The sequence below is a fragment of the Rhododendron vialii genome, chromosome 5a (genome assembly GCF_030253575.1).
Source record: "Rhododendron vialii isolate Sample 1 chromosome 5a, ASM3025357v1".
NCBI lineage: Eukaryota > Viridiplantae > Streptophyta > Magnoliopsida > Ericales > Ericaceae > Rhododendron > Rhododendron vialii.
Window position 1 is genome coordinate 26,865,748 of NC_080561.1, and position 64,963 is coordinate 26,930,710.

Here is a 64,963-nt window from a genome sequence, read left to right on the forward strand (position 1 = left end):
GTGCGAATTTTGGATGAAAGAAGTCAAATTCCTAGGACACATGGTGTCAGAGAAAGGAATTTCAGTCGACAACAACAAGATAGAAGCGGTCATAGATTGGAAAAGACCTTCTACAGTGTTCAAGATTAGAAGTTTCTTAGGATTAACTGGTTATTACAGAAGATTCATTCAAGATTTCTCCATCTTGGGAAAACTATTGACATGACTAACCCAAAAAGGGGTTAAGTTTGAATGGAATGAAGCATGTGAGAAGTCGTTCCAATAACTTAAGAAGAGGTTGACTAGCGCTCCTATATTGATCATCCCCGAACGAGACATAGGGTATACAGTATACTGTGATGCATCTAAAGATGGATTGGGAGCTGTACTCATGCAAAATGGAAAGGTTGTTGCTTACGGATCTCGACAATTGAGGCCACATGAAAGGAACTATCCGACTCACGATTTGGAGCTGGCAACAGTAGTGTTAGCCCTAAAGTCTTGGCGACACTATCTATACGGAGAGTAGTTCGAGGTATTCATGGACCGCAAGAGTTTGAAATATTTGTTTACTTAAAAGGAGCTAAACATGAGGCAAAGGAGATGGATGGAAGACCTTAACAGATTCAAGTTGCAGCCAACCGCAAAAGGCGCCGACGCTTGTCTTTTCGCCATGGTCGCAACCACGGCCTTACACTGAGAAATTCTTTTAGCCCAAACCTTTGAACAAGAATGTGACTTCATCAGATACCAACTCTCAATTGGAAAAGCAGCAACCGGATGGGAAATCCACGCTGACAAGAGCCTCCACTTCCAAGGAAGAATTTTTGTACCAGACATTAGCACCCTTCGGAAAGCAGTACTTAAAGAATTCCACCATTCCAATTTCGCCGTCCACCCAGGGAGCACCAAGATGTACCAAGACCTCCACCGACAATATTGGTGGGCTGGAATCAAGAAGGACGTGGCCAAATACGTTTCCACATGTCTCCCCTGTCAACAAATAAAAGCGGAACATTAGAAGCCCGGTGGGACCCTGCAACCCTTGCCTATACCCGGATGGAAGTGGGAACATATTGCCATGGATTTTGTGACAGGACTACCTAGGTCTCCGTAATTAAACACCGCCATTTGGGTGATAGTCGATCGTTTAACCAAATCCGCCCACTTTTTACCCATGAAGATGACGGATTCAATGAACTCTCTCAGCAGACTCTACATCCGAGAAATCGCGCGATTACACGGTGTACCCGTATCCATTGCGTGTGATCGAGATTTGCGATTCAAGTCGACCTTTTGGGATAGCCTACAGAAGGCATTGGGAACTGACCTTCGTCTCAGCACCGCATTTCACCCACAGACGGACGGATAATCCGAAAGAACGATCCAAATCTTAGAAGACATGCTCCGTGCCTGCATTCTAGACTTTAAGGGAAGTTGGAAACGACAACCCCTAGTCGAGTTCGCCTATAACAACAACTATCAATCCAACATAGAAATGGCACCATACGAAGCTTTGTATGGACGACCCTATCGATCGCCAGTTTGTTGGGCTGAGTTGGGAGAAGCAAGCTTACTAGGACCAGAGTTAGTCTGAGAGACAACCGAAAAGATCAAAACGATTCGCCAACGGCTCCTGGCCGTGCAGAGTCGACAAAAGAGCTACGCCGACAAAAAGACCAGACCGTTGACCTTTTAGGTTGGAGAACATGTGTTTCTAAAGATTAGACCGCGAAAAGGAACTATTAGATTTGGAAAGAAAGGGAAACTGTCACCATGCTACATTGGACCTTTCGAAATCCTTCAGAAAATAGGAGAAGTGGCATACCATCTGGCACTACCACCACAATTGGATTGAGTTCATAACGTATTCCACGTGTCTATGCTCCGAAAGTACATATCACATCCTTCCCACATCATCAATTGGGAAAATGTCGAACTTAACGAGGACGTCACTCTTGAGGAACAACTTGTAGAGATCCAAGACGATAGTGAGAAGTGCATTCGAGGCAAGACCATTCAACTTGTTCGAGTCCTTTGGCGACATCGAGGAATCGAGGAATCAACTTGGGAACAAGTAGATGCTATGCGCGCCAACTATCCGAATTTGTTTCCACCTGAAGGTACACCCTAATTTCGAGGACAAAATTTTGTTAAGGGTGATAGGTTGTAACAACCCGTATTTTTTTATATATTATTAATAAGCATTATTAGTAATAACAAAATTCTTTTCCTTAATATATATATATATATATATATATATATACACACACACACACACAAATATATTTATTTATTCATTTCTTTTTATTTTGCATGCAATATATACATGCATGCATTTTTTTTTCCTACACACTTGTATGCATGCATGCACCCTCTCCAACTCCCTCATCTCACTCTCCTGCAGTCTCCCTCCCTCCCTCCCACATCTCACTCTCTCTTTAGCCATTACTCCCTCCATTCCTTCTCTTCCAAGAAAATCAAGTTCATCCCCCATTGCCCAAAACAAAAAAAAATTCTTTCACCACCAAGCCAAACCGAATTCAATCTGTTCGTATCCATTCTCTGCCTCTTCTCTAATCTCAAATTCGGCCCCAATTCATCCATCCAAATCCCATGAACCCAAATTTCATTAAATTTGATCTTATCCTCCTCAACCAAAATTCACCTATAAATACCCCACAACTTAGGCCACGAACTCACCCCTACACCCTTCACACTCCACTGCGCAGTATTGAGAGAAAAACCGCAGCCAAATTGACGCTCTAAACTATGGAGTTTTAGAGAGAGAGAAAAAGAGAGAAAAGTGGGTTTATGTCCAAAAACCAACCGAAACCCAAACCGACAATTCCAATCTCTTCCTACAACTCCTAGCATCACCAAACGTCGTCCAATTTGGTCCCAAAGTTTCCCGGTCATCAAACCCGAAGTTGTCTTCTCCAAAATTCCAAGTTTCTATTTGAACCAATTCGATCCGATTCAAGGTATTATAATCCATTTCAACCTCCTCTCTATGTATATTAAGTGTTTTTAGGCCTAGAACATAGTCTCACAGGGTCTCATGCATCAAACCATGAAGAAAAATGAAAAAAATAAAAACTGGACGTGACCTTGCAGGCGCAACCTTCGGGCCGCAAGAACCAGAGCCGAGTTAGCGGCTAACTACTTCACCGCAAGGTTGACCAACTCAAACCTTGCAGCCAAACCTCCCACTGCAAACTCAACTCGGTTTTCAATAAAATTGGTTTGAAACCATTTTGCGACCTTCCAAGCCTCATTTTTGACACCCAAACTATTTTTCCTAGACTTCTTGCACCTCAAAGATCATACCTTGTTAATATCATTTTTTTATTTTATTATCTATTTATTAATTAATTACTTGTTTTCATTCAAAAGTTTACATACGAAATTCTTTACAACCTTATAAATCATGATATTGATGCCCAAGTAATTTTTTTTAGACTCTTTACATTCCGAAGATAAAACATTGTTAACCTCAACGTATTTTATTTATTAAATAATTTATTATCCATTTATTCTACTTTCGACAACTTCTGTTAATATCATTATTTAAAATAATCCCGCGATCCTCCGAACCCAATTTTTGACACTCGAACATATTATATAGGACCGTTAGGACTCTTATTACAGTCATGATAGTTATTCTAATATTTTTACCTAATTAATGTATTTAATGAGTTTTTAATCAATCTAATTTCTTAGAAATAATTAATGAGAGCCTAGAAAAAAAATTTTAATTTTATTTATTTATAAAAGTTCGTACTTTATTATTGACATCGTGGCCCATACAAGACTAAGGGCAATGACTCATTCATAAAAGGTTGCGTGACTGCATTGCTTATTAATTGTTTTAATTATTATTGATTAATTGTATATTGCACCGATACTTGATTTGAATGCTAGATTGGACCCTAGAGACATGGGGTGATATGCGAATAGAATTCACCTAGACGATGCTAGGTAATGGATGAATTGGAAAGTTTTATTTTTAGATTGCCTGCAGGCGGGATTTTGAGATGTGATGAGTTGGATATGATGATTTGGAACTGGCAAAGTGATAGGCGCGTAAATGTTCACATTAGCGCCTCCTAATTTATCTTTGTTACGTCTCATTTATGTTATTAATTAGAGTTTAATGCTTAATTTGTGTATTTTCAGTATTTGGAGGATTTAGTGCAAGAAGTGCGAAATTAAAATATTATATGGTGATTGAAGGTGGTCCGTTTGAAGGTCAATACAGAGTCAAGAATTTTGCTATGAACTTAAGTAGTCCATGGGCATGACTACATAGGATAATAATGGCTTTTGGATCAATTGGGAATTAGGTCGGTCAGTGAAGTGTGGCCCCGACTTGGAATTAGAATTAAAAAAGGAGAGAAGGGTTGTTGGCTTAATATATATATATATATATATATATATATATATATATATACACATGCCCACATATGAAAGGAGAAGATTTGGGGGCTGCCGAAATCAAAGAACAAGGCGGCGGAAAAGAATGAAGAAAGGGACTGCCGAGTGCCATTTTCTTTGGTTAGGATTTTATTTCGGCAGCAGCTTTAGATTTTGGAAAAAATCGGCAGCAGCAGCTTTTGAAAAAAAAGGGCGGCTGTCAGAGGAAAAAAATATAAAAGGGAGGACAGAGAGCTGCGAGAAAAAAAGGAACGGAGGGTTGTCAGAGAAAAACACAAGCAGCGATCGAGGGTTAAAGAAAGAACAGGGCTGCAATTTCTCCCACTGTATTTTCAGTACACACTCCGACCTTTATTTTACAGTATTGATTTCTTCGAAGCTTTGTTTTTCTCTTTTAAGTTTTGTTCAGATCTCCGCACACCGGTAACTCGTATTGATTTCTGTTCTTTATTAAAGTTATTCATTGGTATTTAATTAGTTGTTATTTTTTTGTTTATTTTTCATCTTGCGTAATAGAATCATGTTTCAATTTAGGGTTTCTTTTGTTTATCACATAATGATTAGTGAGTAGTGATATAGGTAGGGTCGCGGGGTGATTAGCACGCCGTGATCAGTTCGGGTACTGCTCTTTTTATCAAACAATGTAAAAATGATTTAAGATTGGAAAAATACTTCCCGCGGACGAATCTGGGCATTGTCGGAGCCCTTGTGAACGGGGGAATGGGGGTCCAAAACCCATTCTCCGCTGCGCATGGGTATACGGCGACCCTAAGGTTTCGCATCTTGCGGGGTATCTTTTCAATCCAAAATTGAACATTTTTAAGAATACCAAATTGAGCAGGTTGATCTGGACTGGTTACGAGTGCTATGAACCCTACGACTATACCTCTTTTTAATTATTTGAAAAGAAAAGTTATTTTTCTTAAGTTTTAGTTAATCTCAAACAAAACAACAAGGGGTAGCTACCTAAGAGCTAATTTTAATTCTACAACTCGAATTTTTAGTCAGCACACATCACCGTCTCTGTGGATTCGACTCCGGACTTACCGGATATTATGCTGCGTCGATCTCCGCCCTACGCTTGGGGCAACCCATTAATTTAGGACTAGGAAATCGATCAAGCACAAAGTAAGCCCAGTGATGATTTGAAGTTGGCAAAGTAAACCCAGCGGTGATTTGAAACTGGTAAAGTAAGCCCAGCGATGATTGTGAAGTGGTGCATAAGATAAGCGAACCCTAGTTATGATTCGGGCATGATAAGCTTTCCTTTTGTTGTAATGAGAGGGATACACACTAGGTACATAACTTAGGTGCAATCTGCGACAGCAGAGGAAAGCGATCTCATGGGATAGGGCATAGCTAGCGGTTGGGGAGGAAAGATCTCACGGTTGAGATCTTAGATCACACATTAGGCTAATGGATAGTATTAAATCGGCTATGTGTGGAATTTCTGTTCAATTCCTCTGCATCAATATTATTTTGTTTGCTTGCTAGCTGTAAAGAAAGAGGGGTGGTTGGGTAGGATTATATTACGGGGTGAACTTTATCACTCAGGTACGGATTGCCTGGCATCCGTGCTAGATTTTGCAGAAAATCAAGAAGAGACACAAAACCCTGAAGGCAAAACCCTGAAGGCAAGCAGTATTATGTAGAGGGGAATCCAGAGGTGGGAGTAGAGCCAGAGTACGCTTGGGATCCGTATCAAGCCTAGAAGTCGGCTCTGTAATCTTGTCTATTTTATTACCACAAGGACTATTTTTAGTATTTCCACATTGGTTTGTAATAAATGAATTCATATGTTGAATTATCTACTTAGAGATTTGAATTTTTAATAAAAAAAAGTTTTTCGAAATTTATAATTAATGCCTCCGATTTTATTTCCAAAAATCGGGACGTTACATAAATGGAAACTATTTTTTCGTATTTATGGCTAATTTCCCCTTCTTTTAAACTCAAACAAATCCTATTATCCACCCATTAGGCATATAAGGTGTATAAGAAAGTCATCCATTTTGAACAACCACAAAGCTATCTTCGGTGGGTTATTTAGGAATCGATCCGAAGAATAAGTGCTATGCAACTAATGGGAGACGCACAAGCATATCTGGTTTTGAAAACTAAACTATGGGGCATTTACAAAAGGATTGGGGGATGCTATAGTGCAACAATGCAATACAGTCTTATAGGGCTACACCCTCATATTTGAAAAAGGCATGATGAATGTTATAATTGAAGTTGATTTGAGGGATGGATGAACCTAATCAAGTAGGGTTCAAATGCAACAAAACGTCTCCAACTCTAATTGACGATTCAATATTCTCTGGCTCAACCAAACGGGCTCTACGATTTGGCACATTTATTGGCAAGCAAACAAAAGTACGGATCATTTGGCAAGGATGGGAGCAAAACAATTGGAAGAATTTGTGAAGCGCGAGGAGCCACCTTCTTCTGTTAGACATTTTGTGCTTGAGGACGCACTAGGACTAGATCATTTGAGAGATGACTCTTGATGATTATATTTGATTCTGGTTGAACTTGTTTTACTTTCCAAAGTATTCGATTCTCTATAATGTAATAACTTTTCGTTGTTGGTTGCAATCTTCACTATTCCCTCTCGCTATCAGCTATCTCATTTAAAAATTTCATACGTTTGAAAGACGTTTATTTGTTTTGGTTCATGCTTGTGTAAGTTGAGACTTAGGGGATTAATTCCTCTCTATACTCCATCTCTCCATACTCTCCTTATGGCACCTCGTACTCTTGAGTTGACACCAAGAATTGAAACTAATCATCTCATAGTGATGAGTCATTTTTCGTTGTGCTCGACCAACGACTTGCAAAACAGATTGTGTAAAGACCCAAATTCATAAAATTTATTTAAATATTTTATAAGAGATGGAAGGAGGAAATTGATTCAAAATATCTAGAATTGGGGCTAATGTGATAAAGTGTTGCATTGGAGGGGTGAATGTGTGATATGTGTATATATGTGTGTGAGGCGAGAGGCAGGGAATTTTATTTCCCATTCTCTCCATCTCTCGGCTCTCTCTCCCTTCTCTCGGTCTCTCTCTCTCACTCTCACTCTCACTCTCACCCAAATTACATTCGAAACCCACACAAAAACAACCTTCAATCCTTCATTCCTTCACTTAGTGGGGCTTGGTTCTCATTGGTTTGAGCTCGGTGGAGGCGAATTCCATTCGATTCCAAGATTTGGGGCTAGGGCTTGGAAAATCTTTGAGTTTGTTCTTCAATCTTTGAGGTAGGGAGTTTTAACTTTCAATATATGTTTATGACTTGTTTCTTGTAGCTTGATTGGTGTCTTTGATCGTTGTTGTTGTTGTTGTTGAGAAATCCATGAAAATCTGTAGAAATTCTGCTCGAACAGCCTTTGTTATCAATACCTTAGACTTGGTTATCGATACCTATGTGTTCCAAAATCCAGAAAATCACTTGTTATCGATACCATTTGCCATTGTTATCGATACCCTTGCGTGTGGAACCATTTTTGACCAAATGGTATCGATACCTTTATGTTAGGTATCGATACCTGTTGCTTATCTCCAGCTTTCACTGTTTTGCTTCATTTTTTACCGTTTTGATTTCTAGTCACTTCCAACCTACCCGAACGCTTCCCGAATGATCTCTTAACTTGATTACTCGTACCTAATGACTTCGTTGAATGTATCCATGACCTTAATGCTCATTTGAACTGGATTTTACGAAAATCGTTTTATAAATCAAAGTTGGATTTGAATGGTACGAACTGGTTGGAAAAAGGATTTCGAAACTTTATAGACATGACGAAAACATATCAGGACATCCCAAATGGGTAAAGTGCCTAGCAGAGGACATTAGGGTCCTTTAATTGGCCCGACATGAGCTATATGCTCGTATTTGATACTTCAGGACATCCCGAATGGGTAAAGTGTCTGGCAGAGGACATTGGGGTCCTTTAATTGGCCCAGTTGGAGCTTTGGCTCATGACACATGTACGAGACACGTCTTGATATTATGGTGTTTTCAAAGTTAGTTCTGTGAGATACATGACTGGTTTTGAACAAAAGGTTGGGATTGGATTGCTATTGTTGCCCATTCTTATTGATTTGATTGCCATTGTTCATCTTGTGACCGTTCCTACATTTCATATGCATATATTGTTAGATTAGAGCTTTCTACTGGGCTAGTGTAGCTCAGATCTTACATTATATTTCAGGTACTAACCTTGGGCAGTAGTTGCATGCTTGGAATTCTTGGGCATGGACATGGTTTTGAAAGCTAACCTGAAGAAGTTATATATTCATCTTTGTAAATCACTTTTTGGAAGATGTATTTCTAACTCCATTTGATACTTTCGTTGATTTTGGGACCGTGGAGACGATGATGTATTTTTTGTAAACATTTGGACGTTGAAGTGTAATTTATGGAAATGGGGATGTTAAATCCTTTTGGGTTGGGGTACAGATAATTGTGAAGTTTTATTTATGAAAATCTCTTATATTTATGTTGAAAATCGAGGGCGTGACAGATTGCTTGACAGATGTTGACCAAAACAATTCCGATGCCTAAGTCAGTATTTTGTTGGATAAAAGGAGAAAGTAAATCAGAAGTGGAAGTGTTTGGAGCATTTTGGAATGTGTACCCGTCTGTCTCCTTCTCTTGGATGAGGAGACTTGTTTATAGGCGTGTGATTTGAAAAGCCGATTAGGCTTTGTCGAGAAAGGCGGGGTTAGATATCTCAGAGGAGTCTCGTAACCACTTGGAGCTGTTTAACATTTGAATATAAATTCCCCGGAGGGAGTGGAAAGCGTTCATCTCTTAACCGTTTGAAGATGGTATCAAGTAGTTAAATTTATAACTCCCGAGAGGTAAAACCGTTTGTACCATATTATATGTGAATTCGTTCTTATCATATATCTAACTTAGGTGGGACGAGACCCATGTCCATCCGCTTGGGGAGCACGAGCTGCCCAACAGAGCAGGATGGAATTGGTATTTTGCGGAGCGCGGAGCCGCCGAGCAGATCAGGGGTTTTCTCGAGCAGGGAAGGTCAGTTCAGTCAATTCCTATTGAGGAGCCAATTCAGACCTATCATGTAGAACTCGCAGTTAGCTGTACTCATAAAAAAATCCGATAACTCACCGAACATTTATAATCATGGAAACAAATAACATTTTGTTTTAAACATTGAACAATTTAAGTTTATTGTCACATATCTTTTTCGTTTTGTGAAACCAAATACGATTTGTTTACATTTACACATTGATAAATGTCTGATGAATCTAATTTTTTTACATGGACATAGATAATTATAAATTCTACGAGATGAACAGTTCTGATCTTTGACATTGGCTTGGGGGTGGAAGCCACTAAAGGCGTATGAAGAAAGTATAGAGAGACGGAGTATGGAGAAGAATTGATCCCCATGCATTTAGAATTCGACTCGTTACATCATCTCCATTTTGGCTGAAGCAGAGCTTCTCAAAACGGGAGTTTATAAATGCAACTGCGAATTTACTGCACGTAGCCTTTTACTAACTAAAACCACAAATCTTATTAGAATTTATTACACACAACCACAAATACCCATGATCTTCCAAAATTACCCTTTTCTACTCCTACCACAACCCACCCTCCCTCCATTCCCCTTCTCTCTTTTCCCGTTCTTTACTCAGACCTCCCTAATTTTGAAACTCAAAACCCCACCACCATTCCCCTTCTCCCCATTATCCTCCTTCCCTACCCATTGTTTGAACACCCCCTCCCCAACCAAATCGCCACCACCACACCACAGCACCGCCGCTCTGCAGACCACCACCTCTATTGCTAGAGAAGAAGTATTTTGACCCAACAAATGAAAGCAATATGCATTTTGAACTTGGTCTTTGGGATTAGATTCATTTGCAACCAACATGGTGTTTGACAAGGAAAAGGTAGCCACGGATGTTGTAGCTTTGGAGCCAAAACCGCAGCAAGAGAAAAACTCTTCCAATTTCTATTTCTCTGTCCCGACATTATCAGATTCTAGAGCTTGATTATATTCAAAAATTTCAAACTCTAGAATCCAAATTTTTTAGAAAATATCATATTCTAGAATCCGAAATTTATAGTGAATATCAAATTGTAGAATATGAAAAATATATCATATGTCGTAAATAAAAATACGAACTAATATACATCCCAAAGGTTTTAAATGGTTTAAACAGTTTCAGATTCTTGTAATTGAATGTTGGTCAATGTAGTGTTTGATTTTTTATGGATATAATACATGGCGAAAATTCATATTGTAATACCTGAAATTTATGTAATGTTTCGACTTCTATAATCCGAACAACACCAGGTGGAAGGAACCGGGAATAACAGCACCATGGTAGACCCACCATCAATTCTAGAATCTGAAATTTCATAAATGTTTGAACACAAGAACTCAAAATAATACAAAATTTTTGAATTCCAAAACTCGAAATGTTACAAAAATTTCGGATTATAGAAGTCGAAACATTACATAAGTTTCAGGTATTACAATATGAATTTTCTCTATGTATTATATCCACAAAAAATCAAACACTACACTGACCAACATTCGATTACTAGAATTTGAAACTGTTTACTAGTTTCATACTTATATATCTGAACCATTTAAAACCTCTGGGACGTATATTAGTTCTGATTTTTATGTACGATATATGATATATTTTTCGGATTCTACAATTTTATATTCACTATAAATTTCGGATTCTAGAATATGATATTTTCTAAAAATTTTGGATTCTAGAGTTTGAAATTTTTGAATATAATCAAGCTCTAGAATCTGATAATGTCGGGACAGAGAAACAAAAATTGGAAGAGTTTTTCTCTTGCTGCGGTTTTGGCTCTAAAGCTACAACATTCGTGGCTACCTTTTCCTTGTCAACCATCTTGTTGGTTGCAAATGAATCTAATCCCAAAGACCAAGTTCGAAATGCATATTGCTTTCATTTGTTGGGTCAAAATACTTCTTCTCTAGCAATGGAGGGAGAGGAAGAAATTGAGATTTTCATTGAGAGTTGGGAGGTGAGATTTAGAAGGTGGATTGGGTCAATGGTGGGAGGTCGAAGTGGGAGCTCCTGATTTTTTGAAGTTTCAGCTATGGTGGGAGGGAGGAAGGGAGAAAGATCGGATGGAATTGGAGAGTTGTGTTGTAATGGTGTGATTGTATGGTTGTGGTTATATTTAGTAGATTTAAGGGCATTTTTGTCAATTCTATTGAGAGCATTTTTGTCCAAATATTTATTACTTAAAAACGGATCGTGCATGGTAAATCCGCAATTGAATTTATAAACTCCCTCTCAAAACATTTGACTAGTCGAACTCCACCTCAAGTTCGTCCCAATTCCAGAACGACCCCGAACGCTCGAATAAAAATCCGGCTTTCGCCACCGCCTTAAAATCCCTACCTAGGACATAACCGTAAATTCACCAAAAACAAAGGTACAACGTGGGGAACACACCATGGCATCGACATCCCACCCCCCAAACACAAGGGTTTATGGAGGGCTTTGCTTTGTCAAAAATTTCATTTCTCCCTCTCCAACTTCTTCATCAATGGCTCCCTCACTCTCCTCTTAACTACCCAAAAACCCTAACCCCAAACCCCACCCATCCAAAAAACCCCAACTTTTGCAGATTCAATCCGCAGCTCCCCATGTTGAAGGCCTTATCGTCCTCATGCCTACGGGGTCGGTTTCAGTCCGCGCCTTCCGCTCTGCCATCCCATCTCCGCCGCCACGGGACTCCGTCGAGAGCGCCGTTCGGCGGAGTCTCGGGGTCGCTCAGGGGAAGGAAAAGCCCTAGCTTGTGCCAGAGGTTGTTTTTCTGTTCGGACTCGACGGATGGGTCGGACCCGGCTGGGACCGGGGCCGAGTTGAAGAGGGTGGAAGTCGAGGGGGAGGAGGCGGCGGATTCGAAGCCGTCTTCCGCCATCGTTCCGACAGTGTTCAGGCCCGAGGATTGTCTCACGGTTAGATTTGTGCATTTTGAGTTTACTGTACTCCCTGAGGTTGTGGAGAACCGTGAGAAAGGGGGAAAGAACATCTTAGTGTTAAGCACTACCTCTGTTCCCAAAAGATAGTCCAGTCTGCAAAACAAAGTCCAGTCTGCAAAACAAGAACTTAAAAATAATGCATTTTTGTTAAGTAAAATGTAATTTTTTTGCTGGTAATTACTAGATATCAATGAGTTATTTAAATTTATCAATAAAAGATTAAATTTTTCTTCACTTAAGTGCAATCTTTTTGGAAGGGAGGGGGTATTTATTTGGTCTTGATAACCACCAACCACTAGGCTGTAGATATTAAATAAGTTCGAATTTCAATACACACATCACAAATATCAATACGCCTTCACGGGTATCAATGCACTTTCTTTGAATATCAAAACACGTTATACATATTATCCACCGCTCTGATGGCTGTGCTTGGCATTTTCCTCTTATTTGTATGGCGGTTTTACTCAAAGTTGTTTGAAATCAGTAGAATTAGAGGTAGTGTGAGATTCATAGTTAGATCATCTCCATCTCTTTACCCATTTTTTTTGCTCGATATGAAAGTTGTAAACTTGGGTGAGAATTTGAGTAAAAAAAAATTCACCTGATGAAGTGCTCTGATGGGCAACGTGTGATTCAAGCATAATACAGGAGTGAAAGCTTTGTTAGTGGTAAAATTTGAAAGCCGTAAAGTAGACTCCTTTGCTTGATTACCACGATACGCAATCATGTTCAACAGACTTTCCCCACCTTAGTAATCTCTCTCTAGTTTCCAATTTCCTCAAATGACAAAGCCAAGGAATAAACATTACCTTTTACCAAACAATAGGATGCCACTGAATTTTCTCCACAGTAGGTCTAATAACAGTTCAAGCAGGTCTAACGGAATATATCCTATTCAATAGCCATACCAGGAAGTATTCAAACTTTACACAATGTAGAAGAGATGCAGAGGTGTGCTCTATCGTCTTCCGCAGAAGCTAGTTGTTTTTTTAAAACCATATTTAAGGTCCTATCTTAGAGTGGTGAGTGCTGGCTTTTAAGAAGATAAGTTTGTGACTTTGATGGGGATATATCAGTCTATGGGTGCGTTGCACTGTTTTGGAGGATGTATGCTACCGGTACCATAGACAAAAAATGTGCAGAGTACAGCAATCTGATATATTTTAATACGATGTAGCCTCAAAGGGATTCCTGTTCAACCCGTTTAAACGAACTTGAATTGTGGTCTGTGCGCACCTATTGCCCTCTTGGAAGTTGATTTCTCCTTTTGCCCACCTATCTTTTCGTCCTATATATCATTCTTAGTTGTTTACTTGTTTACAATTCCTTATTGCATATTGGTTTGTGCAATTTCGAGCCTATTTAGGGATAGTACAATAGCAATAAAAACAATTGTGATACATGGACCATATTTTTTTCATTCATTTGAGTGGTGGGGAATGTGGGGTAACGGTCGCTCTATTACAGCATTGTTTGATTGTCCGTCTTTGACAATACTTGTCCTTGATTGTTTTTTGTGCAACATGCTTTTCTTGTTCCCCACTGCAGGTTTTGGCGTTGCCTTTGGCTCACAGACCGCTATTTCCTGGATTCTACATGCCAATGTATGTGAAGGTTGGCTGCTTGTCTCTAGTTTATGAGTGTGGATTTTTTTTTTTTGGGAGTACATTTGATTTAAATGTTACCTGAACGGCCCAGACTGGTTGTAGAAAGGGGAAGTCCAATGATCTTCATGGAATTGTAAGTGTGAAAATTGACACCCGGGCCTGAGTCTGGGGATAGGTCAAAACAAGTACATGCTCCGATACACGGGTCCAGGCTAATTTGATTGGGTCACAAAACTAAAAGTTTCCATGGTGTGTTGTCATACATTGCATCATGTGTTTTGTCTCTACCAAAGAAGCAATGGTACATAAAAGGGACACAGATTGCCCGTTCTATGGACATGTCCCGAACATTTACAAAAAAACTTGGGACACATCAGAGGAACAGGAAATACTGATACTCTAATTGTAACATATATCACACCACGTCACAACATGGACAAGGTAACCAATGGGGAATAAAATCTATCCATTTAAGGTCAAGTACATTTTTTGTGATTAGTGTAGCCACATTCAAAATACTCTTTTTTGTTTGTCCGAAAACGCAAATAATAAGAACTTAATTTTTTGCATTACAATTACCTACATATTTCATCTACTGAGAGGAGTAGGAAACTAGGAATCATTTGCCCCAATCAGTTTCACCTTCTAGAAAAGAAGGTGAACTGTGAACAACAAGACCTGCTATCTATTCCTGAGATATCTAGTATAGAAATTGGATGTTGAACTCTAGAATCTCAACATTAAAAATTCGAAAGAGAGGGAATCAATAGGTATAAAAGTACATTGTTTTCATTTTAAAAGTTCTAAAGAGAAGGAATCATTTGCACGCAACATTGTTTTCAATAGTTAAATAGGAAACTTTTTCTCCTTTTAGGAAATATTTTCAAGTGTGCGACGCGTGTCTGGGAACTTTTTCGCCTTTTAGGAAACATTTTCTCCTTTTAAGGTTTCGTGTTGTCTCTTACAGATCGAAGTTCTAAGGTGGGATCAAGGATAAATCTATATGATCCTAGATTGTTTATTGTTCATGAATATTGATTTTAAGTTATTTTTCTTCAATTTGCAATATATTTTACAAAGTTCCTGAAGTGAGGGGGCGTGTCTGGCTTAAAAAATCATAGGACATGCCGGTGCGACACATGTTGGGGTATGTACAACTACCTATCGTCTCTGACACACACGGTGTCTTCTTAGAATAGTTTGCGCCTTTTAGACATTTGTTTTCTGAAAGTGATCAATGCAGTTAGACTACTTGAAATTCCTAATAACTACATTCTAATGGATGTCAATTGGTTAATCTGAGTAGTGCATTTAGCCCAATATTTTAGAAGGCCTTTGTCTAGGGTTCTACCCTTGGGGACCCCTTCCCTCGCTAACCTATTGCCAAAAGAAAGCTTAACTGATGAAGGCTTTTCTTAGTTATTGCGCTGGTGATTGCTGCAACTAATTTAGGTTAGCCTCACATACTATTAGACTATTAGTTGTTCCATTGAAATGAGTAATTAAAAGGAAAGCGGTGCTAGCAGCCCCTTTTTCTATTACTCATTTTATTTGAGGTTTGTATTGAAATAACTTGGGTCTTATGGATTCTTTTTGCCCGTGTAATTATTCTCTTGCAGGATCCTAAATTACTAGCAGCTTTACAGGAAAGTCGAAAACGGCAAGCCCCATATGCTGGAGCTTTCCTTCTTAAGGATGAGCCGGGGACTGATCCTAGTGTGACCACAGGTTCAGATACAGAAAAAAACATAAATGAGCTCAAAGGAACAGAGTTGTTTAACCGCCTTAACAAAGTTGGTACACTGGCCCAGGTAACTTGTTTAGGTTTTAGCAGTAGTTACACTTTCCAGTGTACTATTTCTCTTTAAAATTCGTTATTGAAGCGATTTCTGATCCTTGATTAATGTTGTTTTATGCTAATAATATGTGATGCCAGATAACAAGTATCCAAGGAGACCAGGTAGTCCTTGTTGGTCATAGAAGACTGCGAATAACGGAGTTGGTGAGTTCTGCTTGATGCCCTGCGTATTCATATTATCCATCGCACTCCTTGTGTCTCTGGCTATGCATCTTATGCATCCAACGGTCCAAGTATCCAGTTTGTAGTTATGTAAATTTGCTAGATGCACATAAACCTTGAGGCCAAGTTCCCTAAATTCAGTATCCACAAGAAAATAAGTTTTAGACTGAATTAATTGTCCTCTGTGCAGGTCAGTGAGGATCCGCTTACAGTCAGAGTTGATCATCTCAAGGCATGGCCTGTTTTTCAGATTTTCCCTGCTTTCGGATTATTGGCTGTAATCTAGAATTAAAGGTACCTTGAAATTCTGGATTCTTCCGCTATACCTTTTTCTTATTAGGTTGTTCTCTATTTTGTAGGATAAACCATATGATAAGGATGATGATGTTGTAAAGGCCACATCGTTTGAGGTTATATCAACCCTCAGGGATGTTTTGAAGACGAGTTCCCTCTGGAGAGATCATGTTCAAACTTACACTCAGGTTTGGCCCTTCCTCCGCAATTTTGGGTGCTGCTTCATGCTGCTTAGCTTTTCTCGCTCTCCCCTTCCCGCACCCCAAAGCAATGGAATGAACAGAACAGAAAAGAAAACTGCAAAAGTGAAGCTGTCCCATTCACAAATCTTGAAAGAGTTCCAACTTACTTATGGAAGACCCTTGAACCAAATAGTTAGGGGCTTACGGGCTACGGCAAGTCAAGGAACAATTCCCACGACAACAAAACTTAAAACCCACCTTTTGTTTATTCCCGATATTCTGTCATCTCTGCATAGTTTTCCTTTCTCTCTTACCCCATTTCTCTTTTCCACTGGAGTTCTGCCGCTGCTACCACAGTACCACACTGGTTTTACTGGCAATACACCGATCACTGGTGCCACCGTCATGGAAGTGAGAGGGAGGTGGTGGTAGTCTTGGGGGTCTGGGGGAGGGATGTGGTTGTGTTCAAAGGTGCCTGTGGTCTTAGGGGTATGAGGGAGGAGGGAAGGGGGGAGGGATGTGGTTGTGGTCTTGGGTGGCCAAGGAGAGGGTAAAGTGGGGAGTTGGTGCTTTTCACTGGTGGGGCAGATAGGAAGGGGCACTCAAAAATAGGCCATAGAGAGGGATATGGCTGTAGGTGTGAGGTAGGTTATTAGGGCATTGACTGGCTGTCTGTTAACTCGTTCTCCCTCTGTTCCAAATTGCTCATCTCTTATACTATTTTGGGATGTTCCTAATTGTTGGTTCTCTTTGATAAGTCAAAACAAAATGTATTCAATCTTCCAAAATTGACCCTTTGCCAATAACAATGATTTCATTCAAAAGTTGAAATATAAGGGCATTGTTGGAAATCAATGTACATTTTTAACTTTTTAAGTGTGAATGCATTTATTGCATGTCTCCTTAAAAGGTTGGAATTCCCATAAAGGACCAGCAATTTTGAACAGAGGGAGTATGTGATAGCTTTGAATAAGTTTCTCTCTTCTTGAAAAGTTTGCTTTCTTGGAACTTCTTTTGTGTATGGAGCTTTTTATTCCATAATCTGAATCACCAATTTTTAAAGTTGTTTTTCTGTATTTTTTCAATAGTTTATTATCAAATTTCTCTACTCAGTTCATTGTGCTCAACATGTCTTGTGCTTGTATATTTTTTGATTCTGAATTGCTTCAAGTTGAACATTAAATAAAGCTAAAAGTAAGAGGAAAAAAATGGTGCAGAATTAAGAAGGGGCTATTGTACTTTTGAGCAAGGTGTTGTTTCGAAGGAAAAAGGTTTTTCAATAAACCTCGACAAGGGTAGAAGTGTAATTTCATACATAAATTGTGAGGGTTGAAATGGGTCTGATTGCAAAGATTTAATTGTTTTTGTTTTAACTAGGTTTTAACTAGTAAATTTTATTGGTCAAAGAGCCAATAATATGGGTAACATATGTGATTGTTACCCTTTGAGCTGAACTCTCTAATTCTATGAACTAACTGTTGGGCATTGTTTCATATGTGATTGTTTTGTGTTCTACAAAATTAACTGGATAAGTTTGAGACTGGAGGGATTTGTAGTTTGAGACTGGAGAGTTTTGCAGTATGCTAAATTTTGCTTGTGTTATATCCTTATGCTTTCATGTGTGCTAAAATTGAATTAGTTCTATTTGTCAATCCTCCTGAGTGATACTTCTTTTCGCTTATGTTGGTTCGACGTCCAACCTCAGTGCAATTATACACGTATTTAATTTGAGATTGTTCCGAGTTTCAGGCCTTGAGTTGCTTGGCATGCTTCAGGCGTTTGTCATAGCTTTTAAAATGATCAACTGTTTTCCTAAGAGTCTTTGTAGAATAGATTTGTTTTGATCATCAACGACTATGATTGATTTGATTAATTGTTTTTACTGACAAAGTAAGGAATTAAATTTGGCCTTTTCCTCTACCCAATATTTGCAGCATATGGGTGATTTCAATTATTCAAAGTTAGCTGATTTTGGAGCAGCAATATCTGGTGCAAACAAATTCCAATGCCAGCAAGTGCTTGAAGAGCTAGATGTAAGCATCATCTGTTACTTTAATTTCTTTCAATGAACTACAATTTCACTTGGATGATAAAGTATTCTGTGAGTTTGGTTTGGGGGAAGGAGTTATGGACTGTTGGGTTGTGTTTGTGATGGAGGAACAAGGAGAACTTGGTGGTTAAGAGGAGCTGGGGGTTCAATTACTTATGTCAGTTGAGGTGACAGGGTCTTTATTTGGAGAACAATCTGTTTTCTCTCCGGAAAGTGGTTACAGAATTAACTGTAGGGCCTCGGCTTTGGATTTGATGCTTAGGTAGAAGATAACAGAGGCCCAGGAGTTAATCTAAATAACAGAGCTAATCTTAGGAAGCATGGATACTAGACATCGATTTTCAATAAGACAAGACAGGAGTACACTACATGGATGGAAAACCATTACCAAAACCGAAGTGTATCAGGTTGGTTTGGACTTGAAGCCCTAACATGCAATTTAGAAACAACGATTGGATGTAATTTAAATTACTCCATAGGAGCCTAAAGAGATGGAAGATGTATTTCGAAGGCAATCTTGACATGTTGTATAAAAAATGGTTACCCTTCATGTGAAAATATTCTGTTGCATCTGTTGATATATTGTCTCTAGTTCTGAAATATTTGCCATATCAGGTCTATAAGCGGTTAAAACTTACTCTGGAACTAGTGAAGAAAGAAATGGAGATTAGTAAGATTCAGGTATGCCCTGCTAGTATTTTAACGTCAAAGACGTTCATGGTAGTTGAATGCGGTTTGTTTCATATATTTTTTGGCAATTATTAGGAATCAATTGCAAAAGCAATTGAAGAAAAAATAAGCGGGGAGCAGCGGCGATACTTGTTGAACGAGCAGCTTAAGGCCATAAAGAAGGTGTGTGAACCTTTTTCTTCCTATGTTATAAGTATTTATGCATCATGCTTAGTTCAGGTTTATTTTTTCTGTTGTGTCTCCATAGGGGTTTCCGTATTTATGCTTATTGAAATGTTCACATGGTGTTTTTGAGTCGCTAAGCTGGATATTTTTAGTATTTTGATATTTTTGTGGACTTAATTTAATCAAAATTATTACTTTTTGCCTTGATGCAGGAACTGGGGTTGGAGGCTGATGACAAAACAGCACTTTCTGGTTAGTTCTTATCTTACTCCACAACATAACTAGATGATCATTGGAAATTTTCTCCTCTCTTGGTAGAGTTGGAAATTTGCGCTTGTGGAAATAGGAGGTCATGCGGCTAATAAAGTTTGATAGTGTTGTTTTTTCGAATCCATAGTCCTTCGCCTTCGATATATTTTTGTAATATAAAACAATTAGTAGATCACATGGCTGGATTTTCCCTCATATATTATGTTCTCGCGAGTTTTTTGTAAGTTGGACTCTTGCACTCTAAAGTCTAAAGTTGGCCATTCTACATGATGACGTGTTTTAGATTGTTAACCACCAACTCATCTAGATCTAGTCATCTAGAAGCTTAAGCTGTTAGAGGAAGGGAGATAACGTTACTAGTTATATCTGCAACAAGCCCTCTCACGTCCCTGGCTCTCCTCCATAAATGGGCTAAACACATGTAAACATTTTAGTCATTAGGCAGGCTGTGAGGTTTGAACACAAGATTTATTACCTGCTCTAATACGATATTAGATTGTTAACCACCACCTCACAACAAGCTTAAGTTGTTAGAGAGAGATAACTCTACCGTTTATATATTCAACAATGTGCATGGCAAAAGAAGAGTGCCGGATCGTGACTTTCACACAACACATGCTTTGGGTGGTTGATGAACTTTATGGTAAACTTGGTCCTCATTTCATGTATTCCTCGAGTTATAATGTTGGCAAACTTATTTGTGTATGTTCTATTAGATTAAAAGACTCAAGGATAGTTTGGTATTTTTAGTTTGGCTGGACAAAAGTTGTAGGGTCCTAAATACATCCCCGGTTTTACTCTTTACACCTACTAAAGATCGGCACACCTCCCACAATTCCCTAGGCTTACGTCATTCTCAATTCACACCTATATTTTCTTCAGTGTTCTAAAACTTGGAAATACTCGGCGAGTACTCGGTACTCGGTGCCTAGCCGAGTAGAGTTAGGGCTACTCGGTGGAATTACTCGGCCAGCCGATTACTTGGCATTACTCGGCGAGTACCCGGCGAGTACCGATTACTCGGTAAAACAAGATTACTCGGAAGTGGGGAGAAAATTGAAAAAAAACTGAAAAATTGGGTAAAATACATAATATGTTAAATTTGAAGGGTCGTTAGTGTAATTTCAGTATAGTTTTATACTTACCCTAATCGAGTGAACACACCAATCAAGCTACTGCTGCCGTTCCTCTTCTTCTTCGAGGAATAATTGACTACTAATTTCGTACTTCGTTTTATTTGGTTTGAACGTTGAACTTTGTAATTGATTATTAATTTCGTATTTGGTTTCATTTGGTTTGAACGTTAAGCTTTGCAATGGACTAGTAAAACTTTGCAATGGACTAGTAATTTTGTACTTAGTTTCATTTGGTTTGAACTATGAACATTGAACTTCTCATTATGCATTATGAATATCATTTGGGGAACATATAAAAAAAAAATTCCAAGTAATTTCTACTCGCCGAGTAATCACCGAGTAATTGCCGAGTACTCGGCTTACAAGGTACAAGTTGGCCGGCCGAGCGAGTACCGAGTACCGAGTTTTAGAACATTGATTTTCTTTATATGCACCCAGTGTCCCATCGCCAGTTAGACCATTGCCGAAGGCCTGCGAGCTTGTTACTGACAGCTTTGTATCCCTTTTACCCACCACTATAAGCCTGTATCTTCATCACCAGCCATTTCAGTTTGAAATTTGTTTTGAGATCTTTATGATTTGCTGTTACCAGTTCGTTGTAGCATAGTTGTTTAATGTTTGTGCTTCAAATAATTTAGCAATATTTGGGTTTGGTATGTTCTGCCAAGTAATTTGAGAGTGGTTTGATGTAAAGGTTGGCGAACTCCATTATGTTACAGCATCTTCTTTTCCACCTTTTCCGTGATGTCATTATTTCACATACTATTTACAGCCCCAAGATAGCATTATTTTCATTCCCCAAACCTGAAGCTATCAATCGATCTTAACTCCTTGCCCGTTGAATTTATACCTAAAAACTCCAAGTGGGTGTCCATAGAATTTCTGCAACTAATTCCAGAAATCGTGCCATTCTGCCTTTTAGAAATCGATCCTAATCCCATTCCTCTCCTACCCTGGAGTCTTTCTTCTCCGTTTTGGTATGCTTGCAGCAACTTTCCATTTCCAAAACCCACTAAAAATCCAATCGCAGTCACTCTCGGACCATGTTTCCTCAGTTCTCCTACATCAAGCTTGCAATCTTTGATGAGATTACTGAACGATGACTTTGAGCATCTAGCCAGATTTCAATATCAAGGAAAAGTGAAACTGCTCATGCTTCTGTTGTTGAAAATTTTTAGGCTTCGGTCCCCAAGTTGAAAACATATTCATTTCTGAACATTTAGGCCACGTCAATCCACCTTTAACTTCCCTGAGTCAGCAGTGCTATTGGCGAAATTGAATAAATTCTTTGATTTGGTGTCAAATTAAATAAGAGGGTGGAGATTACTTGGATACAAACCTCTAAAGAGGAATAATAGAGTTGTCTCTCTCTGAGAGCCAAATTCATTTATCATGCAGTGGCCAGTGGGTACGCCCTTTTATACTTTTATCATTTAATAACGTTATGATTTACCTTCATGCAAAAGTCAAAACACAGATGCATGCATGGTGGACTCTATTTTCCACATTATTTGTCTATTATTGGTTTTGTGTCTCTGCTGCAGGAAAGTTTAGGGAAAGAATTGAGCCAAATAAGGATAAATGCCCCCCTCATGTATTGCAAGTTATAGAAGAAGAACTGACAAAACTTCAGCTGTTGGAGGCCAGTTCAAGTGAATTCAATGTGACACGTAATTATCTTGATTGGTTGACTGCATTGCCTTGGGGAAATTACAGGTTTGTACTTCAATTTCTTTCCAATCGCTTTCTAATTTTCTGTGGGGACCTTACCTATTTGGCTAAAGTGTGCTGTGCTTTAATTGACAAGTTTGGGGTGGTTGTTCGTATTTCTTGTTGCATTTGAATTTACCTACTTATGTTCGTTAGAAGTTAGAACATTTTTTTTTATCTCTGTTCTAAATGGCGGCCGCCCAGGCCGCCTAGGCGCTTGGAGGTACCCTGCCGCCACGCCAATAGCCCTTGGCGTTTGATTTGGCGCCTCGGGAGGTTTGGCGGTGCTTGGCGGTCTTGGAGCTTGGCAGTCTTGGCGGCCTTGGCGGCGGCGTCGGCGTCTTTGGAGGCCTTTGGCGGCCTAAAAAATATATATATAAAAGTAATACAAGGGATGTGAGCGAAGCCCTACTACTTATTGTCTTATTCAACTTATTTGCTAGTTGCTACTACTTAATTTCATTTGGGTTTGTACTTTGAAGTTTGAACTTGCATTATGGACACATGGAATATAGTTTGATTGGATAATGGTTTGTTAAAAAAAAAAAATCCGCCGAATTGCTTGGTGCCGCCTAGGCGGCTTGGCGCTTGGAGGTGGGTCTCCGCCCTACTAGCGCCAAGCGCCATTTAGAACATTGTTTTTGATGCACTTAGCATAAAGGCTTCAGGATTTTAATTTGTTTATTATCTGTTTTTGGGTTCCAATGTAATCCTTGTGATGTTTTGGGTGCAAATGCCCTCACAATTCCCTTACTGCCTCCAACCCTGTTTGGTAGGTGATAGTTAGACGCAAAATAACTGCAACACTGGAGAGACCCTTCTTTTTTGTTTGAAATATATTTCTGTATTGGGAAGATGAACATGTTACAACTCTTGATTGATTTTTGTCTTCTAAGTTCCATATTTTTATGTTACCAAATTACCGATGTTCGTTCTGTTGTAGATTTAATAATTTCCATGTGAAGTTGTCTACACAGTAAATAATTCTGTTCTCATATATTTAGGTTTAGTAGTAGTTTAGGGATGTTGTAAGTCCATGCTAAGTCTAACTCTCTAGTTGGCCTTGCTTGCCAAATTCCATTTACATTCCTTTGATTTCACCAGTATGGAATATTAGGTGGTGTTTCCACTAAACTAAAAGGAGTAGACAAGTTGTTTCCACGAAACTATACTAACAAGTTTAGTTGAAACAAGTTGGCTGAAGGCATAAACTTGTAGACAGATAATACAAGGGAAACACAATGGCGTTTCCACAAAACTAAAAGTAGACAAGTTGCACTAAACAAAATGGACAAGTTTAGTGGAAACAAGTTGGCTAAGGGCAATACGTTGTAGACAAAATATATAGTGGAAACTTAGTGTATTTGCAGTCCAGCTTTGATAATAGATCACATGTTTTGAACAGTGGGTATCTTTATCCTTCTTCCAACTCTACCACTTCCATTCCAATGCTACGAGTAGCAGTACTAGTTGATATGGTTTTTAATTAAAAGTTTGTTGCATTGTAAGTCTATGTTTAACCTTGCTCTGGTGACCTGTCCATTGATTTCTCTCTTTAAAGTTTTTTTTTTTGTAACATATCTTTCTTTGGGCTTATGGGAATAAATGCTTTAGGATATTTTATTTTGAAACTTATAAACTGAACTCAAATATGACCTTTTGGGCTTCTGATTTAAATGCAGCGATGAGAACTTTGATGTTCTCCAAGCGCAAAAAATTCTCGATGAAGACCATTATGGGTTGACTGATGTCAAAGAAAGGATATTGGAATTTATAGCAGTCGGAAAGCTCCGAGGGACCTCACAAGGTTGGTTATATGCATGTCCTAATTGAATGGTTTTTGAGGGTTTGACCGTCATGGTTTGTATGATGGTCTATTTTGCTCGCCAAATCTAAAAACAAAAAGGAAAAAAAGGATAAACTGAATAAATTAATGTTCTGTACTAGGATAGTTTAACTACGCTGTTGGGATTCCTGCTATCTGGTATCAGCATTATGCTCTGCCTTCCCCGTTTCCACGAGTTGAGTTTTGTTCACCCTCCACACTTTTTGGTAAGCATGACATCACTTTGTGGTGGGATCCACACCATTTCAACCAATAAGATGGAGGGTAATGTTCACCCTTTTAAGGATGGTGAACAAAATTGCATTCCCTTCCCACTCATGATCCATTTGATGGTGTCATCCAGAGGTTGTAATTGCTTGGTTTGCCTTCCTGTGGTTTGGAAAATTGGGGATGGTACTGGTGATAGTTTCCCCCAATCTTTTTTGGACATGTGAAAATATATTTCCCCCCAATACATCACAGGGAAAATTATCTGTCTCTCTGGCCCACCTGGAGTTGGAAAAACTAGCATTGGTCGTTCAATTGCTCGGGCTTTGAACCGTAAGTTCTACCGATTTTCAGTTGGAGGATTGTCCGATGTTGCTGAAATCAAGGTAGATCATATCCCAAATTGTGATTACCAGTAACACACGATTACACTTTCTCATTTAGCCGACAGCATGTTGTATTACTAACTTATGAAACTACATGTAGGGGCATCGTCGAACATATATTGGTGCAATGCCAGGAAAGATGGTGCAATGCCTGAAAAACGTGGGAACAGCTAACCCTCTTGTCCTGATTGATGAGATTGACAAGGTATATTGTATCACTGATACCTCAATAATTAAATGCCTCAATTGTTCTAGTACTGCTTTATTCTTCAGGATGGATTGGCTTTGGGTGTAGAGCAAAACAGAACCTCTGCTGGGGACAATATTTGTTCCCAACCATTTATGGAGCTGTAATTATTAGTTGGGGTAGATCTTAAAAATGACTTATTATCTGTTCTACTTTGCAATGGCAGTTGGGAAGAGGACATGCAGGTGATCCGGCAAGTGCTATGTTGGAACTCCTTGATCCGGAGCAAAATGCAAACTTTCTAGACCACTATCTTGATGTTCCTATAGACTTATCGAAGGTTAGTCATTGGAGTAGGGGTTATCAAAGGTTTCCATTCCTGAAATTTGTCTTCCAAGTTACAGGTGAAAGTTTTTGGTTTTTCAAGTGGTCTCAGATACTATCACTTCAAAGTTTGTGTGGGATGCTTAGTTTATATATCATTAAATAATCCTGACCCAGATGTATGGCTAACAACCTTCTTCGAATTGCATTTTTTATTCGAAGAAAGAAAAGTAAAGAACAGAAACAAACGTAGACACATAGCCGTGCGGGCTCCCACCCGCTTATATCTCAACTGAGCCTGAACCCTGTACTTTTTTGGGATGACAGATAAACCACTCAAGCTATTGGCAAATGGTTCTAGAAGTTGACTTCAAGTATATTGGACCCATTTTGATTTTATCAACTACAATTTATTGGAATATCATTTAATACCTTGTCAAAAAGACGAGGCTTGGTTTCCTATCTATTACATGAACTCTTAACATGCTCATAATAAGAACTAGCTATTTCAAGTTCAAAGAAGGAGGTGTCCCTCTTTCATTGTCTGAAGTAAGGATCTTGAATTGCAACTAGTGATGGAGCATTCATTTCTATTTTGCTGATTCATCATGGGCTAGTTTTAGAGGCATTATAAGAGGGTGATTTTTGACAGTTATGGCTTATGATTAAATTTTCCATTGCAGGTTTTGTTTGTTTGTACAGCGAATGTTGTGGAAATGATACCCAACCCTCTGTTGGATAGAATGGAGGTTGTGGCCATTGCTGGGTACATCACTGATGAGAAAATGCACATTGCAAGAGATTATTTGGAGAAAACTACTCGTGAAGCTTGTGGAATTAAGCCTGAACAGGTATTCTGCATGTGTGCGTGCGTGCATGCAAAATTTGCTACTTGTTAGTTTGCACTTAATTGCATGAAATTATGTTTCACTTTCACCTTCACCAAATGCTTTTTCGATTGGATGACTGAGTATGCAGTACCTAGAACCTCTAAGCGTATTTCTGTATTATTCATTTCTAATCTGGTTATTCATACCAACAATGAAGCATGTGTATCCCGTAATGATCTTGAAAGGGATATCGGGAGTAGCATTTTTTATTTTTTTTTACGTTTAATAAGAGGGATAATTGACATTCGAAAATGAATGTGTTCCAGGTTGAAGTGACTGATGCTGCTCTCCTTGCTTTGATAGAAAGTTACTGCCGTGAAGCAGGTGTTCGAAATCTTCAGAAGCAAATAGAGAAGATTTACCGCAAGGTGAGTTAGACTGTCCAATCCTATTGCGATTATCGAATTCAAACCGCTTTGGTGATTGAAGGCAGCTTTCGTTGATAGTTGTATGTGTTTGTGTTTTGTGACAAGTTGACATGCACATGAATCTTGTATCTGTAGTCTAGTCTGTGATTTTTGTTCTTGATCAACATAAAAAAGCTATAATTGTTGTTGTCATTGTTCTTCATTAATTTGAGCTCACATGAAAACTGAGCTCTGTTGGCATTTTCCTTAGAACCAGCACGTCCTGTGATTTCTTGGCAGATTGCTCTGCAACTTGTGCGAAAGGGAGCATATACTGAACCTCCAGCTGCCGGAGACCAGGTTGTGGAAGTTGACGAGGCAAAAACAGAATCTGTCAGTGACTTGGGTGAGACAGTGGTTGGAGGAGAGACGCAGTTTGTGGCTGATCCAGTGGACTGTAGCAGTAATGAAATGGCTTCTGACACTACAGTTGAAATAGACCCAATGGAGAAGGATCTCACAGTTGACCAAAGTCAACCTGTCACTGACCAGCATACGGATTCGCAGGTACCAGGGATCAATCATATTTCTAATACATGAAGTACCATGGTTTCTATTTCTATTTCTATTTCTTTTTCCTAATTGGTTGAAGAAGTTTGATTTTATTTGTTTCTCTTTAAGAAACGAAGGAGTAAGTCATGTACGTGTTCATCTGAGTTGATGCATGTTATTTGAACTTTGTTGGAAGAACTACCCACCTGTTCCAGTGTTTGAGAGGTTATTTCATATATGGTGCGGTGATTTGCGGTGAAATTAGCAATAAATAATAATTAAAGAAAGGTTGTTTGCACTTGGAGCATTGTGCTTGGGCTTTATAATTGCTCCGAAACATATCTGTGACTTGGGGAGAAATCTATAGGGCCACGTTTGGTTCACATGCTTATTTGGTTGTTTTCTCATTTCTTATAATATGCAATAAGCAACACCATGAATAAGGAAAGAAGTTTGGCTGCATAATTGCTTATTTTCTTCTTTGGAAGAGAGTTGGGCATTCTTTTAATAAGCAATTAAGCTATTCAGACCCCACCAAACAAGCATATTCACTAAGCATAGCAAATGAACAAGTAAACCAAACAGTCCCAAGTGTAATGTCCGGTTAGTTTTAATAAGCAATTAAGCTATTCAGAACCCACCAAAGAAGCATATTCACTAAGCATAGGCAAATGAACAAGTAAACCAAACAGTCCCAAGTGTAATGTCCAGTTAGTTTTACTCACTGAAACACTGCACATTGATGAAGAAAGGTACAAAGATAAAATTTGAGCTTGTTTAATCTTAGTTCTTATGTAGCATAACCCGGCTTTTGGCATGTTGAAATGTTGATGTTGCTCACAGTTTGTCATGTTGACAGGTCAATATAGAAACTCATGAAAAAAGGGAAAATGAGGCTGCTAATGTGGTCGAGAAAGTGTTGGTTGACACATCAAACCTGTCTGATTTTGTTGGCAAACCTGTTTTCCATGCGGAACGCATATACGACCAGACACCGGCTGGAGTTGTGATGGGTCTTGCTTGGACTGCTATGGGTGGTTCTACCCTTTACATAGAAACTACTCTGGTGGAGCAAAGTGAAGGGAAAGGGGCTTTGCATGTCACCGGACAACTGGGAGATGTGATGAAAGAGAGTACCCAGATTGCCCACACGGTTGCGAGAGCGATATTGATGGAGAAAGATCCGGATAACACTTTCTTTGCCAATACCAAGCTTCATCTCCATGTCCCTGCGGGGGCCACTCCTAAGGACGGGCCTAGTGCTGGTTGCACCATGATTACATCCTTACTTTCTCTTGCCCTGAAGAAGCCTGTCAAGAAGGACCTAGCGATGACTGGTGAAGTAACCCTAACTGGGAAGATCCTCCCAATTGGCGGGGTAAGCTAATTAAACCTTCATATTAACTATCTTTGAAGTAACCCTAACTGGGAAGATCCTCCCAATTGGCGGGGTAAGCTAATTAAACCTTCATATTAACTATCTTTGGTTCGTATGTTCACTCTCATCGATAGTAAACCAAGCACCAAACCACTACCTATGGATTATGAATTTGGAAAACCAAACCAACCCATAAAATTGATAGAACCAAACCAATCCTAACCATTGAGATACGGTTCGGGGTCGGTTTTGAACCACGGTTCACTAAAAATTGAGATATCATCTCCATAATCTGTTTAAAGTACTTAAAAGTGTATAGATAATTGAAACCAAAACTTATATTTAAACTAGAGCTACGAAAATCACCCAAACTCACTAACATCAACCAACTAAAGAAGAGTAGATGAAGGAATAGGGCCATGGAATAGAGTGTTAGATAAGAAATTAGTTATTGAGCAAAAAGATTTGGCAATCATTTGATTTCCCTATCAGTTCTCTCTCTCTTGATAAGGCCCTCCCGAAATTCATGATCCTAATACTTCTTAAGATTATTTAACGTTTATGCCTAACCTTGTTGTGTACTAATATCTACTCTCTTCAAAATGGATTCATTGCTCCATTTCTGCTTGGTTTTAGAATCACGCAACGTAATTTAGGGAGCTTCAAATATTTGATTTCTAGTACTAACCCGAACTGGTTCCCGCTGCTATTTGTCAACTACATTGCCATGATATGGACTTCTATTTTAATTTTTTGTGGCTCGTGTTATATCTGATAGATGCTTTTTATTGTGCACAAAAACAGGTCAAGGAGAAGACGATAGCGGCGAGGCGTAGTGATGTGAAGACCATTATATTTCCTTCAGCCAACAGAAGAGATTTCGATGAGCTTGCACCTAATGTGAAGGAAGGACTCGAGGTTCACTTTGTAGATGACTACAGTCAAATATTTGTCTTGGCTTTTGCCGATGAAGAGCAAACAGAGAAGTAAGCCACTCTTGCCTCTACTGTTCTTTTGAGGTCTTCATTTTTCTGGGTTTAGATTTCTGCTCCATGACCTACGCATTGGTTAGGCAGCATTGTTTTTCCCTTTTTTCGGACAGAAGTTTTCAAAGCAGAGTAGCTGAGGGAGGCCATAATTTTTTATTTTTTGATATCCCTGTACCGTTGGAAATCTTTCCATTTGTATCCTATTTATTGTGTTATTATATGGGGAGATATTCAGATATTGTGTTGGCTCAATAAATAAATAAATAAAAATATAAATAAATATATATAGTATAAAATAAGAAAGGGAAAAACTACAATAGCAGCCAATGGACGACTTATTATTTTCTATTTTTCCCTTCTTTCCGGATTCCGATGGAGGATTTATGCAGAACTGTGATCATGTTTCTTGGATGGGCTGGTTTTTATAATTTTTTAGAGTTTCGTGAAAGTCGAATAAGAGACTAATAATAATTTCAATTTGGACCTTGGCCTGCTGATCTTGGCCACTTCAATCACCTTCACAAGTGATTGATGGGGCTCCGGTGTTTGGTTTTATGCGGCTTTTTGTTGTATTTTGTTTTGTTTCGTTTGTTGTATTTTGTTTTGTTTCGTTTGTTGTATTTTATTTTGTTGTTTGAGTTGTACTTTATTTTCGTATTAATATAATTGGGATGATCTCGTTTGTAAAAAAAACACTTGGTCTGTATGTGTTCTAAAATAAGGAATTGCCGATTAATCATTGGCGGGGTTTATCCGATTAGGTCCGACTAACGATTAATTGCTAATTACTAATTAATATGCACCGATTAATTGTCAATTACTCCTAATAAATATGCACCAATTAATTGATGATTAATCGCTCGAAGGTGGCCGACCGTCTGATTAGCGCCTAACGACTCTTAGAAAATTGAGTGTATACTTATTTATTACTGTGATAGAGGAGGACAAAATGTCTAGGAACACAATTTTAGAGCACAATTCCTGCCACAACTTTCGTAGTCATTTGATGTATGTGGGCTCACTTGCATTGAACGGTTTTAGACACATCCATGTCCAATAAAAGAAGCAACCATGAAATGTCCAGCGATGGGATTCCAAACTAAAAACAAGGGAACTTTAATTTCTTTGGATCAATTTCATCCGTTAGGCATAGTTCACGCCAAGAGTTGGGTGAGCAAACTGACAACCGTGAATCCATACTACATCATATCAATCCAAAACTGAATGATTCATGAATCCAGATTATATCAATCCAAACCAAATGGTTCGGTTCGGTTCGGTTTTCTAGTAATGTGGTTTGGTACAGGTTTTAAAAATTAGAAACCGGTGTTGAATGGTTTGGTTTGTGTAAACTTATGTGTCAAAATTTGTGTCAAATTTGATGTGAGGGAACCGGTCCCTATATATATAGACTCACATATGTATGTATGTGTGCATATAGGATTTGTTTAGATGCTCTAAACGTTTTTTTTCATAGTCCGGGAGTTCTTTGTATAGAAGATGAATCTTCAACGTCATACGTCGGTTTTAGCTCCATTATACAATCTTGTATCGCCAAACATGTACATGTCAAAAAACACCCTATAAAGTTATGTACAAGTCAAAGAACTACTTTGTCACATAGGTCCAAGAATAGGTACAATCTTAGTCACAGTTTTTCGGTAGGACTCTCCGCTCATGTTCTCAATCTTTGCTTTGGAGAATTTAGTAGCTTGAAATGTTTTGAAAGACGCTTTCACTCTTGCGCTATAGCTCACGTACGCGCATTGTGTGACTTAGGGTGGTCTTGTATATAGGGAAAAAAAAAGCCTTGCTACACACACAGCAGTCTGTGCACAGATTTTGTTGTGGGGCTTACCACAGGTCTTACACAAATAATCCGAGTCGTTCATTAAATGTAAAACAAGTTTTTGAGGGTTTTCGTCAAAAATTAGCTCAATTCGATACCTATAGATGCTCGATCCAATTGTCTAGCTTTTCATTATTCTTAAATCTGAATGAAAAGTTCAACAATTGAATCGAGTATTTATAGATATCGAATTGAGTTGATTTTTTGTGGGAACCCGTAAAAAAATGTTTTACATTTAATGAATGACTTGGATCATTTGTGTGGGACCTGTGGTGGGCCTCACATTAAAATCTGTGCACAATTTGTGCACAGATTGTCTGTGTGTGTAGACTTTCTGGAAAAAAAATGGGTAATACATTTAATGAGTAGCCTATAAAAAAAAAAAAACATTTAATGAGTAATACGGGGTGTATTACACATAGAATGTTGCAAACTTCTCTTAGTTTTTATTCGTAAACTTTTTTCAGCTTTTCATGAATATAGTTAGGCTTAATCATTCGGTTTGATGAGAGAAATAAAAAAAATGTGGATTATAGCACAAGTGATTGAAATAAGTTCAAAAGAGACATAAAAAAGACAAGTCTGTTATGAATTTTTTTGTTTATAATTACCTTTTTAAAGCTTTGGATAATTTTTTTTTACAGTTCACAAATTATTTAATCTTATAAGAATAACATTAATTTAATAAAAAATCATAAAAGAAAAGCAAAAAAATACTTGATTTTGTTTGAACCAAGCCTACCATAACTGCATCATTGACATTTTGTTTTGGTAATCTTTAGCTATTTTCAAGGAGATAGCTAGGGATAGAGATACATTCTAGAAATTTGGGCGCTGCCCTGTGGTCTTAAGTGCAAGTAAATAAAGCTTCTTAATTCTAGTCGTTTGTTTTGTTCTTTATATGGAAAGTTTGTTCTTGTATTCAAGGCCTTAAAATTTCGTACATTAGCTGTAATTCCTTCCCTTCCCAAACAAAATGAAATCCAGATGCATGTAAACTGATCCAAACACCTGAGTTATTAGAAAAAAGTTTACTTATTTTTCTTCTTCATTTTGTATGTTTTCTTCGTATTTTTTGAATTTTTGTTAGATTTGCATGATATATTTTAGATTAATCATTTGTCTTGACGAGAGAAGTTTAAAAACTATAAAATTATGACAAAAAGCCAAAAAAAAGTTCACTAAAGACCAAAAAAGTATCAAAAAATTGTCTTATTTGTCTATTTGTCATCTTATTTGAAATTTTCCACTATTTGTCTATATTTTTATACTTTTCTAGTTCGTTTCATTGAGTCAAACGATTAATCCCAAAAATTATGACGAAAAGCTAAACAAAAAGTAAAAAAATACGGAGATAAGTTTCAGACTTATGAGTTTACAAGAACGCAGCCTAAGAAAGACTTGCACAGTTACGTGAGCACAAAAACATCAAATGATCTGTTCTTGACAAATTTGACAAAAGCCTTGATAATACCAAATTAGTGCTCTCAAATATATAGAGAAGAATCATTCACCATGTTAAGGTTGAAAGAAAAGCTTAACAAAAAAAGAAAAAAAGAAAAAGAAAATCAAAGCTCCTATAAACATTAAGCCATTTTGTTTCTCCTCAATTGAGCTCAAAACCAAAAAGTCTAACACTTCTCTTCCTCTTGGGTGCTAACCCCAGTCCCGGAAACAACTTATGAAGCTCACAATCTTCCTTCTCATCCTTAACCAACTCCAAGTTGACATTTTGTCCCAATTTCAGACTTAAATCCACTTGTATATCCACATTTTGACTAATAATTCCTTCATCTAGTACCGTACCGTTTCTTGATCCCTCAGTGTGACCTATATCAATAACAAAGAAGGATTGACATCCTTTTGCTGCTTCTTGACCTTCGCATATGTAGAACGTAATGAGGTCGTTGGCCTTTAACCCCTTTTCCTTCACGAATCGATTCCAGCCCCTTGTGAAAACAAAGCTCTGGCTACTCTTCCAATAACAGTACCGGAATTTCCATAGCCTCATCATCCTGTCATAAAAAAAAAGATGTACCTCATCCACCTTCCCACCACCTGTATTTTCTTCCGTGTCCTCCGACATAGGGGGAAAGAACTTGACCGCGTATTTCTTTGGAACAACAAGCCTATTAAGCTTACCCACATCACTTGGTGTCAATTCCTTCTGGAAAAGAAGTTTACAGGAAACACCACCATGCCCTTGGACCTTGATTAGGTTGACACCTATCTCATTTTCCCCCTTTTGGCTCCTCAAAAAGTCTTCAAATTTTGATGGATAGGATCCATCCCTTATCATGTTCAAAATTCCTTCTGTACTATGTAGGCCCTGGAATTTAGGCTCATGAACTGTCATGTTGGTCCATGGAAAGTTTCTGTAATTGTCTCCGGTACGAAGTTTGATGGAAGCACTATCGTACGCCATGGCAGCTTCAGTCTCTGATTTGAAGGTGCCTAACCAAATCCTCAAATGATTTGCGTAGATTTGCGCTCCCCAATGCCCGTTCGGTTGTGGAACAACCCCTTTGAATTTCGGTGGTAATTCGGTTCCTTCGTTAATTTGTTGATGCTTTCTATCATGAATTCTTTGTTTGGTGCTACTCCGATCAAAACCGACTGCGATTTCACTCGTTTTATCCATGGTACGTACCCTGAGGAATGCTGCATGAAACAAACGTAAGATAAGGACACCATGCATGAACTATTGATTGCTTGTTGGACAAGTTATTAGCATAGACAAGTTCTTAGCCAATAACCACAATTAATAGAAGAAATCATGAAACAAAGTTTAACGCTTTAACCGACGTTGTTAAACGGCATGCTTTTAGGATTCAAAAATTCAACATTTTAAAAAGTTAGTAGTAATTTCGTTTAAACTACTAACATTTATGCTACTTCATCCATGAACTATGAAAACGATTTATTTCATCCTTCAACTTCCCAATTGCAACCCATTTGGTTTAATTGATAACGCGGGACTTCAAATGTTGGGCGGAAAAAAGTTTGTGGCCATCGAACAAAAAGACTACAAGCACAAATAGCTTGTGAGACCCTAAAGTGGGGTCCCACACAAATAATTCGAAACAATTAAATTTATACAATTTTTCAAGGAATTTTATAAAAAATCAGCTCAATCGGATGACCACAACAAATTGGATCCCCTAACTTGAGGAAACATATTGTTTTCAACTAAGCATTGTTTACATTTGGTTTTGAAACATGAATTCAGTTTTGATTTTTTTTTTCTCGGCAAACGAAACTTTTATTAACTCGAAGAGGGTACATCGAGAGATCAAAAAGCACACGAAAAAACAAAAACAAAACTATCCCACAAAAAGTTGGACTTTACATAGCCCTTAAACTCCTCCACCGTATATATTTTAATCTCAAACTTAGACTTCATCCACAGAGCCACTCTAGTCTTCAAAAGCTCACCCACCTCCCCAATACTTGTTGTAGCATTGTTAAACACATAGTCGGTTTTGATTTTTGATTTGATAAAATCAACAGTTTTCGGTTCGGGTTCGATTTGATATAGTAATATTTTTATCGAAACCCGAAACATACCCCTATTTATTATATACATATGGATAATAATCAGGTTCGGAGAAAAACTAAACTGAACCAATCCCTGTCGGTGCGTGCGGATTTAATTTTGAGTTTGGTTGGGGTTGGCAGAAACCCTAGTAGAACCGACTCATTGTCATCTCTATTTAAAAAAACAAAGAAAAAAAAAACTCCATTAAATTGGGATAGAGTAGATTAGGATTAACGAATAGGGAAAAAAAAAACTAAGCTTGCATTCAATGAAACAATAAATAGGGTTTTGTTTTGATTCAAACTCTGTAATAAGTGAAAATCAAACTCTGTAACCAAAAAAAAAATCAAACTCCTAATCGGTCAAGGCATGACATTATTATTAGAATAAAAAGATTTCTAGTGGGATACAAAGGCATCACAGAATATTAATGTGCTAAAAGATAAAGGTTGCACCCAATTAAACCAATTGAGCAAATAATATAAACACAACTCCGGACAAAACTGAATATCGGAGCCGTTTGATGCCGCCATTCAATGAAAGCAGGCCCTTACCTACGCGCATCGAACGATTACGGACACAGTTATTTCTGCCCTTACCTACGTGCATCGAGCGATTACAGACACAGTTATTTCCGGAGTTGCGTCCGAAAGGCGCGTTCCTAGAGTTTTTGTTAAACAGTAACTCTACCTCTGTTTCGGAGAAGAGGATAGTCGACAGAGAAGGTCCGAGATTTCCGTCACCGGGCTGAGAGTCGCCAGCCGCCGAAGTGTACTTCAAGGGTTCAGGGTTTAGTCGCTGGCTAGGTTTATGAAGTTGCCATTAAATATAAAAGCGAAAGTTTTATGTCTCTCAGACCTTCGGATAGTGTAGGGGAGAGTGCCTGATAAAACTGATGGCAAATTTTTCATGTCTTATGCGAAGAACCGTAAGGGAGGGGGCAAGCTAGCTAGGTAGGGCTTTTTAATCCTGATGATGATTCTGAGAGAAATAAAGTAATCTCTGGAGAAAAATTTGGGAGCAAATCTTCAATCAGAGATTTTATTTTCGTGTAATAAAGGCAAGTTTGTAATCGGGAGGAAAGAGATCAGGACACTTGACTAAATTAATTGATTTTGACAACCAAATTAAATAGAACAAAATAGGAAACTATTACTCAGACTTGTCTTAATTTAGGCAATAAAGGTAAATTTTATCAGGCAAAAAACAATCTTCTATTTGGTTTTTTTGAAAGGCAATTTTTTTTTGGGAGCCGATAATGCCACGAGTATTTTTTTTCCTGCCACGACCCTTAATCGCACTCATGGTGAGAGTGACGCTTTTGTCCTCTTTTCCAAAGTAGTCAGCCCATACTACCATTAATTACCAGTAATCCCCTTTCATGAATTAATTTTCCCGAATTGTCACCTGAGTATACAATATAAAAACTAAGGGTACACTACAGCAAGTGCAATCGAAACTAAGGGTATAATCGAAAATGTTCAACATGTTCTAAGAGTTTTTGTAAAAAAATCAGCTGATTCGATTATGGGTAAAGGCTTAATCAATTTTTTTCCCTGCATTTGTAGGGAGAAAAATTGAATCAAATGATTAAACCCTTACCCATATGTGACTGAGTTGATTTTTTGGAAGGGCCATTAGAATAATGTTTCAAGCAAATTGAGGGACTCTGAATAATAGTGTATGATTTCAAAATGAATCTTATGTAATCTGATGTATAATTGGAGGATGACACTAAATCATGTACCCATAATCGGATAGAAAAGTATAACCACATGCTTAAAAGAGTTTACTACGGACAAATATAATTCCAAACGGACGGCTTTTTTAGATCCTATTTTTTTTCAATTTTGTGTCATATTGTATTTTTCATTTTCAAAAAAATTAACAAAAGTAAAGCATTATAATAAAGAGAAACAAAATTTATAAACAAAGTTAGAGACTAGAACTCTGTAAAGCAAGAAAAAATGGAACAGGGAGAAGGACGGGTTTTGTTTAGGATTTCTAAGGCCCAGCTTTTGACCAAAGAGGACAAAATAGTCACTCTGACCTCGAGTGCATTAAATGGTCGTGGCAGGAAAAGAAATGCACGTGGCATTATCGGTTTCCTTTTTTTATTTTGTTAATTATTGGAATTTTATCATAATATACTACAAAACTCAATGGTGTAAGGTCTACCCAATGGTTGAGATTGAATTAATTCAATGGCTAATGTGTGTTCTCTTACTCTTAAAAATGTACCCAAACTCTTGGAATATATTACACAAACACCATCAATTATTATTATTATTTTTTGGTAATCATCAGCTGCTGAGAAACGATTGGGTCTCTCTCTCTCGAATCTACACCACTCACTTACTCACTCACTCTTGGATTTACTCTGGCGAAATCCACTGCAGTCATTGGTGTCACCGGCATTGCAAGGGAGAACATATATGGTTTCTGGAGACCGCCCGACGGCGTCAAGGTCTTGACGTCAAGTCCCGGTCGGCCAACTTAATTGATGATCTTTCAGTCTGGGCCAAGAACTACATTGAAAAGCTGCATGGAAGGTAAAAAACTATATATACTTTAATCCATAATTTTGGGGTAAACTAGATCTGAAATCGAAGATAACGAGTCTATTGGGATTTTTGGAGTTTTCTGATGAATTTAAATAAAGAAACTATGGTGCGTATTTTTTTTTTTTTTTACTTCTTTTTCCGGTTTCTGCCGTTTGAAATTTGGCGTTTGGAATAAATGCTCGTTGTTAATTTTTCAACTTGAGACATGCAAATGTACAGGAATTGAAAAAGAAAGAATACAACTTGGCCAAAACCCCTATTTTTACTGTTAAAAAATAACAGTTATAGATCCAAATTCAACTACAAATTTGAGTAAAAACTCCATTATTGTAAAAAAATGTGAATTTGGAAGGGGATAATGAAACCACCCCTAATTTGAGTAATTTTTTTTTAGTAAAACTCGATTTGGTATAAATTTGAGTAAAGGACGCGACGGGCCTTTGGAGGGCATTTTGCTCACTTTACTTAGGACACCATATCGAATACTGAATTTTTTGAGTGGGCATGTGCTAGTAAGACGTGCAAACCAACTAGGCCGACCCTACGGATGAATAACATTTTTCCTCCCTCGAGTTTAATAAAACTACATTTTTTCCCTTAAATCTAGCTATGAGTTGCACAATTTACACCTTTCATTGTATAGCATGTTGCAACGTCAACGTTCCACCGATGGAAAATAGCCATGTGCTCTTACTGTGAGTTCTTACGAGGGCCAAAGAGGATAAAATGTTTTTTTTTTTTTTTTTTCTCACAATGTGGGAGCTAACTTGCTTGTACACATTTCAGAGGGAGGGGAGGGAGATAGGCAAGGATGGAACTAGGGGGGTCTAGTGGCGGCGGCCGCCACGACAAGAATTTTAGAAATTGAAATTATTATATGTATTTAAAAAAATTATCTCCAACTTATATAGTCTCGCCACCGCTAGATTTTTTCCTAATTTTTTGTGATATACTAGCCCTAAATCTTCTTCTTCTTTTTTTCAAGAAAGGAGACCCAAAATAATATTCCAAAACTAAATTCAATGGGCCAATTAAAGTGAAATAATATAACGGATGAGGTGTAATTAAGGAAAAAAAACTCCACACTTTAACCCTAAAACAACTTAACCCCAAACAATTAAAGTTAGTTTTTTTTCACACTCCTTGTGCAAATGACAAATATCATTTACTATAATTTTTGTTATGTTATTTTAATTTTTTTGTAGAGTTGATGACTATTAATATTGTAATGCATCTTTTTATTTTTTTAGTATACATTTCACCACTACTGGGGTAAAATTCTAATTCCGTCTCTGGAGATAGGGATCATGAGTATAGGAAATAGAAGTATGAAGGAGAAGAACCCGATAGAGAAACCGAAGCTATGGATCTCGAAAGGGAAAAATAAAAAGTGTTTCCTCCCTTGCAGCCTCTTAAGTGCTCAGGGGAAAACATGTGAGTACTAATTTTGTGGATTATGTAGACGGAATCCAATAGAAAGACGACAATGCAACATGCTACAATAACTTGAGGCCTAAATGGTCAAAATCAAAACTTGAGGAACTTAATAGTGGAACTCGCTTAAGATTGGAAGGGTTTGCAATCATAACCCACATGGGTGTTGAGAGTCTACACTTTCAAGAATAATTTAGAGTTCTGGAGGATTCTAGAAGTATCTAGAATGTTTTGAAACATTCCAGAATATGACAAGAGCCTTGAAGATGCTAAAATATTTCAGAACGTTCAAGAAGACTGTGGTTGTGTGTGGGGTGTGTTCTAACGGGAATGAGTCTAAAATATTCTAGATTGTTGAAGAATATAGTGAACACCTATATAAAGGGTGGAAGGCCTCATTTGAGTAGTGCGGTAATTAAGCAAGTAACACCAAGTAGTAAACAAAAAACAGTTGGTGGTGTTTGTCAATGCATTAGTAATTTCCTAGCTATAGGGGAGCTACAGCAAATAAATGTAAACTTCATTTTGTTATATCACTTACCACTTAAATTACTTGATTAAAAGACTTATAACCAATTAGTGAGATGAACCTTGCGGGTTAGCCTAGTGGTTAAAGCCTATAACTTAGGGGTTTTGCTATCTCCTAATGTCTCATGGTCAAAAACCTCTTAAGTGCTATTAATTTTTTTGGGTCTAGTCCATTAATTGAGACCCCATAGCAAGTGGACACTGTGATTAATCGTGATGCGCATAAACTTGGCCTGGACACCTGCCAATTAGTGGGATGTAGTTTTTGTGTAATCTCAAACGATAACAATGAGAAGGTAAATATGATTTGCTTTTAGTGACTTGATTAAAAGTCTCATAACCAATTAGTTAAGTATAATTTCAATTATTTCTCAGATAAAATTAGTTCTAGAACAAACCCTTCCTTCTGCATACGGTTCGCAATAAGTCTTCTCTCTGATTATTACTCTTATATCTCTATCTCTCTACTTATTTTACCCCCAAAACTCCCTCAAACTCAAATCAAACAAAGCCGAGCCTGAAGCAAAGGGTTGTCCATTCTCAGCCCATTATTTTGTATGTTAAGAGATGCTTCCTTTTTAGCCATATATGCGCTAATTGATGTGCTTCAAGTTTTACATTTTCTCTCTTTATTGGTAGGACCAGTAAAAAGCTGAGATTAACAATTCTCCGTTTTGGAACCATTACAAAAATCTTTTGGGTCTCCGTTTTACTGGAATTCCATTTGGTTACTGATTTACTGTGGGCCATTGGAAAACGAAAATGCTACTGGTACACAACAGTTTGTGGGGTCCACTTTTGGGTCCAACACGAATAATCTGAATCGTTCATTAATTTTAAAACAAATTTTTGAGTGGCTTTTAAAAAATCAGCTCTATTTTGGATATACATAAGTGGTTGATTCAATCTTTCAAGTTTTTATTAAGAATTCAGGATCTTTTGAATGAAATTTGTAAAAGATTGGATCAACCCCTTACGCATATTCAATGGAGTTGATTTTTAGCAACATCACTATAAAATTATTTTAAGGTTTATGAACAATTTAAATTATTTGTATGAGACCCAAAAATGAGTCCGCTTGGTGTATATTTTCGGCACCCATAGGCCATAGTCGAGCTCATTGGAAAATAAAAAATGTGCAACTAACACAATCCCGGAATAGCCGGGGGTACCCACGTGACATAATATGTCGTCTCAGTAGTCTAAAGTCAAAAGACTTACTTGAAGACAAAACCTTTGATCTGATTGGCCTTAATTTCTTCTCTCTCCTCCCTCTTTCAACTCCGCAGATACTGCCCCGCTTCGCTTACACAAAAGTAGGTATATAGGTTAACACGTTATAAAACACCCCAAAATATCAGATACAGAAGAGAGAAAAACACTGAGGTGACAGAGAGGAATTGTTCTTGATCGGCTTTTTTCTGTGTTTAATGAACAGGTGATTGTCATTATGGTTCAGGGGCTCGGTTGGAATGAGGATGGATTATTTGCTTCTGCAGATGATTATCATACCTCTGTTTCTAAGAGAACCAAGCTGAATTTCCCGCAATCCAATCATCAGGTATTTGTTCTTTCTAAAGTTATCTCAATGTGACATGATGCACAGATGCGCGATTGCTTTTTCCTTTATTGAAACAGAATAATGGTTTGTACGAGATGATTTTGATCTACACAAATAATAAATCACTGAAACAAAATAATGACACAGAATATAGGAAAATTATAATGTGGTTTGCCAAGAAAAAATATAGTGGTTTAGGGTTTTAAAGAAAGGCTGTTACGTAACGGAAATTTTGAACCTCTGATACCGCTATTTTACTTTCATCCATCCGTTAGGGTTCTCGATACCACGATTTGAAACCATGCCGTGGTTTGACAATGTACCTGCGTCAATGGATTATACTGCTTGGGTCTCACATAGCCTCTCCTTTATATCTCGCGTTGTTCTATATCTCTCGTTGTTAGAAGTATGGTACTCTAGAAATACAAGTATAACTCCACAACTCCAACAGGTCAAATGGTGGTAATAGAAGGGGCAAATTTTTTTTAATAGGATTCTTAAAGTAGTTGTTTAATATTCGCTGGTAAAATTGTCAATATTCAATACAAATTATAATTAGTAGAAGTGATAAATATTTTTAAACTTAGAGTGGTCATGTGACCCCACTATTTTGGTCTTCCTCCGTTTGCCCTTGGCTACGTTTACGTTGACTAAGGTGTGCTGGTGATGATTTTTTTTTGTATTTTGCTTTACTCACCCCATTCTCTCTTGCAGGAAGTAGACTCCTCTAAAAAATCAAGTCCTCTTGGCTTGACATTAACCAAGACACCATCCTTCGTCAACTTGGTAGAAATGAAACTATCCCAAACAAGGAGCAAAAGCTGTTCAAATGAGAAACATCAAGCTTTAGTTCAAGAAACAAAGATGGATGGTTTTGTGCCTCAACCAATGTCAGACAGAGAGAAATTGAAGGCCTCAAACTTTCCTGCATTACTACTAAAGATTGGTTCTTGGGAGGTAATAGTTAGTAGTTAGTACCCATCTGAATTACGATTGCGAATCATTCAAGTTTAAGTTCCGTTTTTAAGTTTCTCAATCTTTGATTTTGACTACTAAAGGCTTAGGTTATTGTAGCATGTTGCAATGTAGACTTTCTAGTGGATTATGTCAATAAAATCTGCAAAAATCCACAGCTTCGGTTTCTCCCTCGGTTTTTTCTCCTTTGTACACATCTATTTTCCTTCCCCACGATCCATATTTCCCTCCCTTTGTTTTGTGTACATGTAGGTTAGATCACACATGGCGGGAGAAAATATTTTATTCTCTCTATCGAGCCCTCGTACAAACTAACATTGAGAGCACGTGGCTAGTTTCCATTGAGGAATCCAATAGAACATTGCATTGCAACATGCTATAAAGCGTAAGGCGTAAACTGTGCAACTCAGAGCTAGAAGGGCAAAAGTGGAGCTTTATTAAACTTGAAGGCAGAAACATTTAACTTATCCGTAGGACTTACTTGGTTTGCACGTCTTATTGGCTTATTTGTTTATTTTTAGTTTCACTTTGGACGCAATTATGTTTAGGTTCAGACTCAACATAAGATAGAAAGACAAAAACAAACAAGAAAACCAATAGGATCTCAATAAAATGATCCCCAAAATATGCACCGTAAAGAGATGATTATATACTAAAAAATAAAAATCAAAAACTCCATTCAATTGGTTGAAATAATTGCAGAGGTTAACTAGGCAAGAAGGGGATTTGATAGCAAAGTGTTACTATGCCAAGAGGAAAATTGTGTGGGAAGTGTTGGAGGGCTCTCTTAAGAGCAAGATTGAAATACAATGGTCTGACATTGAAGCAATTAGAGCAATTATTCGCAACAATGAGCCTGGAATATTGGAAATTCAGGTTAGTGATTATACCCTAGTTCAATGATATTTCTCCCTACTTTAAGTAGAGAATTGAAGGTCATTCCTCTTTTTGTGTGTTTTTAACGGGAAATTTTTACTAAATTTGCTTTAGTTGAAGCAATCACCTCTGTTCTTTCGAGAGACTAATCCACAGCCCCGGAAGCATACTATTTGGCACGAGGCATCGGACTTTACGGGAGGTCAAGCTCGCATTTGCAGGTTTGACACCTATTGGCTTGACAGTATTTCCTCTATTTTTCATTTTTGCTTTTTGAGTTTACAAAAACTAAATGTTTGAAGACTCATGGTCCCATGTTGTTCTTATTTTATTGCATAATTAATTTTAGGAATGCCAGAAATGGTATTGATTTTTGCATTTATTTTTATATCGTACTTTGCTTTAAATTTTTATTCACAAGAATTTAGGAAATAACCCGTTCTTTTTCTGAAATTGACTCAACTCTTTCATTTATTAGCTTTTCTACATTGAAAATACAATAGTACAGGTTAATATGAATAAAGTCACAAAAAGAAGTGCAAATCGTCAAAGACGAGTACGAAAATTAATTACATTTCAGAAGTTGCTTTTTCTTCTTTCTCTTTTTGTCTTTGCTATTCTATCAAAAGGGTTGTTTTTTGAAAACACAAAAAAAAAAAAAGTTAGTTGAAAAACCCTACATTCTTTTGTTGCAGGATACATTTAGTGAAATTTCCTCCAGGAACTCTTGACAAGCACTACGAGAAGCTTTTGCAATGTGATGATCACTTGTGGGAGCTAAGCCAAAGGCCTTTCCCAAGCTTGAATTCTCTTTACTTCTGTTCAAGCAACATAGATGGAGTTTTAGAGATCCCTTTTGATTTCACTTCATGCAATTCGCCATTCCCTCGTCCAACTATTCCTCCATCTTTGGTTCCTCCTCATCAAACTCAAAATTTCAAGTTACCAACTGGGCAACCTCTCGATATCGTAAACTCCAAGTCACCAATGTCAGGTATGTAAAAAGTCCCATTTAGTTACTTTTTTAAGTATCAGTTCTCTGTAACAATTTTGAAAATTGCTTTGGAAAATAAAAAAAAAGCTCAATATTTTCATGGGCAAATTATAGTTACCCCCTCTAACTAACCCTCACGTACACTTACCCCCCTCTAACTTTTTTTTTGGCACTTAACCCCCTCAAACTAACTGAAATTCAAACGGTCATAACTTCTTCGTCCAAAATCGAAAATATGCAAATTATATATCGATTTCGAGATCTTCAAGTTAGCTTTCTAATGACACCAAAATCACATCACGATTCAAAGCACACAGAAAGTTATGATCAAAACGGTCTTTCTGTCTACCAGCCCTTACTCTTTTGATCATAACTTTTTGTGTGCTTTGAATCGTGATGTGATTTTGGTGTCATTAGAAAGCTGACTTCAAGACCTCGAAATCGATATATAATTTGTATATTTTTGATTTTGGACGAAGAAGTTATGACCGTTTGAATTTCAATTAGTTTTAGGGGGTTAAGTGCCAAAAAAAAAAGTTAGAGGGGGGTAAGTGTACGCGAGGGTTAGTTAGAGGGGGGTAACTATAATTTTCCCTGTTTTCATATTTCATTTCTAGTAGAAAGAAATGATTTTTGAGAATTTGAAAACATATCATTGATATTTCCTATAAAATGAAATTTTTTTGAGTCCACAGAATAGAGTTTTCTGATGTTCATTCTTCTAAACCTAAAAAGTTAATTAGTCGATTTCATTTCTTTTGGGTTGTTTTCTTGATGGCAGTTTTCAAGTGTCAATGGAGAAAGCAAAACAGTACTGATTCTGCACTTGAGAATCAATGGATGGATCCAAACACAGGAGTTCTTTTTGACTTTGAAAACCATTTTCTAAGTGAGTCACAGAATGAGTGGTCTAATGAGAGAAAACTCCTTGCCAGATTGCGGTCAATGTGCCAACCATTTCAGGAAGCAAGTCCTGAGAATGTAATTGGCATGAATCAGTTAGAGTATAATCAAGAAACATTTTACAATGAACCTTCGATTTTGGGTGGAAACGAGACTTTTAAAGTAGGTGGTGGCATAATTAACCCTCGGCCCATCGATTGGTTGCCTTCACAAGTTTTTGATGAGAATCAGACGGTGAATTTTGTATCAGCAAACTCATTGTATCCATACGAGTTGTCACAACAAAAGGTAATGGATTATGCAGCCTCCGGAGTTGGCCACAAGGTCGATCGGTAGTGTTGAAGATGAGGAAAGTAGGGGTTGGTTGCAGGCAGGGGTGTGTGTTAGTTAATGTTACTAGACTATTAGGAGTTGTAGGCAGGGGTGTGAGTTAGTTAATGTTACTTGACTATTACTTGTTTGTTTCATGACTTCTCTGATTTTGTGGATTAGGAGGGAAATAATTAATTTTCATTTCCTCTATTGAAAATGCAAATCTCATGAGTAGAGTTTCAGGTATTGAATATCATTTTTTTTAAACATTTCATTTGGAGAAATTTTTGTAGTTTGTTGATCCTTTCTGGGAGAGGAAAAGAGATCTTTCATTGATCTTATTGTTTTTTTTTTGGAATATATCAAACTTGTGTATCAGCTTAAACACAAGCAAACATCCAAAGCTCACAATAAGCCTGCAAATATTCACCCGCTACCCCACATGCATCAAGGGCAAATCGTACTTGGATTTTAATTAATCTTGTACAGTTTGGTACTTCTTGCAATTAAAATAGCTAGGATCACAAATATCTAATCAACATTGAAATTGACGTTGGTTATTGTTTTGTTATACATATATATGGTTCATCCATTCATTCTGGCATGTGGTTGTACATTAGGTGGTTGACAGCAAACACATAAAAGATTCCTTTGACATGAATCCAATTAGGAAAAAATGGATTAATCTAGCCGATCCTATTGATTGAGACTTAAGACTCAATTTGGTTTTTGTTTTGAATATAGTTCAGGTGTTGAAAAATACTTTCACGCCTGGCAGCGCAATATTTAGCCTAGACCTCAAAAGATGGGGATTTCAAAGGAGAGGATTTTCACGGTGGAGATTTGGATTTCATGGTTGCGATTGCATTTTGTGCTCTTTATTTCACCAAGGCAATGAGCCTTCAACTAGTTGCATTGTGCATACACTTGTGCTTCTTAATTGCTAGTTCTGGATCTGGTTTACTAGGATTCAGCAAGATTTTTTCATCAAAAAAAGGTACCACTCGAAAGAACATCACAAGACTTGGAAAGAAAATGAGTTGTGATACAATCTGATGGAATTGGACATCTGTGTTGCATGATCCAAGGAAACAGGAAAGAAAAGGGAGAATATATGCTTTGCGTCTAGCCACAACGGATGACTTATTCATTGGGAATCAGCTCCGCTCCATACTCCTATTTTAACAAATGAACACAAGTTCATTAAGTTTTTAAGCTAAACTTGAACATGTTCTGAAGCTCGTTAAGTTTTGAAACGAAGCTTGAACAACTGCTTGGTCGTTTCGGCTCATTTATCACCCCGGTGTAAATTAATTAAATGAATGGCAATGTTAAACTTGAGCCTTACACTTTACAGAATAAGATGTAACTTATTCATGTATCTGTCGATATCCGATCGCACTAAGTGGTTTTTCGGCAAACATATTTAGTTTTAAGGGTCCTTTTAAAATATCAGCTCATTTGGTTATTTCTAAGAACTTCATCAATTCATTCTTTTTTTATCCTTACGATTTTTGGGATGAAAATTGATCAAGCCTTTCTCAATATATATATTTTTTTGATCTTTTATAGGAACTCGTAAAAGCATGTTTTAAACAATTTGAATGGCTCCAATCGAGCGGCGGCTCTAGGATTTCGGTTTAGCGGTGGCAAAATTGTGCATAGATTTTTTGCAATGCAAAACTCTAGCTTAAATGCAGATTTTTATTTGATTAAAAATAAATTGAGCTTGATTAATTTAAGAAATGCTAAATTTTAGTGTATTTTTTCCCAATGTTCGCTTGAACCCCCGCAAATACTAGTAAAGCCGTCATGCTTACATTTTATGATTGGAGCAAAGATTTAAATGTATTCGTCGTAAGAATAAGGGGAAAAAAAGATAATATTTTTGTTAGTCACTTGAAAAAGGAATAGTATTCCACGTGTTACTTTTGTTTTTTTACACTGCTGTAAATTTTAGATTTTTAAACCGTCAAACTTATTTAGGCTGGGCTTATTTGGTTTTATTGGGCCATAATATTTTGTGTCCAAATTTATTTGAACTTTATATTCTAACCTTGCACGAATAACTCAACGCCGACAATACTAAGAAAAAATAATTTTTATACAAAAATATAAAATTTTCAGTGCATTTTTTGAACCCAGAAGATTCAAGTCTCTGGGCTACTAGTGTAGCCGCCCCTGCTCCGATCGTCTATGTAGGACTTGTCTATATGTCACCCACAATGTAATGTTCCCCAAACGGTGTAACCATAACTTAGCCCGTATTTTGTTTAGGGCTTTTTACCTCTAAGTTCAGAAAATAGAATGTAATTCTCACCAGGTCTCATTTAATTATTGAAACACGAAAATCTTATGAAAGTGCCTAAAATCCTTAACCCTGAAAGTACCTAAACCCTGGGGTATCCTATGAAAGTGCCTAAATCCTAGAGTACCTTATAAAAATGCCTAAACTCCTAGGGTACCCTATGAAAGTACCTAAACCGTTAAACCTCATAATAGGAAAGTGCACCCTTAAACCCTATGAAAGTGTCTAAACCTAAACCCTATGGCTCTATGAAAGCGCATAAACCTAAACTCTAGGGTGTCCTGAACCCTGAGTATCCTATACCCAAGAGTACCCTAAAATCCTAAAGTACCCTGAAATTTTAGGGTACTGTTTTGGCTCCGAAATGGCTCAAGGACTGAGCGGGCGTGCCAGGACTTGTCGCGTCCAACGTAAATGACTGAGTGCTCCTTTTTCTGACTTCGAATCTGTAAGAGCGATCGTGCTGCAAACCTAAGGGCTGGATTGCAGTGTTGGTTCGTGGTTTTGCCTCTACGAGCGAGGACTTAATAATTTCCTAACTGTGTAGGAAAAGAAGTAACAACGTAGAATAACTTTATTACGTCGTAATAATAAAGTTGGGGATACAAGAGAGATGAAATAACTTTACTATATCGTAATAATAAAGTTGGGGTATAAGAGAGATAGAAATAAGAGAGAAATAAGATAATTGTTTTGCTGGGAAGACTTTGGTTTAAACGTTGAGCTTGATTGGTGTGTGACCTTTTTTCTTCGTGAGTTCCTTTATTTATAGGCAAGAGGATTTACGGTTTTTGCATGCAGATGAATTTCCAACCTTTACCTTATGGCGCCATGTGTCCCATGAACTCCCGTGCATAACCGGCCTTTTGCTCCATGATCCGAGATCGTGCGTTTTGTAAGCAGTTAAAAACCCACTTAACTATTAAGTAATGGGTATAACTTGCCATGTGCTAATATCCCACCACGTATTCATAACTGCCCAATTCCTATACTTTGGCCAATGAATTTAGCCATGTTCCCCTTTATAGGAATTAGTTTTATTAATTCCATGCAATATTAGGAGCACATTTTTGACCGACTTCCACGTGTCCCAAACGAATGTGGGCCTGACTTCCTTTGATAATAATCCAAGTGGGAAAATTATTCAATGTATCGTGTTTTACTCGGGTTTTGATTAATTGGGCCTTGCTCCAATATCGAAACTAATGTGGCTCATTAATTTTTAACCCGAGAAACTCATAAAAATCGGTCTGATTTAATTACCATCTAATTAAATGGCCCTCCAGCGCTAGCCCAAGATGTGGTGCCAAAAACGGATTGTTTACACCCGTTTTTGGCACCAAATCTTGGGCTAGCGCTGGAATGCCATTTAATTATTATTTGATTAAATTAGGCCGAAAAATAGAGATGTATTAAGTTAAAATTAATGGGCCAACACAATATTAATTAGGCCCAATTAATTTTAGCTTAATCTGGTTATGGGCTAATGATATTTTGGGCTTAATTATTGAAAAGAGCCCATAATCCATAGTGATTATTTGGTGGCTCCAAAATATTCTGTAAAATGGGAATAATGGGTATCATTATTCTTGTTAACTGCCCATGACCGAGAAAAGTGTAGAAACCATTTGACCTCATGGGATTTTTGGACACATGGCAAGCTGTGGACACTTGGGAAGTTGGAGAATAGGCCCATGATCTCCATTTTTGTATGTTCAAGAGGTAGGCAAGTAGTTATTTATCTTTTAAAGACTATTTGACTTGTCAAAATGGCCCACTAGCTTTGGTAACTACCCATGATCCCATGAAGTGGAGGTTATATGGACACATGGTGCCACGAGGTGAAGACAACAAATCCTCTTGCATGCAAAACCGTGGATGCTCTTTGCCTATAAATACTAGAAGTCAAGAAGAAACAAGAGTCACACACCAATCAAGCTCAACGCTTAAACCAAAGCATTCCCAGTAAAGCAATTATCTCATTTCTATCTCTCTTATACCCTAACTTTATTATTACGATATAGTAAAGTTATTCCGTTTCTCTTGTATCTCCAACTTTATTATTACGACGTAATAAAGTTATTCTACGTTGTTACTTCTTTTCCTACACGGTTAAGAAATTATTAAGTCCTCGCTCGTAGCGGCAAAACCACAAACTAACACTGCAATCCAGCCCTTAGGTTTGCAGCACGATCGCTCTTACAGATTCGAAGTCAGAAAAATGAGCACTCAGTCCTTTACATTGGACGCGTCAAGTCCTAGCATGCCCGCTCAGTCTTTGAGCCATTTCGGAGCCGAAACAATTTTTGGCACGCCCAGTGGGACCCTAATCGTCTAAGGGTTTTATTATGTCAAGGAAGCAACAACAGCAGCAACAATCGGATCCACCCATCCTGGATCCACCACAGAGTCCTGAGGGAGTGGCAGTCGACGTGCCATTACTCGAGGAAGCTGGTCCTCAGATCAGCGCTCAAGATCTTAGCGACGCTATCGACAGTGTCAAAAATTATATGTTTTTGGTAGGACGTGAGATTTCCCGCGACGTGACACTTGCAATTTCACAATCGTTCTTTCAGTCCCTGGAACCTCTGACCATAGCAGTCAACAAAATGGTTGCTATGCTTACAGAGAGGCTACCGCTCACTCTTCAGCAGCACGGCTTTCCACAGTTTGGTGCTTATGGCAACGGTCAAGACCAAGCTGGCTTATTGGGGGTTCTTCCCCCTCCTCGAACGTTTTACCACGCTACCTCATCTAGCAGCCCTGCACTCGGGGGGCAAAAGGAGAAGGGAGTTGTGATTGGAGGAGCCCAGACGCCTCCAGCAAATAATGATCAAAGGTTTGTTTTGGTTGAAGACTTGAGCAAACTTGACAAATTTGACAAGACGGACAAAAGGCTTTCGCAAAGAGGCCAGGGCTTTGGAAAGGATAAAAGAGTTATTCATACTCCTCAAAGCTCTGATATTCAGAGGGTAAGTCCAGCGCAGAACCAACAAGCACAAGAGGCACACCCACAACTGCCTCATATGCCAGACCTAGCTATGAGAAGGGATCAAGTCCTAAACTTGCTCTAGGAGCAGTTAGGACCTGGTTTCAGACCTTTGGGAAGGCCAATGTATGGGAAGCCTCATACCGAGGAGGTAAACAATACACCTTTCCCGCTATAGAGTTCCAGAATTCCAATCCTTCAAGGGTGAAAGCGTGCAGTCAACAGTGGAGCACATTGCCAGGTTTCAAGTTCAATGTGGAGAGGCTGGAACCATTGATGCTTTAAAGTTGAGGCTCTTTCCCAATTCTCTTACTCGTACAGCCTTTACTTGGTACATTAACTTGTCACTTAATTCAATACAGACCTGGGCACAGTTGGAGGAGATGTTCCACTAGCAGTTCTAAAGGGTAGAACTAGAGGTGACATTGGCAGACCTGTCATGTTATCGTCAAACCCATCTAGAATTTGTGGAGTCCTACCTCTTACGTTTTAAGACTGCTCGATTCAAGTGCAAGATAGTCCTCCAGAGGCCAATACGTGCGTATAGCATTAAATGGCTTGGGCTTTGAAATGAAGAAGAAGTTCTATGGGACAGAATTCAGAGACTTGTTCGAATTATCCTCCAAGGCCTCTCATTATGAAAAGTTCTTGGCAAAAGAGCAGGACAGGAAGACAGCATCTAAAGGAACGTATTACTGTAACCCTAATTACGAAGTTGCTGCAGTGGAAATAGAGGCAGACCCAAACGTGGCAATGGCTGAAATCATCAATAAAAAGTCATACGTTTGCAAGGCCTTTGTCAAGATGGAGCCCACAAAGCAGCCAGTCCAAAACACTTTTAATAGGCCAACCAGGGCCTATACTTTTGACGTTGGTAGGGCTGAAGCTATCTTTGATCAACTCCTGGCTGACAACCCGCTCAAACTGCCCTTTGGCCACAAAATTCCAACTCTGAAAGAACTGAAGGGCAAAGAGTATTGTAAGTACCACAACTCTTGAAGTCATACAACTAAAACTACATAGTATTTAGAAATGATATCCAGGACAAAATCAACCGGGGGGAGTTTAAATTTCCTGAGAAAGACAAACAGCCCATGGGGGTCGATGGCAATCCTTTTTCCTCAGGGCTGAGTACAAATATGGTCTCTGTCGACATGAGAGGCATGCCTAGGAATGTTCCTAGGTAGAAGATAAGTTTGGGAGCCTCTTCTAGAGCAGCTTACAAGTCCAACCCAGGCAGGTACTAGGATCCTTATTTTGATGAGGGGGATTTTAGGACTGAACGGGTCAGGAGGTTTGAAAAGCAGAATTCATGGTGGTCCAGACCTACAGGGGTGAAGAAACTAGAAAGACCAAATTGTTCCATGATATGCACAGAGTGCGGCCATCATGCTAGTCCTAGCAAGCCAGCCCTCATCGTGGGAAGGATTGAACCAAGGTCTAAGGAGTCACACACAGGTCTAAAGGAAGAAGGATTGTACATGAATCTGTGTTCAACCGAATTCAGCCAGGGTTGGTTGAGATTGAAGAAGAGTTGGACAATTTGAGGATTTTTGCTCCTTCCAAGAGCAATCCAAGGGCTGTGAGACCTCTAGTCACTCTGCTGGACGAGTGGCACAGGGTTGAGCATCCCAAGTTTCCTTCTAGACCTCCACCTTTGTCCAAATCTCAGAAGAGGCGCCGCCAACGATTCAAGCAGGTAGCTAGAAGGGCTGAGGAAGAGGCAGATCTACTGGACGACCCAATGGTTGAAGATGATCCCAAGAGGAAGATGAAGATGGAAGTCCCAGTTGAAGAGTCTATGGTCGAAAAACCTGAGGCTAAAAAAATATACAAGCCCTTGGAAAGGACTATGGAAGAGGCTATCATTGAGCCTCGTCCAAGGACTTTACCTAAGAAGCAAGTCCCTTCGGGGAAGACATACAAGGATGCTGTAACCCAACCACCTCCAAAACAAGCTGTTATGCCCAAAAAACAACATCTCTTGGAGAGAACTCTTAAGGAGGCTAGAATTCAGCCTCCACCAAGGCAAGTCATTTTGCTCCAAAGAACAGCCCTTAAACCAAAGGAGCCAGACTCGGGGGGCAAGCCAAAGCTAAATCCACCGGCGAAGGAATTCAGGCTAGACAGGGTCCTAATATGCAATGCAACATGATTGTGATCCTACCAATAGATTTGGAAGCCAAAGACAACACTCTAACAGTCATGGAGAGGGATGTTGTGGAGATGGGGCTGACAGCTGAAATTCTAAACGAGTCATTCTTTGTAGGACTGAACGGGCCTCCAGTGATTATATTAAAGGACGAGACCAAAGGAAAGACTGAAGATCGGGCAGCTAGCGTAATCTTTGAAAGGCCAAGTTTGAAGATAAACAAACACATCAAGCCCATGTACATCATGGGTTGTCTTGATGGAATGTCGGTCAATCGTCTCCTAGTGGATAATGGGTTAGCAACCAATCTTATTCCTAGGTTTATGATGCAAAAGCTTGGAAAGACTGATCAAGACCTAGTCTCATGCACTTCGACCTTGACTGAATTCATTGGAAATGAGACAACTTGTCAAGGTATTTTGATCATGAACCTAACAGTAGGATCCAAAACCTTAACAACACCTTTCTTGTTGTTAATTCACATTCTTCTTTCAACATTCTGTTGGGGAGAGATTGGATTCAATCCTGTTTAGAAGTTTCCTCAACCCTTCACCAATGTCTTATTTTCTGGAATCAAGACGATGTGGAACTCTGACCTTGCCATTCTTCTTAAGGACTGGCACAATATTTGAGAGCCAAGTAACATACTTGGCTGTGCGTATGAACCCAGCATTGAAGAGTTGTTCAATCTCATCTTTGACCTATAGATAGACCTCATTGGACATCCTCCTTGGCGGTTGCTTGAAAGGTCTTAAATCTGGTTGAATAGACAGCTTGTGCTATACCAAGTCTCTAGATAGACCTGGAAGCTCCTTGTAAGTCCAAGCAAAGCAGGACTACAATTCCTTTAAGAGTTGGATGAACTTTTCATTCACATCCTCTAGGAGAAGTTGGCTAATATATACAGGGAGAAGTTGGCTAATATATACAGGTCTGGGATTCTCTAAGTCTCCCAGATTAACTTCTTCCAAGGGATCTTGCACGTCAGCCTTTAGATCATCCAACTTGGCTGGGGCTGCTTCAAGGTTTTCCAATCTGATTTCGTCCAGATCTTCAACTAGATTTTCATCTTCATTGATTACTTCGGCCGCACAGGCCGAATGATCTTCCTTTGATTCTTGAATACCCATCAACCTCTTTTCAAGCAAGGAGGCTTCAAACTTTGACAGCGTAGCGTGAAGGGCCGCGCTCTTCTCTTCTTCTGAAGGGTTTACTGACATTGAGAATGGAGTTTAAATGAAGCTATAATCGGCCTACTTGACTCCGTGATCATTGGACCGATTAACTCTTGAAAAAGTGCATTCACCTCTTCTACTGACTTGTTATTATGAATAGGGGCTATTTTGTGACGGCCATACTTATCAAGACTGGCCACCTTCATTGGACCAACCCTTCATCATATAAATGGGCCTCAACATGATTAGTAGAGACCTGGAAAGGTCTGCTGTTGGCCCATATCACCTCACATCATCTTGATTCCAGAAGATAAGATATTGGTGAAAGGTTGAGGGAACTCCTAAACAGGAGTGAATCCAATCTCTCCTCAATAGAACATTGAAGGAAGAATGTGAATTAACAATGAAGAAAGGTGTTGTTAAAGTCTTGGATCCTACTGTTAGGTTCATGATCAAAATACCTTGACAAGCTGTCTCCTTTCCAGTGAAATCAGTCAAGGTCGAAGTGCATAAGATTAGGTCTTGATCAGACTTTCCAAATTTCTGCATCATAAACCTAGGAATGAGATTGGTAGCTGACCCATTATCCACTAGGAGACAGTTGATTGGCATCCCATCGAGACAACCCGTGATGTACAAGGATTTAATATGTTTGTTCATCGTGAGACTTGGCCTCTCAAAGATCACGCTAGCTGCCCGATCCTCAGTCTTTCCTTCGGTCTCATCCTTCGAACTCGTTTAGAATTTTAGTTGTCTGCCCCATCTCCATAACATCTCCCTCCATGGCTGTCGGAGTGTTGTCTTTGGCTTTTAAATCTGCTGGTAGGATCACAATCACGTTGCATTGCATATTAGGACCCTGTCCAGGCTTGAACTTCTTGGCCTGTGGATTTAGCTTTGACTTGCCCCCCAAGTCTGGCTTCCTTGGTTCAAGAGCTGTTCTCTGGAGCAAAGTGACTTGCCTATGTGGAGGCTGAATTCTAGCTTCCTTGAGAATTTTTCCAAGAGAGGTTGTCTCTTGGGCATAGCAGCTTGCTTTGGAGTTGGTTGGGTAACAGCCTCTTTGTACGTCTTCCCTGAATGGACTTGCTTCTTAGGTAAAGTCCTTGGAGGAGGCTCAACGATAGCCTCTTCCACAGTCCTTTCCAAGGGCTTGTATACTCTTTTAGCCTTAGGTTTTTCGACCATAGGCTCTTCAACTGGGACTTCCATCTTCATCTCCTCTTGGGATCATCTTCAACCATTGGGTCGTCCAGTAGATCTGCCTCTCCCTCAGCCCTTCTAGCTGCCTGCTTGTTTTAAGATTTGGACAAAGGTGGAGGTCCAGAAGGAAACTTGGCATGCTCAACCCTGTGCCACTCATCCGGCGGAGTGACTGGAGGTCTCACAACCCTTGGATTGCCCTTGGAAGGAGAAAAAATCCTCAAATTGTCCAACTCTTCTTCAATCTCAACCAACCCTGGCTCAATTCGGTTGAAGACAGATTCACGTACAATCCTTCTTCCTTTAGATCTGTGTGACTCCTCAAACCTTGGTTCAGTCCTTCCGACGATAGTGCTCTTCAGGGCTGGCTTGCTAGGCCTGCTAGGACTGGCATGATGGCCACACTCTGTGCATATCATGGAACAATTTAGTCTTTTTGGTTTCTTCACCCCTGTAGGTCTGGAACACCATGAATTCTGCTTTTCAAACCTCCTGACCTATTCAGTCCTGAAATCCCCCTCATCAAAATAAGGATCCCAGTACCTGCCTGGGTTGGACTTGTAAGCTGCTCTGGAAGGGACTCCCAAACTTATCTTTTGCCTAGGAACATTCCTAGGCATGTCTCTCATGTCGACAGAAATCATATTTGTACTCAGCCCTGAGGGAAAAAGATTGCCATCGACCCCCATGAGCTGTTTGTCTTTCTCAGGAAATTTGAACTCCCCCCGGTCGATTTTGTCCTGGATATTATTTCTAAATATTATGCAGTTATTAGTTGCATAACTCCAAGAGTTGTGGTACTTACAATACTCTTTGCCCTTCAATTTTTCCGAAGTTGGAATCTTGTGCCCAAAGGGCAGTTTAAGTAGCTTGTCAGCCAGGAGTTGATTAAAGATAGCTTCGGCCCTACCAACGTCAAAAGTATAGGCCCTGATTGGTCTATTAAAAGTGTTTTGGATTGGTTGCTTTGTGGGCTTCATATTGACAAAGGCCTTGCAAATGTATGGCTTTTTGTTGATGATTTCAGCTACTGCCACGTCTGGGTCTGCCTCTGTTTCTACTGCCGTAACTTCGTAATTAGGGTCACGGTAATACGTTCCTTTGGATGCTGTCTTCCTGTCCTGCTCTTTTGCCAAGAACTTTTCATAATGAGAGGCCTTGGAGGATAATTCGAACAAGTCTCTGAATTCTGTCCCATAGAACTTCTTCTTCATTTCAAAGCCCAAGCCGTTTAATGCTATACGCACGTATTCGACCTTTGGAAGGACTATCTTGCACTTGAATCGAGCAGTCTTAAAACGTAAGAGGTAGGACTCCATAAATTCTAGATGGGTTTGACGATTGCATGACAGGTCTGCCAATGTTATCTCTGGTTCTACCCTGTAGAACTGCTGGTAGAACATCTCCTCCAACTGTGAAAGGTCTATATTGAATTAGGTGGCAAGTTGATGTACCAAGTGAAGGCTGTCCCAGTAAGAGAATTGGGAAAGAGCCTCAACTTTAGAGCATCAATGGTTTCAGCCTCTCTACATTGAACTTGAAACTTGGCAATGTGCTCCACTGTTGACTGCGCGCTTTCACCATTAAAGGTCTGGAATTCTGGAACTCTATAGTCCTTCGGGAAAGGTGTATTGTCTACCTCCTCGATATGAGGCTTCCTATACATTGGCCTTCCCAAAGGTCTGAAACCAGGTCTTAACTTCTCTTGGAGCAAGTTTAGGACTTGATCCCTTCCCATAGCAAGGTCCATAAGAGGCAGCTGTGGGTGTGCCTCTTGTGCTTATTGGTTCTGGGCTGGACTTGCCCTCCGAATGTCAGAGCTTTGAGGAGTATGAGTAACTCATTTATCCTTTCTAGAGCCCTGGCCTCCTTGCGAAGGCCTTTTGTCCGTCTTGTCAAATTTGTCAGGTTTGCTCAAGTCTTCAACCAAAACAAAACCTTTGATCGTTATTTGCTGGAGGTGTCTGGGCTCCTCCAATCACAACTCCCTTCTCTTTTTGCCCCCCCGAGTGCAGGGCTGCTAGATGAAGTAGCGTGGTAAAATGTTTGAGAAGGGGGAGGAACCCCCAATAAGCCAGCTTGGTCTTGACAGTTGCCATAAACACCAAACGTTGGAAAACCCTGCTGTTGAGGAGCGAGCGATAGCCTCTCTGTAAGCGTAGCAACCATTTTGTTAACTGCTATGGTTAGAGGTTCCAAGAACTGAGAGAACGATTGTGAAATTGAAAGTGTCACGTCGTGGGAGATCTCAAGTCCTACCAAAAACATATAATTTTTTACGCTGTCAGTAGCGTCGCTAAGATATTGAGCGCTGATCTGAGGACCAGCTTCCTCGAGTAATGGCATGTCGACTGCCACTCCCTCAGGACTCTATGGTGGATCCGGGATGAGTGGATCCGATTGTTGCTGCTGTTGTTGCTTCCTTGACATAATAAAACCCTTAGAGGATAAGGGTCCCACCAGGCGTACCAAAAATTGTTTCGGCTCCGAAATTGCTCAAGGACTGAGCAGGCGTGCCAGGACTTGTTGCGTCCAACGTAAAGGACTGAGTGCTCCTTTTTCTGATTTTGAATCTGTAAGAGCGATCGTGCTGCAAACCTAAGGGCTAGATTGCAGTGTTGGTTCGTGGTTTTACCTCTACGAGCGAGGACTTAATAATTTCCTAACCGTGTAAGAAAAGAAGTAACAACGTAGAATAACTTTATTACGTCGTAATAATAAAGTTGGGGAGACAAGAGAGACGGAATAACTTTACTATATCGTAATAATAAAGTTGGAGATACAAGAGAGACGGAATAACTTTACTATATCGTAATAATAAAGTTGGGGTATGAGAGAGAAATGAGACAATTGGTTCACTGGGAAGGCTTTGGTTTAAGCGTTGAGCTTGATTGGTGTGTAATCTTTTTTTCTTCTTGACTTCTAGTATTTATAGGCAAAGAGCATCCACGGTTTTGCATGCAAGAGGATTTGTTGTCTTCACCTCGTAGCGCCATGTGTCCATATAACCTCCACTTCATGGGATCATGGGTAGTTACCAAAGATAGTGGGCCATTTTGACAAGTCAAATAGCCTTTAAAAATTAAATAACTACTTGCCCACCTCCTGAACATACGAAAATGGAGATCATGGGCCTATTCTCCAACTTCCTAAGTGTCCACAGCTTGCCATGTGTCCAAAAATCCCATGAGGTCAAATGGTTTCTCAACTTTTCTCGGTCATGGGAAGTTAACAAAAATAATGGTACCCATTATTCCCATTTTACAGAATATTTTGGAACCACCAAATAATCACTATGGGTTATGGCCTCTTTTCAATAATTAACCCCAAAATATCATTAGCCCGTAACCGGATTAAGCTAAAATTAATTGGGCCTAATTAATATTGTCTTGACCCATTAATTTTAACTCAATACATCTCTATTTTTCGGCCCAATTTAATCAAGTAATAATTAAATGGCCTTCCAGCGCTAATCCAAGATTTGGTGCAAAAAACGGGTGTAAACAGGTACCCATTTAAGGTACCATAAAATTAGGTGGCCGCTATTTGCAGCGTACATCTTGCTACTCGCAGCCGATTAAAACTTTTATCAATTACGGACAAAAATGCCCTCATGTAGTTTGACCATTATACCCCTAAAACCTCATGTTATTTGACCATTTTACCCTTTAAGAATATTACATAACTCATTACATACAATCACAAAAAATCATCTCCCTAATTTCCCTCCCTCCTTCCCAGAACGTCTCCTCCCTCCCACATTCAAACTCCTCCATTTTCATCCCTACCCAACTGCCATCACCCACCACCAGGCCCCTCCCACCAGCAGCCAAGTCTGCCTATCTTCCTCCTTTCTTCTTCCTCCTACATTGTCAATGGAAATCTCGACTGCTTCCTCTCCCTCCATTGATAAACAAGAAATAGTTGACCCATCAATACACCACGATTTTGAGTCGGAAGATAACACAATGGATGTTGAGAAACATGTCGCAGATGTTGTAGTGGCGGAGCAAAAATCGTAGCTCAAGAGGTTAGCCCGCCCTCCATTTTCAATTTCAATTCTGGCCCGACACAGTTGAACACGCAGTGCCAAAAATTTACTAACTTTTCGGACTCTAATATCTGAATTATGTACAACTATTCGGATATTAATATCCGAATATTGTCAACATTGTTGGACTCTTATATCCAAATTTAGTGCCAATTTTCATATATTAATATCTGAATGAAACTGCAGAGAATCCTGCACTTACAGTTGGATACACAATGCCAAAACTTTACTAACTTTTCAGACTCTAATGTCTGAATTATGTACAACTATTTAGATATTAATATCTGAATATTGTCAACATTGTTGGACTCTTATATCCGAATTTAGCGCCAGTTTTCAGATATTAATATGTGAATGAAACTGCAGAGAATCATGCACTTACCTGGTTTGTCTTTGGGTGTTACAGGGTGACACTTCAACACTTGGTAGTTATGTAGGGCCATCGACTATTCCTACTTTGACTTGTCCTCCATACGATTATACAGAGTATTTTACAACGGAGACGATGAGTGTTTTTTTGATAGAGTATTTATCTTGTGCAATCTTATATTATGGGCTATAATTTTTTGTTATGTGTGTAGGTTTTTCCATCCGATGAAGCGTTGGTAGATTGAATAAGATGCACTAGTAAACAACACGGGTTTATCATTGTGATTAAGGGTTCTGAGAAATGTATTAAGAATCGCACACATAGGATGAGGTTTTCATGTGAAAACAGCGGTAAGTATAGGCCGTTTGTGAAGAAGGTTGATGGGAATGAGGTAGGTGTGAAGAAGAGAGTGCGGTCCACAGGCACCAAAAAATGTGAATGCCCATTTGAATTGAAAGCTGTAAAGAGCAATGATGGTTGGACTGTCTCTGTCCACAATGGCACTTACAACCATCCTCCAGCGGTGTACTTGGAGGGTCATTTGTATGCCGGGAGGTTGTCGGCAGAGCAGACTAGCACGATAGTTGATTTGTCAGTCGCTTTGGTGAAACCCAGAGAAATCCTAACCCATTTGAAGGTTCAAGATCCTGAGAATGTAACGTCTATCAAAACCGTATACAATGTACGACAAAAGTACCGAGTGATAGAGAAAGCTGGGAAATTAAAATCTAAGTACTGGTACATAAATCAAAAATTAAAGTCCAAATTTTGTTATAGATGTCGAATATTTATTTCCGAAATTAATTTTTCCCAAATGAATGGGCTGTAATGGACAAAAAAGAGTCTGGATATTAAAAGGGGAGTTTGAAAATCAACGCCCTTATTTATTATTGGTTAAAATGGGATGTAATTCTTCTTCGTATAATGTGCCAACATGAAAATATATATTTGTAGGAATTTTATTCCTCGTAAAACGTGTTCTTCCTCGATATCCACCCCTTCCCCTTGAGAGTCAATGTTTAATTGTGGTCGGACACGTTAATGGCGATCACTTTGTAATGGTACATTTGCGACCAAATTCCGCCATCACGCCTATTGCAAGGAATTAGTATATACATCACTACTCATTCACGGATGGATGGGTTACACAATCTTGTGACAAGATCAAAGAGTTTAAAAACATAGTGGGGAATGATGTGGCAACGACGGACATAATCGAACTAGACTAGGTTGGCTCGAAGGACTTTTATGTAAAATTTGAGTTCGTAGAATCTTATTGTAAAATATGAAATTTAGGCAAACCATTTTTTTTGGTAGTGTTTTATGTTTGTCTATAGCATTGTCCATTCGTACGGCACTCTTCATTTAAATCTAAATTTTCACATACGAGTATTGTCTAGCGAATTATTTGTGCCTAGGAAAGTATCAAGAATGATTCAAACCATAAAATTTACATTTTGGTGCCCTACTTAGCATTCATATTTTCACGGTATCCAATTATCACAAATATGCTAATAGTTATCCGCAATAAAACAAAAGTCATTCCACCATGGAAATTAGTCCATAAACCATGGCCATAAAGTGTCCAAAATAAATACAAGGCCATAAAGTTCATAAAAAATAAGTCATGGAAAAGACAAGTCTCAAGTATGGTCACGGTGCCGGCACCTAGTGTAATGACTCGATTAACGATCCGAATTTGGGCCTGCTATGCTTGTTTCAGCAGCCTTCGGTCCCCTCAAAGTCCTTTGCACTTCAACAAGTGCTTGTCGTAGATCATACGGGCAAGTTGAAGTCATAGCCCTAGTCCCACCCAAAACACTGTCCAAAATGGCCAAAGCCGCTGCATTGCGCTCTTCCGCACTTTCGGTAATTTTGTGCAGGAAACACAGTTTTTCAGCAGAGCAATCTATGATCAAATATTCATTAAAAATCGTGTACTTCATATTTTTTGATGATTCCATCATCAAAACAACACCAACTTAACAATCTTTAAGACTTGAAAAGACCCATAACCAATAAACTTGTCTAAGTATAACAAATTTGATGAAAAACGCAGGTTTGGTTGCTGCCCAGATTTTTCAAAATTTCTCAACATCAATAGCGGTAAGCAACTTCAAAATTCTACAAATTCATGCTCATAATCCATCTATATACCAACTAACATGCATCAATCTTGGTTTACATGATCAAAATCATATTATCCATACCAATTAACAATATTTGAGAATTTAAGATGAATTAGGTATAAAATCATCGTGTAAGCACTATAGAATCCTAATTCTTAAATCTCTTCTATGTAGGTTGATTCTATATGCACATATTCATCAATACTCATAGTTTAAGGAAGATTTCTTACCATAAGAAGAGAAATTTTCAGATTACATGTCAAACTCCAAGAGATTACGTCAAGTTTTTCAAGCCAAACTAGGGTTTTCCTATTCTTTTTCAATGAAGAAGAAAGAACTCTGAGTGGGGGTAATGTTATGAATGTTTATGGGTTCTCACTCACAATCGGATTCTAATGGCTAAAATAGAAGGGCAAATCCGACTCTAATATCCGAATGGGGTAAAATACTTTGGATATTAAAATCCAAATGAGACAAAATATTTCAGATATTAAATTCCGAATGACTTTACAAATTCAGCTACATATTAAAATCCGAATGAGGCAATAAATTTAAGATATTAACATTTGAATAGGGGGGAAATAATCAGACTTTAATATTCGAAAACTTTGTCAATTATTTCTGGACAATGTCAATGGTTTGTGTTATTGTCTAATCAGTTCACATTATATGATGAAAACGTTTAGAATGGAAAACTTACAGAGACCCATTATAGAATTGGGGTAAAATACATACACGTCTCGGGGTAAAATTTAATGTCCGAATGGAGTCAAATATTTCAGATATTAAAATCCGAATGAGGCAAAAAAATTCAGATATTACATTCCGAATGAGCTATGCTAACAAATTCAACTGCTGCTGTAATACATAGGGGCCAATCGGCCAATTGGATACTAAAATCCGAATAAGCCAATAAATTTCAGCTCTTAAAATCCGAATAGGGGGCAAACAATTAGACTTTAATATCCAAAATTGTGTCAAACAATCAGACTCTAATGTTCGATTATATTCGAAATACACGAAATAGCAGTACGCTTGCGGGTTTCTGAAGAAAAAAATCAAACAGTAAAATTCGAATAAGGCAAAATAGGCACGTAATAACAACAGTAAAATTTTTACCAATGTTTGAACTTCGAAATCGTCGATGTTGCTGGCGCGTTGTGCTCTTCTCTCACATCTCCTTCACCTCAAACATGTGCTGTTGTTGTGGTGTGGTGGGAGTGGTGTTGTGGTGGTGACTGGGGAGAAGAAAAAATAGGAGGGGAGAGAGAGAGAGAGAGAGAGAGAGAGAGAGAGAGACGGGGTGGGTTTGGTGCTGGAAGTGGTGACTGGTGAGAGGGGATGGGTTTCGTGTGATGGGTGTGGCGGTAATGGCGGACTGGTGGCTGGCGGTGGGGGGCAGAGAGAAGGCCTGGGGTAGAGAGAGAAGGCCTGGGGTAGAAAAACGAGGGAGAGGGAGGGTTTGTGGTTATAAAAGGGTTGTGGGGTGTATATTTTGTGGGTTGTAGGTATAGAAGGGTAAAATGGGGAGATCATGGATATTTTGTTGGTTGTAGGTAGCAAATTCTTATAAGGTGGTATGTTGTAAGTAGTAATCGACTGCGAGTAGCAAGAAGCGGGCTGCAAATAGCGGTGGCCTAAAATTAATATCTTAGGATATACCCTAACACCTTAGGCCATCCACAATGGTATAATCAAAAATGGATAACTAAAAGTTGACATATCAGCTTTTGATTATTCATTTAAGAGGTTGTTAAGCTTACCAATATTGAGGTTCACAATGGCCGCTTCTAGTCCATAACCAAAATAAGAGGTCAACAGCCTAAAATCGGTTATCCAAAGCTTAAAAATGCTTTTGATTATTGAAAAATGTTGCTAGTTTTGATTATCCAAAATCTAAAATTTGATTATTTTTAAGGATGTTGCTAAGTTTGATTATACCATTGTGAGCCATCTTTTGCACAAACATTATTAACTTTAAAAACAATTGACATTTGATTATACCACTGTAAATGACCTTAGGTTGTCACATTTATTAATAGTAAATATATTTTTATAAAAATATACCCAGTAATAATTAAGTATTTCATCACTCTCATGGTAATTAAGTTTCACTTGTTCACGGGCTAGGGTTCCCAGTCTCAGAATCCGTTTCTGCTCGACGACTCTCTCTCGAAAAATAAAAAATAAAAATACCATTCTCTAGGGTTGTAGGGCAGTGCTTCATATGCTCCTTCCTTCCTATTCGATATCCTTCCCCTCTATATATATATATAATAATATATATATATATATAATGGAGTAAGAAACACTTTTGGGGGAGATTTAGCTTGTCAATTTAGGTTCAATTTGGACAATTTTAGCCCCTATTGCTAGAGTGTTGTGCTTGTTCGGTCGTCCGGGATGGTCATTTTACGTTTAGAACATAGTGGGCTACGTGGCGCTGAAGAGAAACCCTCAGGCTTTCTCAACTCTTCCTTAGCCATTCTCTCTCCCTCTCTCACCACGACAGACAAACCCTCATCTCTCTCTCTCTCCACTCAGGGCAGGCGACTCTTGAGCACCAGCGCAGTCCAAATTTCGGGCAACCAACACAGCTATCGCGCCGGTGAGTCACTCGCACTATATCAGTTTAACAAGTTTTGCATGTCTCTCAGTAATCTCAAATCATCTCCCTTCTTCTTCTTCTTCTTCTCTCTCTCTCTTCGTAACTTTTTTTGCAGAGTTTATCACAGAGCTGATTCCGTTCCCGATCTACAGTTTTCCGTCTACATTTTTGGTAAGTTTTTGGACATGATTTCGGTTGTACAGAGGGAATGTTTTGTTTGTTAAATTTCAGATTTTCTGCGAAACCGTGGGAAAAAACTCGATCAAGTTTCTTGACCAATTTCTTTTTCCAAATAATTTCTTAGTTTCAACATATTGGATAGTGGTTTCAGCTTTGATCAGTTCCCTTGGCCTGTGCTGTTTTGGAATTTTTAGTTTTGCTTCTCCCTTCTTTTGCTCTTTGTGGGCCATTCAGTTTTTTTCGCAGTTTTTTAGATTGGATTTCTTGAGCGCCAGCTTTCATCTTTATGCTCTGAAAAGAGTAGTGGGATAAAGATTACTTTGTGTAACTTTATTTCCTTAAATTTATTTAAGACTCGTAGATTGGTAAAACTTATTTCGCTGAATTTGTAAGTGCTTCTCCTTAGTCGGCTCTCTAATTGTATCAACAATCATCTTTATTTGTAAGTGCTTCTCTTTTGTTTGCTTAAAGATATGCTTCTAATTAATCCATACGATTTTCGTAGCTTTTTTTTTGTTCAAATCTCCAATGTATAGCAAACATATTTTTCTTAAACCCTAACTCCTCCAATGGATGGACTTTAAACTCCAAT

At 38.6% G+C, this 64,963-nt stretch overlaps 4 protein-coding genes across 5 annotated transcripts in view; 3 read left to right on the forward strand and 1 right to left on the reverse strand.

Moving 5' to 3' along the window:
• The first annotated feature begins 11,758 nt into the window (after nucleotides 1-11,758).
• Nucleotides 11,759-29,910, forward strand: LOC131325618 (lon protease homolog 1, mitochondrial). The gene is made up of 20 exons (XM_058357953.1): nucleotides 11,759-12,415; nucleotides 13,991-14,056; nucleotides 15,669-15,860; nucleotides 15,986-16,051; nucleotides 16,260-16,301; nucleotides 16,429-16,551; nucleotides 18,480-18,578; nucleotides 19,211-19,276; nucleotides 19,361-19,447; nucleotides 19,663-19,702; nucleotides 22,401-22,572; nucleotides 24,249-24,373; nucleotides 24,875-25,005; nucleotides 25,106-25,210; nucleotides 25,419-25,532; nucleotides 26,200-26,367; nucleotides 26,673-26,774; nucleotides 27,054-27,320; nucleotides 28,165-28,683; nucleotides 29,488-29,910. The coding sequence occupies exons 1-20, from the start codon at nucleotides 11,945-11,947 to the stop codon at nucleotides 29,671-29,673; spliced, it is 3,141 nt and encodes a 1,046-aa protein (XP_058213936.1). The 5' UTR covers nucleotides 11,759-11,944; the 3' UTR covers nucleotides 29,674-29,910.
• A 3,217-nt stretch (nucleotides 29,911-33,127) lies between these two features.
• LOC131327755 (AP2/ERF and B3 domain-containing transcription factor At1g50680-like) lies at nucleotides 33,128-34,162 on the reverse strand. Its single transcript, XM_058360890.1, has one exon. The coding sequence runs from the start codon at nucleotides 34,160-34,162 to the stop codon at nucleotides 33,128-33,130; it is 1,035 nt and encodes a 344-aa protein (XP_058216873.1).
• Nucleotides 34,163-39,480: 5,318 nt separating this feature from the next.
• On the forward strand, nucleotides 39,481-45,429 carry LOC131325626 (uncharacterized). The gene is made up of 6 exons (XM_058357960.1): nucleotides 39,481-41,146; nucleotides 41,861-42,103; nucleotides 42,824-42,997; nucleotides 43,112-43,218; nucleotides 43,693-43,991; nucleotides 44,773-45,429. The coding sequence occupies exons 1-6, from the start codon at nucleotides 41,036-41,038 to the stop codon at nucleotides 45,228-45,230; spliced, it is 1,392 nt and encodes a 463-aa protein (XP_058213943.1). The 5' UTR covers nucleotides 39,481-41,035; the 3' UTR covers nucleotides 45,231-45,429.
• Nucleotides 45,430-63,767: 18,338 nt separating this feature from the next.
• The window catches only part of LOC131325627 (ribosomal RNA small subunit methyltransferase-like), a 10,417-nt gene continuing 9,221 nt past the window's right edge, over nucleotides 63,768-64,963 (forward strand). The window contains exon 1 of one of the 2 annotated variants that reach the window (XM_058357961.1): nucleotides 63,768-63,834. The gene's annotated coding sequence lies outside the window, so the exon portion shown is untranslated. Of the gene's footprint in view, nucleotides 63,835-64,025; nucleotides 64,192-64,963 lie in introns of those variants that run through there. The other variant, XM_058357962.1, reaches the window with a different exon arrangement.

Bases quoted from the DNA above. Each gene is read 5' to 3' on its own strand.
- LOC131325618 (XM_058357953.1), top strand. From the start codon at position 11,945: ATGGAGGGCTTTGCTTTGTCAAAAATTTCATTTCTCCCTCTCCAACTT. The intron at 19,448-19,662 runs GTGTGTGAACCT...GCCTTGATGCAG, and splicing joins AGCTTAAGGCCATAAAGAAG to GAACTGGGGTTGGAGGCTGA. The intron at 25,006-25,105 runs GTAGATCATATC...AACTACATGTAG, and splicing joins CCGATGTTGCTGAAATCAAG to GGGCATCGTCGAACATATAT.
- LOC131327755 (XM_058360890.1), bottom strand. From the start codon at position 34,162: ATGGATAAAACGAGTGAAATCGCAGTCGGTTTTGATCGGAGTAGCACC.
- LOC131325626 (XM_058357960.1), top strand. From the start codon at position 41,036: ATGGTTCAGGGGCTCGGTTGGAATGAGGATGGATTATTTGCTTCTGCA. The intron at 41,147-41,860 runs GTATTTGTTCTT...TCTCTCTTGCAG, and splicing joins TCCCGCAATCCAATCATCAG to GAAGTAGACTCCTCTAAAAA. The intron at 42,104-42,823 runs GTAATAGTTAGT...AAATAATTGCAG, and splicing joins TAAAGATTGGTTCTTGGGAG to AGGTTAACTAGGCAAGAAGG.